The sequence below is a fragment of the Fundulus heteroclitus genome, unplaced genomic scaffold, assembly GCF_011125445.2.
Source record: "Fundulus heteroclitus isolate FHET01 unplaced genomic scaffold, MU-UCD_Fhet_4.1 scaffold_86, whole genome shotgun sequence".
Classification (NCBI taxonomy): domain Eukaryota; kingdom Metazoa; phylum Chordata; class Actinopteri; order Cyprinodontiformes; family Fundulidae; genus Fundulus; species Fundulus heteroclitus.
In genome coordinates this window covers 435,529-507,617 of record NW_023397318.1, presented here as the reverse complement: position 1 = coordinate 507,617, position 72,089 = coordinate 435,529, and the positions used below count along the sequence as shown (strand labels likewise).

Sequence of the window (72,089 nt, the reverse complement as noted above, 5' to 3'; positions counted from 1 at the left end):
TCTTGTTTATGATCTCAGAGAAGAAAGATTCTCTTGCATTTTTCAGTTGTAAGTTATATCTGTAAAGTCTCTCTTTATTGATGACATGTCATAGTGAACCTGGAGTTTAGTCTTTCTCCACCTGCGTTCAGCTTTTCGACACTCCCTTTTTTCACTTCTAACTGCTGGAGCACTTCTCCAAGGAGATTTTTTCTTCCCGGAAAAAACCTTCATTTTAACTGGAGCAACGCAGTCAATGATGTCTGAGACTTTAGAATGAAAGTTATCTACTAGCTCATCTACTGAGTTGCAGCCCAAGGTTGAAGTAGCAGAGTAAGCTTGAATAAAAGTTTCTGTGGCATTGTCCTTAAAGGTGTGTTTTCTTACGATGTCCCTTTTGCTAAATGAGTCACTGGAAATTATGCTTTCAAAGGTAACCGAAAAGTGATCAGATAGAGCAACATCAGTTAAATTGACCTTAGAAATCTTTAGACCTTTAGTGATGATCAGGTCTAAAATATGTCCCTGTTTGTGTGTTGGCTGTTTAACATGTTGAGTTAAACCAAAGTTTCTCAGTGTGTCACACAGTTCTTTTGCACTTCTGTCTTCAGGGTTGTCAACGTGAAAGTTGAAGTCTCCCACAATAATTAAACAGTCATAATCAACGCATATCACAGACAAGAGGTCACTGAAATCATTAAAAAAGTTTGATGTGGACTTAGGAGGCTTGTAAACATTCAGAAACATAGTTTGTACCGGGCTCTTTACCTGGAGAGCCAAATGTTCAAAAGGGTCAAATTTTCCTAAAAACACATTTTTACACTTTAGTGAATCATTAAACAATGTTGCCACTCCTCCACCTTTCCTTCGATGTCTGCTCTCACAAAGAAAATTGTAGTTGGGAGGAGTTGACTCTAACAGTATAACTTCCTCATTAGATTCATGTAACCATGTTTCTGTTAAAAACATTACATCAAGATTATTGTCAATAATGAAGTCATTAATTAAAAGGGATTTTCCTGACAGAGATCTAATGTTTATTAAACCCAGTTTATATGACTTAGTGGTTGATGATGTCTCTGTGGCAGGTTGCATCTGACAGTTTATGACTTTAGAGTCCAGTTTACGGTCAGTGATGAGGTCCTGAATGAGACGTCCCTTGTTTTTCAGTGAGCGGATGTTAAGTAGAGCAAAGTTGAGTGCGGTGTTGTCACAGCTGGTGGTGGTGCTAGCCGACCGAGCTAGGCGGGCTAACATGCTGTGGTCGACAGCCCTGCTGGTGGAGCATGGAGGGCGACCAATCCACCTTCGGAAGCTGGACCAGATGGATTTTATTGCTGTTGAACCGTTGTGGTGGACAATCCGGCGGGACCCTCGGTGGATGTATCTCCGGCGTGGCTGGAAGGTGATGTCCGGGTGAAGGTGGAGTGCCTCGGGCGCAGGTCCAAGCGAGTGACAGCGGAGCCGGAGCAGGTCAGCGGCTGAACACTGCAGCAAACCCGCCACTTGCAGGTGAGCGGGCAGTAGGAATATCCAGACGCAGACAAGCAGAATGTGTGTCCTGTTGGTCCACATTATTAAAAAACGCCAGGTGAGGCTGAAAACGGGGCAGGACAGGTGAGCTACCGATAGTAGCCTAGTTGGGACTCACACAACCTGTAGTGCCGATGAATCGTGGCCGTATTCTCAGTAAAAACAATTGCACTGTCCGTTAAAAAGTTACCGGTGAGCGAAGGCAGCGGGCAACAAATACAAAAATACCGGCGAGCAGCGGCAGTAAGTCATGCCAGCGTTCATTTGTTTAAGTTATGTCAGGGTTCTCTGTTTGGTTGGTGTTCTAACTCTGCTTCACAGGTGGTTCTAGTTGGCTGGGGGCGTGGCCCACACCTGCGGCTAGTTTGGAGCAGTGTTCACTGGCATCTTAAGGATGACTCAGACAGATGGAAGACGCCAGAGCCTTACCCAGTCGGGGTACGACGTGGCCTCTGACCAGATTTTGGAAACCTGAACTTGTGAGTTTTTTCTTATCTCTGAAACCTGACTAATTTTTGGATCTCCTGCTTTAGTTTTTGTTTGGACTACTCACCCGCCTTGACGTCTCGCTCGACGGACCAGCTCCTAAGAATTCCTGAAGCTCAGATGTTGCTCTGGCGTTCTCCCTCTTACTCACTTGGTGATACCAAGCCAGGCCTGAGGTTCCCTTCCCTGGATTCCGCTGGTTTCTCCGCACTCTGGTTGCTCCATCTGTCACTCCTGCCTGCCGTGGCTCGCTCCAGATCCCTTGCCGACTTACCATCAGTCCGCCTTCCAGCCGCTAACCACCAGCTATCCACCGTGAGCATTCGGTCTCAGAGTTCCCTCGTCACTACTTCCCCGGTTAGGTTTGCCCAACTAAATGGTAAGCGGCTAGGCTTCTGGAGATTTCTCTCAGGTTCGATCTCTCTTAACAATTCTCCTTTTCTTCCCACAGTTTCTCCAGCACTGACGTTCAGACCTTGACAGATCCCATCATCAGAATCGATCTCTGTAGTCTGAATCTAAATAAAACATCTTAAACTCTGCATTGTCTTCCGTATTGTGTCTGCATGTGGGCAAAACATCTAAGTTTTTATATGTTTGAATGTATGAATCGTGGTTAAATTAGCTTAACTAATTCAGAACAACATTTGACATGTGTTTCAACCCATTCACAATGCAAAGCACAAGTTAACCAGAACATTATTTTGAGAAAACAACATTTTGGTTACTGATTTGCCCAGTAAAATCATTTAATCCCTTACGATCGAGTTTGTTAATGCGATTCTCCCTCTGGGCGTCTGGGGTCGCTGTAGCAAATCGGTGGCTAAGAGGTTACTACATAAAGTTATCAAAATTGCCTTTACCAACATTAATATTTGATAGTAATGCAGGGATAAGGCTCATAGCCCCATCGAAGGATTGCCGAGCAGAACGGTTAAGCTTTTATACTTCAAAACTGGATGTTAGCAAGGCTAATAGCAGTTTGGCTAGCGGGCATTTAGCGCTAACAGATAAAGGCTTTACCTTTATTTTTAGTCATAATGAGTGGGCTGGATAATGTAAACATTAATGTCCCATCAATGTATGAAACCCTTGTGGAGGTAACCTTGTTATAACCAAAGAAAAACACACACAAATGATATTAGCAATACCATGAAACGAAGGCTAGCGTGAGCTACGTCCTTTAGCCCTTTGTTCTAAAGCACAATGTGTACAACGGTTTACAAGACATTTCCCAATAAACCGTTTAACTTATCCCTCAGCTCCCTGTCCAAACCTGTCTCTTGCCTCGTGTCAGTTCTGTCCACTTTGGCCATTCCAGGAAGGACGTAAAATAAGGTGACCAGATTTCTGAAATCCATTCTGGGGACATTTCTTGCTCGTGGATAAAAATCAATACATCTCATCAGGATGAAATTAGGAAACGAGTACAGTAATGGTTTAATTTATTTTTACATATTTATTAATATTTAAACAACAAAAATCAAGTGTAAAACCCAGGAGTGTGCCTCTCCACACTTTTAGTATATCCTAAGATTAATAAAATTAATACATCAATAGTGTTATTAATGGAAAACTAGAACTGTGTCTCTGGGTTGGGGCAAAGTGGTGGGGTGGAGGGGTCAAGGGAGGCTAGCAGGGCTTTCCAATTTTGTGGGGCCCAAAGAGCTCTGCCGCCTCCTAAGGGGAGAGTGACATGAGGAAAAGAAAAAACAGAAAATACAAACATTTAGCCCAGGGGTGTCAAACTCATTTTGGTTTAGGGGCCGCATACAGCTTAATCTGATCTCAAGAGGGCCACACGAGTTAACTCATTGCAAGATTAAATAGAACTAATAAATGTGGACTTGTTGATTTTTATATTAAGTTAATTTCACTTTTACACAATATATTATGAATAACCTCAGCGTTTTTAAGAAAAGTATGTGCAATTTCAACAATACTTTTACTCAGTTAAACATTTACTTGTGCATTATGCATAAGAACTGATCACAGTGATTATACAATGTTGAAAAACATTTATTCACATTTTTTTGGAACTTAAAAACACTGTCCTACATGACAAAATACATCAAACAGATAAAAATTAAGAAATGATTTGAATTTTTCCCAACCTAAAGCTTAATCTGCTAATTAAAACACAGCGCCCCTCGTGGACAATATAGGAACTGCATATTTTCAATTAAACGAAGTGCATGTTTTTTTCAATAATTGTTTTATCGTTCTCTTCCTTTTATCTTGTCCACTTGTGAAAGTCAAATCTGATGAGCTCTTTGTGGCATCTTATTGCCACATTGCCAGACAGGACACTGGAAAAAAAAAAGATTTTTTTTTTTTTTTTATATAATGATAATGCATTTAACCACAGGGCCGGACTAAATTGTTCGGCGGGCCGTATGTTTGACACCCCTGATTTAGCCTGTGGCTGTCTGTGGAGAGTTCCTCCACCTTTTCATAAAAGTGCAACAAATACTTGTTCTGTTCACATCTACATACCTATGAGAAATATTTTTTTTCTGCATTAACATCAAAAAGAAGCAGTGGTCAAACCTGCAGGTAAAGGATGATATATGTTTCTTACTGTCAACTGGCTGCTTCAGGAGCCTGTGCATCTCTAAGAAGCAGATTAATTTCTCCCACTAATGGGTTATAAGCACAGCTCCACTACTGCCTGAACTTCAGCAGCTCCTTTTTTTCCTGATTAATCCAAGTGTGTCTAGCTGGTTACTGAGGTCAGACACACCTGGGTTAATCAGTCTGTCCAGTAATGAAAGGCAGGAAGCAAAGGAGCTGCTGAAGTTCAGGAAGATGTGGAGCTGTGCATAGAGCCTGCTTGGGATGAGAAAATGGGTTTTGGTGATGTGAGGTGAAAAGGTGTTAAACATGTTAAAAAAAGCACAGACTTGGAAATCCCCTTGACATGAATGCAAGTGATTGTGTGTAGTGCAGCATGAGCATGTATATACTTACATAAAGTGTGGCTCCTCTCCTGTGGAACCAACTCCCAGTTTTGGTCCGTGAGGCAGACACCCTGTCTACTATAAGACTAATCTTAAAACTTTCCTTTTTGACAAAACTTATAACTAGAGTGGATCATGTTACTCTGAGCTACCTTTATAGTTTTACTGCTATAGGCTTGGGCTACTGGAGGATATCAGGATCTAATTTTCTCACTCTATAGAGTTCTACTGTTCTTCAATTATGCATTACGTGTTGTCATTTCTGCTTTAACTTTCTGTTCTCTCTGTTTTATCTTCATAGTAGGTACACCTGGTCTGGCGTTCTGTTAACTGTGACATCATCCAGAGAAGACGGCTCACCCGCTACTACCATCTAATGTAGAACAGATTACTGGATCAATGTGTGCTTCTGTGCTTTTTTGTCTCTCTTGTTGTGTCTCTGCTCTGTCTTCTGTAACCCCCTGTTAGAAAAATGTGAATGTAATCATTTTATTTTTATTAAGTTACAGGTATTTGGTTTGTTTTAAGAGTTTGCTTTCAGGAAGGTTCTGTTGTATTTAACCTTAGACAGGGAAAACAAATGGTTCTCCCAGATAAGGCCGCAACAAAGCGTGCTCCCATGTTTGTTTTCTACCCCCATGTTGTAAATTCCTGAATCCTTCTGACCCAACCCTCCTGACCCCCTCTTTGATGTGTGACAATAAAGACAAGAGGACAGAAATGACCCGACGCAGACGTTCCTAAACTTTAAGGGAGTGTAGTTTTCCGTTTGGGTATCTTCTGTCCTTTTCTATAGAACAGTCTAAAACTTGTGTTGTGTGGTTTTCATTCTAGGATAAAAGGGGTTATCTTTAATAAGCCTATCACCCCCAGTCGGTCGAGGCAGATGACTATCATACTGAGCCCAGTTCATCCGGAGGTTTTCCTTCCCGTTAATGGGGAGTTTTTCTTCCCACTGTCGCTTCATGCTTGCTCAGTATGAGGGATTGCAGCAAAGCCATGTACAATGCAGACGACTCTCCCTGTAGCTCTACGCTTCTCCAGGAGTGAATGCTGCTTGTCGGGACTTTGATGCAATCAACTGGTTCCCTTATATAGGACATTTTTGACCAATCTGTATAATCTGACCCAATCTGTATTATATGATTGAACTTGACTTTGTAAAGTGCCTTGAGATGACATGTTTCATGATTTGGCGCTATATAAATAAAATTAAATTGAATTGAATAACTACATTATGTGTATGTGTATGGTAGTAGTTGATGTGTAAGTATATTGTTTGCTCCTATAAGGTGAGTTAACTCCGGTCAGTGAGTCAGCTAACATGAGATCATCTCTGGTTTCTTCAAGGCCTTCTGTGTCTGAAGAGCCATCAGCCACGGCATCCAGAGATCTGGATAAAATAGGAGGAGAAGAGGATATATTATGTGCAGAACAGACATCTTTAAAACACAAGAAAAAAAATACAACTAATCTGCCTCTTCTTTCTACCACAGCTACGGAAGTGCAGTGAAACTCATGTTCAGTGCAGAGACTCAGAAAGAGGTTATATCCTCAGACAATTGGGCTTCTCAACTCAAACCTGAGTCACTCTGTTTTACATAGCATACTCACACACTACATTACTCAATATGTTAGTTTATCACTCAAATCATGTCAACGCTTTATCACTTGAACTTTATTAATTAATTAATAAGTAAAATTTTCTCCCTTCTTGTCAACTGTGCTTTCCATCAGACATTTCCGGGGATAGCTTTAGCCGGGGATGACAATTAAGGGGGAACATTTCCAGAATAGTCACAGTTAGCAGAACTGTCTTAGTCCAGGTTAGATTCTTAGCCTTTAGAGAGGAATTCAAACAATATATTAGATCTCTTGAATATTCAAAAAATAGAAAAGCCATTAAGACAATGGATTTGTGCTCTTACTGTAATATCTTTCTGAGTTAAATTTTCATTTATTTATTGGCTTTTCGATTTGTTTGTGCTTGATAACATCCTGGCATTACTGTGTTGTCTGTTTTATTACTCATTTGTATTGTTAATTTTGCTTGTTTGTAAACCCCTTTATTATCAAAAAAAAAAAAAAAAAAAAAAAAAAAAAACAATACGTGCTGCGTGCTCGCGTTCTCGTCAAGTCCGATCTTCCTGTGTTTTTACCGAGAACAGACTTGACGAGAACGCGAGTCCGTACTGGCGTTCTCGTGAATTGTGAAACGGCCCTCGACACAACCACTGAGCTATATAATATACTGGAGTGCTAATCACCGTCTGTTTGAACGAGTCACTTTGAAGCCACCACTAGAGGTCCCAAGATGGCGGAGTGAGAGGTGGTGTTTTTGCAGGCTCTAGCATACAGTCTTTTTTTAGCCAAAATTTAACCTTGTTTTGTGCTTTAGCCCCTGTCTTAGAGCGCCTTGGGGTTTTTGTCCTTAGTTTAACAACTTTTTGAAACAAATTCAGCCTTCCTGTTGCTTTTTTCACCGTCTGTGAATTTGTATACGGAGGCAAGCATGTCTGACCACGACTACAGCCGGTCGGCTCTTCAAGAGGCTTGCGATGATGATGTTATTGAAGAAATGGAGTTGGCCGGGGCCGCGACTGATCCTTCTTGTAAAGATCAAAAGGTAAACCGGGAGCATACACCTATTAAGAACAAAACTAAAAAGAAAATGAAGCTACAGGAGACTGAATGTAAGGAAGACACAGCGAACGCTATTCTTCGAGCGATAGGAGAGCTTAATACAAAGATGGATAATCAGACTGAAATTTTGAGAAGTATTGAAAAACGTATTGAAGCTAATACTGTCGCCATTGATGTAAATAAGAAAGCCATAGCAGAGCTTCAAGCTACGGTGAACCTTCTCAAAAAAGAAAACACAGCGCTGAGGATCTCCTGTGAGGACCATGCTCGTTACAAGAGACGCTGGAACCTGAGAGTGACTGGACTGCCTGAGAAAGATGATGAAAACATACGGAATTCCATCATCGGGATCCTCACGAGGATCATTCCTGTCTCCGTGGATCGGCTGCGGGATACGGTCGACACCGTTCACAGATTGGGGAAAAAAGCCGACGCCGCTTCGGCTAACAACCTTCCCAGAGCCGTCATTGTTCAGTTCGGGTTGCGAACCATGCGAGATGAGGTCTGGAAAAAATCCAAAGATGCTAACGTTTGTAAAGAAATGCACATCAGCTTCAGAGAGGACTTTTCCAAGGAGGACAGGATCGCCCGGGCTAAACTGTGGCCCCTGGTTCAGGAAGCCAGGAGCCGTGGCAAACGTGCCTATTTGAAGGAAGGTTTTGCCCTGATCGATAATCGAAGAGTGGACCCTGACTAAGAACACCGCTGTGCTCCTTTACTGCCACTGGTATGGCATAATATGTTCGTATTTGTTTAAAGGGCTATTGCACTTTTCCTTATAATTGTTATTGGCTGTTATCTCATTCCTGCTCATCGTTCCTGAGCTTAGTTTTTGCACAACTACTGTGTTTATTTCATGTTGTCTTTACTTTCACTTAATGCTAGGGGGTTGAAAAATAATGTCAAACGTAAGGCTACTTTTCTTTATTGCAAAGAGCAAAAGGCAAATTGTTTTTTTCTGCAGGAAACTCATTCATCCAATGAGGAGGCTAAATTTTGGAAACTTCAATGGGGTGACCATATTTATTTCAGTCATGGTACTTCACATTCTGCTGGGGTTATGATTATGTTTCATAAATTCCCAGGTTCTTTGTTGGAGCATATCAGTGATACAAATGGCCACTGGGTAACTGTAATAGTGGAGATTGGTGGAAATAAGATAATTCTGGTGTGTGTATATGGATATAATATTAAAGCGACGAATAGTATATTTTTTGCTGACATCGGAGAAATGATAAAACAATGGAAAACAAAATATGCCACTGATCAGGTTGTTTTGGGTGGAGATTTCAATGTAACTCCAGATGGATCGATTGATCGTCTCCCCACCCGGGGGCAGCACCATATATACGACGATATTTTTGTAAACTTGACCTCTAATACAAATTTGACAGACTGCTGGAGGATTAGAAATCCTGATACCAGACAATACTCCTGGTTCAATCCTTCTGGAAATGGCCAGAGCTCTAGGCTAGATTACTGGTTAATCCCTCATAATATGTTAAATAATATTTCAAGCTGTGAAATCTCAGCCGCTCCTCTAACAGATCATTGTTCAGTCACCTTGTTTCTCTCCTTAAGTAAATCCAAACCACCTTCAAATTTAACTTGGAAATTTAATAGTAATCTACTGAATAATAAAAGGTTTTGTGCAGAAGTTCTGAAACTTCTTCAGGATATCTCAATAATGGATCTGTCGCCCTTAAATAAGTGGGAATGGTTCAAATTTAATGTCAGGACTACAGCGATAAAGACAGGCAAACTTGCTTCAAAACTGAGGAGACAGAAACAATCCCAACTTATTGGCAATATTAATTCTCTATGTTCAAAACCAGTTTTATCGTCTGAGGAGCTGAGTCAGCTCGATGTTTTCAAATCTCAACTAGATGATGTTTTTCTAGATAAAGCTAGGGGGGCTTTCATTCGCTCCAGGGCTCGGTGGATTGAAGACGGGGAAAAGAACTCTTCATATTTTTTCAATCTTGAGAAGCAGAGACAGTCCAAAAAGAAGATTCAGAAACTAATTATTAATGGTAATATCACTGAAGACCTGGATTTAATACATGCCACAGTTAAACATTTTTATAGCAATCTTTATTGTTCTAAGTATTCGGAATCCAACTGCCAGTCTTTTTTCGATGAAATTCAGGATTCTGTTGAAAAAATTAATCTTGATTTTAAAAATGTTATGGAAGATGACTTAAGAATTGAAGAGCTTGACGTAGCAATACAAAAAATGGCAAAGGGTAAATCTCCAGGCCTAGACGGGTTAACTACAGAATTTTATACTTTCTTTTGGAAAGATTTACGAAAACTATTATTTGAGGCCCTGCTGGAATGCATTTCAAACAATAATCTTTCTCCCACTATGAAGCGAGGTTTGATTACTCTGATCCCCAAAGCCAACAAAGATCCTTTATCACTGGACAATTGGAGACCGATCACTCTTTTATGTACAGACTACAAAATTTTAGCTCTTGTTTATGCCAATCGCTTAAACAGTGGATTAGGTTTGATTATTAATGAGTGCCAGTCAGCCTTTTTAAAGGGAAGAAATATCCATCATCATACTAGACTGATTTTTGATATGATTGATTATCGGAACTTTATTGATAGTGACAGTTTTATTTTATTTCTGGATTTCTTTAAGGCTTTTGACTCACTGGAACATTGCTTTATAATAAAAACCTTAAAATATTTTGGCTTTGGGGAAAACTTTTGTAACATAATTAGGTTATTTTACAGTGATATAAGTAGTTCAGTTTCCTTGGGAACAAGTATGACACCTAGTTTCTCTATGTCAAGAGGAATCAGACAGGGTTGCCCAATTTCACCTAAATTATTTATACTAACAACGCAAATGCTTACCTTACTAATTATGAAAAATTCAAATTTTCATGGAATCAAAGTTTTTGACAGGGAATTCAAAATAAGTCAATTTGCTGATGACACAACAATTTTTCTAAGAGATAAAACTATGGTAGACGTTGCGCTTAAATCCATTTCAAAGTTTTCCAAAGCGTCTGGTCTGTCTCTCAATATTAATAAATGCGAACTTTTGCCGATCCATTCCAGCTCTGAGGCGTCTCTTGCCTCTATTACAGTTAAGTCCGAAGTTAAATACCTGGGAATATTAATTTCGAAAAATGTTATTAGAAGAGAGGAGGAAAACATTGGTAGTTGCTTAAATGGCATGAAGAGATCTTTGAGTCATTGGTTAACGAGAGATCTGACTATTTTTGGACGAACTCTTTTATCCAAAGCTGAAGGAGTATCTAAATTAATTTATCCATGCCATTCTGCTTTTATTTCTGACAAAAATATTAGAAAAGCCAATTCAATAATCTTTCAATTTATCTGGAGGAATAAAACTCACTATCTACGACGATCACATCTCGTTAAAGATTATGATAAAGGTGGTATTAGAGCTTTAGATTTTGAGGCTTTGGTTGGTTCATTTAGGATAAATTGGCTAAAGACCTTTTTGTCTCATTCCAATTCAATGTGGTTTCATATTCCTAAATCTATATTTAAAAAGCTTGGTGGCTTGGATTTCTTGCTTAAATGTGATTTTGAATTAACCAAAATTAACATTTCGCTGTCTAACTTTCATAAACAAGTTTTACATTTTTGGAAGATGATATTTACTCACAACTTTACCCCTCATGGATCCGTAGTGTGGAATAACAGATCAATATTAATAAATAGAAAATCTATTTTTAAAACTGACTGGTATGAAAACGGTATTTTGTTTGTAACTGATTTAATGGACAGCAATGGTGTTTTGCTAAATCATAGAGATTTTACCAACAAATTTAATCTGTACTGTACTTGTAATGAATATCTAAAAGTATGCAAAGCTATTCCTGTCGCTCTGATCCATCTCATCCAAAACACCTTAACATATTCAAATGTTAATCCATCTTTACCCAAATTGAAAATCGGAGAATATTGTGTGACTGATAAAAAATGTAATAATGCGATGCTTGTGACTGCCTTCAAATCCAAATTATTTAATGATTACTCTAACAGTTTTTTGAAAACAACCAATTTGCCTATATTTGAGAAGGCGTTCTCTAAGTATGTTAAATGGCCGGTTTCACCAAAGGTTAAAGAGACTCATTTTAAAATCTCTCACAATATTTACCCAGTGGCAGAATTTTTGCACAAAAGATTTAAATTTGACTTAACATGCTGTGCCTTTTGTGAATCTCCGGATGAATCCCTTAATCATCTCTTTTTTTCCTGTCCTTTTTCCTTTAAACTATGGAGAGACATTAAAAATTGGTTGTCCCTTAAAATTGAGGACATCCCAGAAATAACCATCACTCACATATTGTATTATGTTGATGACCTTGATAGTAAAATATCAGATATGGTTAATATTGTATTCCTTCTTGTCAAATATCATATACATTGCTGTAAATGGAGAGGTTCTACTCCTTGTTTTGATTTTTTTCTTAACCAATTTAAACTGTATTACACCTCACTGAAACATTTGAAATCTGTATCTGCCAAAAAAGTAACTGCCAGTATTTCTACATTTCTTTTGTTTTGAATCTTGCTCCATAATCTTTCATTGGCCTTATTGTTTATGTATCTGTTCTTATTGTTTAGACCCATTTTTTTAAAACGTTTTCTACCCATGTTGTAATGTTTGTACCTCAACGAGTCTTTGTACACTATTTGTTTGATATATTAATAAAAAAAAAAAAAAAAAAAAAAAAAAAAAAAAAAAAAAAAAAAAAAACTTTGAAGCCACCAGCCGCCATATTGGTACTCCCTATTTCCCCCCAGTAACTAGAGAATATGTGCGCTACAGCATCGACTAACGAGGATTTTCTCATGTTCAGGGGGAGCTTAAGACTTTTAAAATGTCAAATGCCATATACTTTTATGTTATGTTCTAAAACTATCAAGTACTGAGAAAGTCGTGTGCTGAAATATTTTGCATTATATATATATATATATATATATATATATATATATATATATATATATATATATATATATATATATATATGTGTGTGTGTGTGTGTGTGTGTGTGTGTGTGTATATATATATGTATATATATTTATATATCTATATTATTTATTTATTTTTTCTTTATGAATAACATGTAAAATATTTCAGCACCTAATTTCCTAGTAGTTGATAGTGTTAGTACATCCACTGACTGTAGTATTACCTGTGAAACGTTTTCACTCAGCCAGAAAACTGCTTGTTGTTGCAACCAAATCCTATGGGATTCTGTGAGAGTAGTGCGTAGCAAGATGGCGGCCAGTGATTTCAGTTTTTCGGCAAAATCAGCACTCCAGTGTATAATATAGCTCAGTGCATCATATACGTAGATGCGTCGTTGGGCGGGTTCTGCCTCTGCTGCGATGCGTCAGAGCGTCCGCCATGTTAAATGTGGCAAATCTGCAGTTACTCAGTCACTTAAACAGTATCAGAGGGACTTTAACCTCAGAATATACTTTGTCTTCGTAATATTTTTATTTTTGTAATATTACAAGTTTGTTTTCGTATCTCTTTAGCTTCCTTCTCCTGAATTTATTCTCGTAAAGAATAAAAATAATAAAAATATTCTAACCAGAATCATTTCACTCTAACAGGAGTGAAATGATTCTGTAAACTGTGACTATTCTGGAAAGGTTGCCTCTTAATTATCATAATATGACGTTTTTCTCTTAACATTACCACTTTTATGTTTTTTTTTTTTTTTTTTTTTTTTACTTTATTGTCCTAGGTCTTTTTATTCTCATATTAGTAATTTTACGTCTTTATTACTCCCCCAAAAAGTCTGTTCCTAAAGTTTCAGATGTGACACGGTTATGAAATAATGAAGACCACAATGTTTAGATTTAACAAATTGATCCTTTTATTCATAACACATACACATATACACACACAAATAAATATACACACATATACATACATACACACACACACACACACACACACACACACACACACACACACACACATATATATATATATATATATATATATATATATATATATATATATATATATATATATATATATATATATATATATATATAACAGCGAAAGCCGCTGTTTAACAACTCGTCCAAGATATAATCCTGGATTCAGTATGCTTCTCTTCTCATGTGACGGCAGCGCGTCAGACAAACAGGACCCTACCTTTCCCTCTCAAGCGACTAGGCTGATTTTCCTTGGAGTCGCAACAATCTGCAACACCATAAGGTCTATTCAATGTTGCAATCCTGCTTCTACATGTATTCACACTACTCGTGTTTTCTTACACAAAACTTTTGTTATGTGTTTATTTTATGATTCGATGCTACATTCCAAAAAAAGCACTTGTTTCTCTTTAGGCAAGGCACGTTTATTTGTATAATTGTGCATTCTAGTAACAAGACAATTCAAAATGCTGTACATGGACTGAACAGAAAAAAGTAGTATTTTTTACTCTTGCAGTCTTGCATTGAAATGTCACCCAATGTGAGTGTAGTTGGAAGTTAAGGGCTGTCTCCTTTTATTGGCTACCGCCCCCTGGCGGCAGATAGACGCAACTGGTTGACAGTTTCCCTCAGTGCGGAATATTCATCCATGTCAGACATGATCACCATTGACATTGTCTTTGGTAAAAAGCATATACATGTAAGTGGAGAACGTGTTAGGCTTTAGTTTATTGATATATCCAATGCAGCAAATAAGAATAACTAATGAGGGCCATATTAAAAAAAATTATTCGGATGTAACTCTGTTGTGTATTACGTTAGATGATTTTTTTAAAGGTCTTCCGCACATGGGGAGTCCCTGTGCTGCTGCTGCTGCTGCTGCAGAGGAGAAGGAGGAGGAGCTTCATGCTGGAGACGACTTTTAGCTCAAAAAGCTGCTGGCTAACGGAAACACAGGCGAACATTTCTTGATGGATAAGCTTTCAAAAGCAAAGCCAGCTTTTGGTTGTAGTTGTTTAAGGTGAAGCCATGTGTGGGCCAGTATTCGTGTTTTTTCTCGTGAGCTATATTCCTTCTTGGTCTTCTGACCGGATTCTGGTTTTACTGCACCCCGAAATCAAAGACAATGTGGTACAGAAGTGACTTTGAAGCCGGATTTGAAGCTAATAAAGCAGGTAAGATGCTTGTGAACTTTTACTGGATGAGTCAATGTTACCAAGAGAAGGTTTAAGGCCGACTATGAAGTTAGCATCCTATTCACAGTTTCTGATTGGGCCCTTGATTCAAGGTCTATTCCGCTGCATTTAACGACTCTGACTACATTTAATGCGTTTTATTTCGAAATCTTAAACACTTAGAATGATCCAACCTGAATGGGTTGTTTTACAGTAAAAAATCATTACGGAAAACACAATTTGTTGTTAAATAAAACCTTTATTATTTTCATGAAAACGGGATAAGCTGGGTTTATTTGCTGTGGTTTGAGACTAGATGAGCTTGAAATATACCTCACCTGGACAGACAAGTGGCAGTTTCAATTTAAGTATGTGAGTTGTGAAACATGTAGGCTAAATTAGTGAAAATTTAGAATAAGTGTGATTGGAATGTTTAAAAAAAAAAGGAAAAAAAAAACAATCAAAATAAAACAAGATTTGACTGTCTACCCTTTTCCCTTCTCTAACCTTCTCCCTCTAATCCCCTTTACCATCAAGGTTCACAAGTGGAAACAGTAGAGAGGTACAATCACCAGAAGAGTTTGAGCCAAGACTTCAACATATCTGCCAACTAAAAAGCCTCCAAAAATTGTTGCACAGACTTCTAATGCAGAGAAAATTTTATTGAATCAATCTTAAGTTTTTGTATTTTTACGTGTTATGGTAATCTTGCAGGGCAGAATAAAAGACAAATGTCAGATATTGTCAAATCAGCCTGTAAAATAATTGGCATAAAGCAGCTGTCTCTGTCTAACATTTATGATGGTCAAGCCCTGAAAAAGGTACCGGCAATTTTGGCCTGTGCTGATCACCCACTGACAGAAAAGGCAGTGCTTCTTTCTGCTACCTACTATAGACATCAAACCCATCCAAATAAATATTATACAGATAAACACTTTTCTAAACCTCACAAATAGAGGCAAGCTTGCACAGAGGGAAAAACAGAACAGAAACACGATTTAGCTCCTGGGCAGCAACTTCTCACATATCTTTCTGTGATTTTTTTTCCTGAAGTTTTCTAGAATTTGTACCAATCAAATGAGAGAAAGTCCAGGCACTCTGTGATTTGTCAAAATCTGGATGGATTGATCTAAAAGCATGGGTTTTCTAGTGAGAGACCATTTTCCCCAGCAGGCATCATTGGAGATTAGTAGCAGGAGAGCTGACATCAGTGGTAGGTGCTATGGCCATTGTAGCATTTTGAGGGTGCCACTGACAGATGCTACTGCTGCTTTTTTGCACTTTTTCTCCCTCCCTAAAACCTCCCAATAGATTTACCATCAGTAAAAATTAACAAGAAAAAAGGGTGTTTATGTCTGTTAATATGCATCCATGAGATAGATGGACAGTGGGATGGATAGTAATAAATCCTTTTCTAACTGAAATTCATATAAAAGTGTTGTGAATCCCTAATATGGCAATTAAATGAAGCCAATACTGCCAGATCACTACTGGAAATTTTTTTCTATTTTTTAATTCTTTTTTGGAAAAGGTAAATAAATTGGTTGGGAGTACACAATTTTTTTCTTTTTTTTCCCCAACAATCTGTTTATCTTGTATATTTCAAAAAAGACATACAGACAAGTAACTCACAAATGTATAAAATACCAAACAAAACCAATAGAAAACACATCAACAACTCAAACATTTAAGGTGACAAACATTAGTTGAATGCAGCGAGACGAAGTACTTTAAGTTTGATATCTCAGTGGTGTATGCTGAGATCCAGTCCAAGAGATCTAATCACTGTCCACAAGCCAGGGGTCCGTTCTTCGTACGTCGCTAACTCAGTTAGCTGGATTTGATTGTTGACGATTTGGCATGATCTTGCATCGTTTGGTTCTTCGAAACTCATCTTGGACTTGCTGTCATAGCAACGTGCGCCATCTTAAACCTGATCGAGAGCAGGCTTATTTCATGTAAATGTAACGGGTCCCAAGCTGGGCCGGGTACCACGTCACAATATTGAAAAAGATGAGTGTTCAGTGTCTCGCTGGCTTTGGGCTCTGAAAAACAGAGTGAATGATAACAGGATCAAGAACACCGAACCAATCTCTTTCGTTCCCAAAACTCCTCTCATTTATTCACAATTATATAACAAAACAATCAATCAAGCAACCAATAAAATATTCCCAAAATCTGCAATAGTGTCTCTTTCAGTGTCCTCTTCCAGGTACAACATGCATACGAACGTGTATACAGTTCTTATTCCCTTTTTTCCAGGTAGCTTATGTTTCAGGTAAGTAGGTGAGTGTGTGTCACTGTCAGGTAAGTATGATATGTGTGAATGTAGGTGAATGTGCAGTGTCCAATGTCCATTAAACAGGTGAGTATGTAATGTTGTTTGTTCTGTTCCCATAGAACACAGACATACAGTATAACCATAAAGCTATTGTTATATTCAACATAACCATATAACTGTCAAAATACATTAGTTCCTCTCACACTCAGTATTACGCTTTGACTTCAATAAACACCTTAACCCATCATCATTTCACATTGAAATATATATCCACGGGCACTCTCTGTATAGGTACTAGTCCCATATAGCTGCCATTAAATAGTACAAATAATACTGTTAGCCAGTGCAGTTTTTATAGTGCTGCTAATCACAACTATAGTGCAATATGAATTCACTTTAATTTTCTTTAGCTTAAAGCTGCTCAGAATACTCTATATGTCTTTTCAAAACGTATTGACATCATTGCAAATGGGGAATAAAAATGGAAAATAACAAATATGTTCAAACCATTCCAACAACAATAAGTGTACTAAAGGCTCACTTATCTTCCTAAACCATATAGTGTACAGTAAACCCTTAAACACAAATATTTGGAAATGTAAAGAGAAGAAATATTAAAGTATTATAATAAATGTAAAGATAACAAAACCCTTCACCTAATAAAATACAGTTGTCAAGTAATCAGGTAACCAACAGTAGTAATATTGTAGATGAATATAAACAACCATCTCTCTGTGTTTAGTACATGTGGTGGACGGCACCATCTTCAGTGTCACAAAGCCGCCCGTTGCCACGGCAATAACAACAGCACAACCCGCGAACATCGCGGACTTTTTATAGTGTCTAAAACTCGATCTAAAGCACTCAAAAATGTCATAAACGGTCTCCCAGTAACTTCACATAAACTATTGAATCTTAAGGGATAAGTTGAGGTTGTTTTCATGTTGTACTAACCTGAAAAACAGTGAATGATCACAGGTTCAAGAACACCGAACCATTCTCTTTCTTTCCTAAAACTCCTCTGAGGGGAGGGAGCACCTGGAAACACGGACTATGACAGAAAGGTTCCGTTTCTCATCCTAGCGATCTACAGCGGATTTCTGCTGATATTATTTGGCTGAATAACCATTACAGTACATTAAAATACTTTTAACTTGCATTTTCATTTTCAAGTAAAATAAAAACTATTTCACTCTTTGTGAGGGTCTCACACACTCCCCGACAAACAGAAGTGGCTCCTGACACCTGACCTCAATAATAGAAAAACCCAAAGTCCAAACTTCTTGTAAACAGTGTATATGAAAAATAATAAAGTTTTTCTGAGCGAGGTACCGAATGTCTCTACTGTGTGTAGTCCATGGCACTTCTGGAGTGTATATGAGTATGCGTGCGTGCCTGGAAAGTATGCGTATCTTCTGTGTGTCTCAGTTTGTCATCCGTCTGTCCACCTCCTGTCTCCACCTTGGCAGTGTGGGCCTGTGTGTTCTTCTGGCGGGGAGGCTGGCTGAGTCTGCGTTGATGTTCATTCTCGTCGCTGATCATTTTAGTCATTTGACCGAGGATCTCCTCATCTGTGACTTGGCTGTTGGAGACGAGGGGTCTTAGTCTCTGTCGAAGGTCGGCGTGTTTCGCTCCCAGGCCCTGATAGATTGTGTTGAGGAAGACCCCTTGGATGGTCTTAGGGTCATAAGAAATGTCCGTGTCAGCCTGCTTTGACTGGAAAAAGAGCCTCTGTTTGAGTCCGATCATGCGGTACAGGAACTGCTGGGGTGACTCTTGTTCAGCTTGTCGGGCACACATCAGCTCCTGAAACATCTCCGTGGTTGCCTTCTCCCCAAGATGGGACCTGAGGAAGACCTTGAGTTCGGGAACAGCAAGCTCATCCTTATTCGACAGCATGTCCTTGAATGTACCTGGTTTGATGATTCTCAGCACACCCCGGACCACTTCTGTCTCCGGGAAGCCATCTTTCAGTCCCTCGTCGATTTGTTTACTGATGCTGTTATAGCTGATCTCTGAGCTCTGGTCTCCAATTTGGCCTCCATGGACCTTGAACTCTCTGCGCTGGAGAAAGGGGAGGTCTTTCAGGGGAATCATCCTCTCCGGGGTGGTGTGTGGAGGGGGCGTTGATGCTGTCCCACCGTGGTGGTTGTGTGTAGGGGCGGGGGAGGCAGCCGCAGCTTCTAATAGTCTCAGTTTCTTACCCAGCTCCTCATACATTCTCCTCAGTTCCTCTCCTGGCTGGGTGGTTGCATTGTTGGGGGGGTTGGAGTGGGGAGGCATGATGATGCTGTTGCTCGGGGGGTCAGATGGCGGTGGTATGGGGTCTGAAGGGGCTGTACTGTCAGGGCGGTTGGAATGGGGATTGGGTGGCGTCAATGTGTGGGCTGAAGGAGAAGGTTTGGGGCTGGCACTGAGCACGGCATGTGGCGTGGCGGCAGCGGGGGACTCTGTATCTAATATCTTGCAGATGACATCATTCAGCATCAGCAGTGTGCTCAAACCTTCATCCTCGCTTCCCAGAAGGTCTTCAGACTGCATGTAGGCGATGACATAGTCCAGGCATCCTTCCTCATCAGCTGGACTAAGTTGGTCGATTTCGTTGCCAGATACAAGGTCCCTCGCAACCTCATAGAGGTGGGCACTTGATAGTTGAAACAAGTTCTTCTTGATGTTCTACACCACCTCTTTCCGTTGCTGGGACATGGTGTGTGGTTCTAATGATGAGTCGATGTCTTGTTGGGGGTAACTACTGGTGTGACAAACCAGCAGTGTTGATCCTTGGTGACTGATGTGCTGTGCCTCTCCACTTCAGCTGTGCAGCTCCCTGGCGAGATCTTTTGTCTTATCTCTGCTCCTGGACACCCACTGGCTGGTTGCTGGCCTGTCACGACTGGTCACCGTGGTCTCGTGGTTCTGGTATCACTGGATCAGCATTCCAACCGGAAGGCGGCGCTGATCCCGGACGAGCCCCCACAATTTGTAACGGGTCCCAAGCTGGGCCGGGTACCACGTCACAATATTGAAAAAGATGAGTGTTCAGTGTCTCGCTGGCTTTGGGCTCTGAAAAACAGAGTGAATGATCACAGGATCAAGAACACCGAACCATTCTCTTTCGTTCCCAAAACTCCTCTCATTTATTCATAATTATATAACAAAACAATCAATCAAGCAACCAATAAAATATTCCCAAAATCTGCAATAGTGTCTCTTTCAGTGTCCTCTTCCAGGTACAACGTGCATACGAACGTGTATACAGTTCTTATTCCCTTTTTTCCAGGTAGCGTATGTTTCAGGTAAGTAGGTGAGTGTGTGTCACTGTCAGGTAAGTATGATATGTGTGAATGTAGGTGAATGTGCAGTGTCCAGTGTCCATTAAACAGGTGAGTATGTAATGTTGTTGTTTGTACTGTTCCCATAGAACACAGAAATACAGTATAACCATAAAGCTATTGTTATATTCAACATAACCATATAACTGTCAAAATACATTAGTTCCTCTCACACTCAGTATCACGCTTTGACTTCAATAAACACCTTAACCCATCATCATTTCACATTGAAATATATATCCACGGGCACTCTCTGTATAGGTACTAGTCCCATATAGCTGCCATTAAATGGTACAAATAATACTGTTAGCCAGTGCAGTTTTTATAGTGCTGCTAATCACAACTATAGTGCAATATGAATTCACTTTAATATTCTTTAGCTTAAAGCTGCTCAGAATACTCTATATGTCTTTTCAAAACGTATTGACATCATTGCAAATGGGGAATAAAAATGGAAAATAACAAATATGTTCAAACCATTCCAACAACAATAAGTGTACTAAAGGCTCACTTATCTTCATAAACCATATAGTGTACAGTAAACCCTTAAACACAAATATTTGGAAATGTAAAGAGAAGAAATATTAAAGTATTATAATAAATGTAAAGATAACAAAACCCTTCACCTAATAAAATACTGTTGTCAAGTAATCAGGTAACCAACAGTAGTAATATTGTAGATGAATATAAACAACCATCTCTCTGTGTTTAGTACATGTGGTGGACGGCGCCATCTTCAGTGTCACAAAGCCGCCCGTTGCCACGGCAATAACAACAGCACAACCCGCGAACATCGCGGACTTTTTATAGTGTCCAAAACTCGATCTAAAGCACTCAAAAATGTCATAAACGGTCTCCCAGTAACTTCACATAAACTATTGAATCTTAAGGGATAAGTTGAGGTTGTTTTCATGTTGTACTAACCTGAAAAACAGAGTGAATGATCACAGGATCAAGAACACCGAACCATTCTCTTTCTTTCCTAAAACTCCTCTGAGGGGAGGGAGCACCTGGAAACACGGACTATGACAGAAAGGTTCCGTTTCTCATCCTAGCGATCTACAGCGGATTTCTGCTGATATTATTTGGCTGAATAACCATTACAGTACATTAAAATACTTTTAACTTGCATTTTCATTTTCAAGTAAAATAAAAACTATTTCACTCTTTGTGAGGGTCTCACATAAACAGGATTAGATTGCAGCTGTATAAGCGGAGGAGATAGGGAAGTCTATCGTAGCCATGTCCATTTTTACGACAGCAAACTATTGCGGAAGGTGCAAGAATAATTTTAGAGCTTTTCGAATTAATCGTGTATTGCGCAATAGACAGGATCCTTTAGCGCAGCGCGACAGTGTAATTGTAGAGAGATTTTTCTTGGTGGCTGTTATAAACAGACAAACACATCATTTACCAGTGACTTTTAAAGAGGAAAAAGTGGTGTTAGAGCCATAAATAGAAAATATTTAAGTTATTTGTATGATGGTTTGCTTTTTTATTTTTTTTATTTATTTATTTAGGGATTGTTTTGTGGCTCTAGTGGCTCGCTTTTTCCGAAAGTAGGCTGACAGGAAGGGGGGTAGAAGAGGGGGAGAGACATTCGGCAAAGGACCGCGGGTCGGATTCGAACCCGGGTCGACCGCGTCGAGGACTAAGGCCTCTGTATATGGGTCGCGCTACCCGCTGCGCTACATGCGCGCCCCTGCTTTTTTATTTTTATCATATTCAGTAAGACGATTTGTTCAGGGCATTTTATTGTGAAGTTTAGTTTACTTTGAAAGGCTTGCTTCCTGTCGAGGCGTATATTGTATTAGAAAAAAACATGTATCTATTATCTAGACACGGAGCAATACAGTTTTACCGTGTAAACTGTGTAAAACTTAATTTTTTTATAGATAAAGATTTATTTTTTTGTTAAAATTCCCAGTTTGCATGCGTCCTTTACTTCCAGTGTCTAAGGAATGACACTAAAATTTGGAGCTCTTGACGTAACAAGTGCCTTTTTAAATAAAGTATAATAATTAAAGGCTACCATTTTGTAGAATATTCTTGTACTTCTCTTTTACTTGTCCCCATGCTCTAGTGGGTCCCATGGAGGCTCTGATATAAAAGAACAAAGTAAATATGACATTATTAAAATGCAAAAATTCATACTGTAGAAAGTGATAGAAACATCTACCATGGACAGTATTTACGCATTTAATTTGTATGCTACTTTTTGCCAGCCCTCTCTCCTGGCTTTAGCAGACTTTGAGGTGTTCCCTGTCATTTTAATTAATGGCTCAAATTTGGCATAACCTTCCATTAAAAGCTCCTGTTCTGCTTGGGAGAGAAACTGTGTGCGTTCTTTGGCCATGCTGAACAGCCAATAGCAGCGCTGCTGATCAATGTTTCTACTATCGACACATTTCCCCTTTTAAACCGACGCATAAACGCGCAGTTATCTCAGATAACTCAATCCACCGATACTAATCATAAACAACAGGTGTGTTCGAAGAACGCAATTAACCGGATCACGATTAGCCCGATGATATTAGCTTGGATGTCTCATTTGATCTTGGATGTTTTAAGCAACGTACGAAGAACGGCCCCTGGTGTGGGGTGATGGCATCGTCCTCCCCAAATCCAGGCATCACGACTTCAGTGTGTCAGCCTCGTACATTTCCCCAAGCAAGCGAGTACATTTGGAATTAACATAAAGACAACAGACTTACAGCAATTATGAGAATAAAAACATAAGCAAAATTTAGCCAGAGAACATTCAGTCTTTTGTCATGTGTGTTTATATTGTCCAAAAATAGCAAAAACTTTTCCCTTATCTTTTTGAACACATAATATTTGCCCTTAATCATAAAGGAGAGTTTCTCCAAGGCAAGAGAGCTTGATAATGTAGATATCCAAGTTTTTAATTGGGGTCTGATTACAGATTTCCAAAACCTGGCTATACTATATTTGGCCTGCACCAAACAGTATGTTATGGATTTCTGATCAACCTTACTTATTTGGGTTTGAGTGGGAAAATTCCTAAAAATCATTACCTAGGACAGGGATTAAGTTTAGTACCAGCAATAAGTGAAATTTTATCCAAGACCTCCTTCCAAAAATTCTGAATCTCAGGACATTCCCAGAGGCAGTGAATCAAATTGCCTTTATCTCCACATTTAACACATGTATCCGAAATGTTGGAATTAAATTTATTTAATAATGTTGGATTAACACATGTTCTCATCAACCATTTGTATTGGATTCATTTACATTGAGTATTAATAGAATGTGTCTGTGCCTTCAGACAGGCCCTCTGCCATTCCTCTACTGTTATATTACATTTCATGTTTTCACACCATGCCATTCTTTTGTGTTCTGAGGATGTCTGGGAGCTGTCTTTAATGGCGTTATAAAAGCGGGATATTAGGCCCTTCTTGGAATGGCAATTTGTTGCCAGTTCTTCTATAGAAGTAAGAGAGGGTAATGTTAGAGTAATTTGAGTACCCAAGACAAAACTTAAAAAAATAGTTGGAATGTTTAGTTGGAATGTCAAATTTCTGTTTCAAAACTCATCATAATCCCTTTATCAAATAAATCTGAAATTTTGCATAAACCTTTAGCGTGCCATATTTTAAAACCCATGTCCTTCTTACCTGGTGCAAATGTCATATTGCCCCAGATCGGGGAGAATTGGGATAAATGGTAAATGGACTGAACTTATATAGCGCTTTTCCAGTCATGCTGACCACCCAAAGTGCTGTATAGGGATAGTGTTGGTGTTTCATTTTTGAATTTATGTACATCATACCATACTCAGATAGTGTTTTTAACAAATGGGTTTTGGAATGTTTTTCAATAACTCTTTGCATTTCCTTGAGTATAGATAAGAATTTAGGGATAATGGAGTGGTGTTTATCTTTTCTATATTTACCCACGATTGAACAGTTGCTGAGAAAACCAGCTGGAATGCACTAGAGAGCTGAGCAGCCCAATAATACCATTTGAAATTTGGCACACAAAGCCCTCCTCTGTCGTATGGAAGATATAATAGTGATAGACCAAATCTGGCACGTCTGTTGTTCCAAATAAATTATTTAGGATTGTTTGAATTTTTGTAAAAAAACAAAACAAAAAAAAAACGTCAGGAGGATTAAGAGGGATAGCCTGGAATAGATATAGGAATTTAGGGAGTGTGTTCATTTTGAGAATATTTATACGGCCAATCAGGCAAGGAAGACCATCTATCAAGTGATTCCATTTTTGAATTAACCACTGGCGTGTAATTAGCCTGAACCAGATCATCTATTTTTGGAGTAATTGTTATGCCTAAGTAAGTAAGGCTGTTTTTGCCACCTGAAATGTTTTGTAAATTGGTGGGTTGTTTCTCTCAGCCTGTTTTTAAAAATAGGATGGTGGATTTAGATTCATTAAGTTTGTAACCAGAAATATAACCAAACTCATTGATAGTTTTAAGTAGTTGAGGGATTGAGATATTTATATTGGATAACTTTAAAATATCAGCAAATAGTCCAATTTTTAGATTCAATGTTTTAAATATTTATATATATATATATATATTTATATATATATGTGTATGTATCCATCCATCCATCCATTTTCCAAACCGCTTAATCCCTCATGGGGTCGCGGGGGGTGCTGGTGCCTGTCTCCAGCGTTCACTGGGCGAGAGGCGGGGTTCACCTTGACAGGTCGCCAGTCTGTCGCAGTAAGTATGTATATCTATCTATGTGTATATATATGTATACATATATGTTTTTGTATATTGTTATTTATATATTTATAAATGTTATATATTTAAATGAATAAAATGCAAAATATTTCAGCACATGACTTTCTCAGTACTTGATAATTTTAGAACATAACATATAAAAGTATATGGCATTTGACATTTTAAAAGTTTTAAGGCCCCCCCTGAACATGAGAAAATCCTCGTTATTCGATGCTGTAGCGCACATATTCCCTAGTTACTGGAGGGAAATAGGGAGTACCAATATGGCGGCTGGTGGCTTCAAAGCGAGTCATTCTAACAGCGGGCGATTAGCACTCCAGTGTATAATATAGTTCAGTGGTCACTACTCGATCCGTACCGTTAGCATGATCCGTACCATCAGCTCATTTGCGCACGCGTGAACAGAATAACTTCTGGGTCGACAAAAAAAAAATAATGTAATTACGGTACTGAAAATACTTATTTCTATACTTAAATCATTAAAGAATGCTAAACTATATTGTATAGAAAATATTTAAGATTTTTCTGGAAGAAATTGATGCGTTTTACATTCTGTACGTTGCAATGCCTGACGTCATCATCGGATATGCTCAGAAGTCCGGGAATATATTATTGCGCAACGTTTGTCTGTGTTGTCTGAATACACTCTATAAGTTATATTATTTGTTCAAACAGGACTGGAAAAATATTTTTCTCCTTAATTATAAGGTGAATTTTGTTATTTAAATAATCTTGTACTAAAAATTAGTTTCTATTAGAAAGTTAAAACCATATATTAAGAGTTTAGCGCCCTCTGGTGTACAAAGAATAAACAAGAGAAGACCCCGTCATTAAAGTATCCGCATTGTTTATTTTTTACAAAAACCGAACAGGGAATAGAACAAAGAGCACATAACAAAGCCAAGGCATACTTTTTTTAAAATGCATTTTTTAAGTACAAAATACAGAAATACATATGCAAATTAAATAAATTATAAAAAAAACCTGAAGAATATATTCGAAATAAAATACGTTTCTATACTCCTAAACGTGTTCATAGTTGGTTTTTTTTATGTACTTTAAGTAATGGTGTATATTCTCATTAAAAAAAACTAAAAAGTATATATATATATATATATATATATATATATATATATATATATATATATATATATATATATATATATATAGGGCTGGGCAACGATTAAAATATTTAATCGCGATTAATCGCCCTGATTAATCGCGATTAATTGCATTGTATTTACAAACTCCAAGAATGAATTCAAAAGTAGTGTAAAGAGCACTTTTATTTTAATGTTCTGCTGCCATATGAACAAAAGTGTTGTAACATTTGTAGCACTTATTTTATACTGGATATTTTCAACCCATCTATTGAATTTAGTGCACTAGTTGATCTTTTCTTCATAAGAGAACAGCAAGCACTGCAGCCAAAATATGGCCTTTTTTGACCTGCTGTATATTAGCCAGTCCCTAAGCTTGATGTATCATGAAACTGTTGACCTTTTGGGTTTTGTGGTTTTTATTTTATTATTACAATTAAATAATAATAATAATAATAATAATAATAATAATAATAATAATAATAATAATAATGTTATGTTCAGTGTTTTTTCGCTAATCCACCTCTTATATATTTCAATCCTTATGTAATTTTGTCTGTGTTGTGTGCACCTGTCTGTTGCTTTAATCCTATAAATTTCCCCGTCGTGGGATAAAAAAAGGATTAGCTAATGTTATCTTATCTTAAATAACACTTTTTAATATATGTACTGGGTTCTTTCAAGGTCTTAATTACATGTTATGTGTGGGCTCCAGTAACATCCATCCATCCATCCATCCATCCACTGATCTACCTGGATGTTCCCTGGAGGACTGAAACGCCTCAGTCAGAGACGTCTGTGGGTCTGTCGGGGCAATGAGAGAAGTTTCGTCTCCTCTCTCTGTTTCTGGGGCTCGACGTTTTCATGTGCTTAGATAAATTTGTTGTGTTTCCACTGAAATGAACCGGCTTTTTACAAAACATACAGCTTGATTTCATTTACGGTATTAAAATAAAGCCAAACGGTGCTACTTCCCCTGTTCATGTTTTTTCGCTGCTGCGGTCTCTCTCAGCTGTTTCTTTGTTAAGTTTGTGTGAGAGCTGAGTGAGCGGGCCAGGCTGAGCCTGCGTGCTGATTGGCTGGCGCCGCTGAGCCATGTACGAGAGGGGAGGGGAAGCGGGACAGTGCTGCCGTGCAGGCGCGCTGCAGTCAGCGCGCCTGCTGACTGACACTGACTGAAAGCATGTGAGCAACATGCGTTAATGCGCGATAAAATAAATATCGCCGTTAATAGTCTAATGAATTAACGCGAAATTAACGCGTTAACTTGCCCAGCCCTATATATATATATATAGGCTTTATATATATATTTACGTTTTTCTCTATTTATTTTTAAAATATGCAATATTTACGCAAATAAAAGCCAAAACCAAAAACGGAAACTACTTCTGTTTTTCCATTTGCAAATCAAGACGGAAAAACAGAAAATAAAGCCGTTTGTTCTTTCCTGTCACTACAATTTAGAAACGAAACACCAGAAACATTTAATGAAAAAAACGGCCCGTTTTTGGATTTCGCCAATTCATTTTTCCATTTTCTCCTTCAGATTAAAAGATGAAGACGGTTTCACGGCTGGCCCAGACGTGCAGGAAAGTGTTTCAAAATAAAAGCATAGATGTAACATAATGGAAGCCTGAAGAAAAAAAAAATAATGAAGCGTAGAGATGTCTTCTGAATAAATAAATGACATTTTTACGTTGCAAACCATATAGTTTATTGTAGAGACGTGAGCTTTATTACATTATTGTGTGTGTTATTATTGGAACATGAAACATAAAAGCAAATCACATGCTGTAAACCAAAAATATAGAAGCAAAGTTTATTTTTCTCATCAAGCAAAACCCATCAAGCAAAACCCACCGTTACTATAGGATTACTGTCTATATGTGTCTTGATTTTAGTGAACAGTACATATTTTTGAAGCTAACAAAGAAATTAGGATTTTTTTTATTGATTTAATTGATTTATCTTCACTTACAAATAAAAACAAATACTGCCACGGGGATAGAGTGCCTCATATATTTCCTATTTGTCATACAAAAGATGCCAATTAAAAAGTTAAACTGTTCCCTGTCTGGGCTAGAAAAGCATCTATAGCGGCTTTCACGGGAGTTCCTCAGTGTTTTCTCTCTCCACGATGGAAATTTTTGATTACAATTTTACTAAACAAGAGTTACAATCTCCCTTATTGAATAGCCTATAGATGGAGATTCTTATTCATAAGAAAACTGAGATCCAATCTAACCAATAGCTAGATAAGCTGCATTGCCTATCTTTTCTAAGTCTGTTTTAGAAAGTGCAATTCCTTGCTCATTTGCTGAAAAAAAAAAAAAAAAAACGATCCAAAAAGCTGGTCCTGTGCTGAGGATCCTCTACCGGAACCGCTGAGCTGATTGTCCAGAAAAGAATGCTGCATAAGCTGCCGAACTGCACTCCTCTCCAAAACACAGTGAAGAATCAACAGAGCGAGGGACTTCTTCATGTTCTTTAGGAGGGTAGCTCCAGAAGATCCTTCCTGCCAGCAGCTCACGTTATTCTACTCTATTTTCGATCGATTTTTTATATATATTTAAATTTCCCTTAAGGTACTAAGAATTTTCCATATTAATTTTGTATTGAAATGTTGCATATTTGTTGTTATTTCACATATTTCTGTGAGACCAAGTGGTTAATATTTTATTGAAGTGTTACACTATTTACTTAAACAACTTTTTATACCAGGGATGTAATTTTAAACTAATAGCCTGAAGGTACACGGACCAGGGATCGGGTAGTGACAGTGACAGCTGCGTCCTTCGAAGGCATATGCGGGCAGGGTACTTAAAAGGCAACAAGGCAGTATGTATTTCCGGTTGGTACAGACTGACGGAGTAGGCAGCGCCCCCTGCTGTCCAATCAAGGGTACTACCCACAAGTTACAGATAAGTTTTACCAGCGCGACGTTTGTGTCAAAAGTGAAAATGAAGGCGTAACTTGTTAGCCTCGTGAGACCATCCTGATCTCGCGAGGTTTCAAGGTTTCACTCGCAGATCAGTCTGGATACTCTCCGTTAAAGAAAATTTGGAGCCGTTCACCAAACGAACGTCCAATCAGCGTTGGCTTTGAGGCGGGTTGAGGTGTGACGCAACGGGAAGCGCGTCAGTTCAGTCTAAACAACATGGCGGCTTCAGCCGATGAAACTAGCGTTAGCGCGGCTATCGAGCAAGTTTTATCGGAATTACAGAGTATTTCTCTGCTGAGCTAACGAGCCTTTACTTGCAGCAGCAAGAGTAGCTTGGCTTGTGGTTGTGTTTTCGTCGTCGCTCTGTTACGAGCGACGACGAATCTGATTGGTTTATTTGGCCCGTCTATCACCAACATAGGCCAATCAGCTAACCAGTATTTTCGCCCCTTCCCAAAATTACTTCAACGGAAGGTTTCCAGATGGATATGCGGAGCAAATCTATCTGGCGGAGTCAGGTAAGTAACTTGTAACGTTGAATTTGTGACTCACAGCAGCAGATTTGTGCAGTTGTAAATTATTGATTTGTATTTGTGTAGAAGAAGAAAAAAAAATTTGAACAGGTGTAAAAAAAAATTTTTTTTTTTTTTTTAATTCTACAAATACAAGACTTAGAATTTAACTCCCTCTACAACTTCAAATTCACGCTTACAATGCACAAATCCTATTGGAACAAGATTACCTTAATAAAAAACACTTTTGGATGGTATTGTTTAAGTCTATTCATGACTCTTTTGAGTTTGATCAATTTCCTTAGGCCTCTTACAGATAGTAGGAACTTGCAAATTACAACTTGAAGAACATTGCACCTTGAGAACACTGAACATTTACAAGCACAAAACTTTCCTGAGATTTCCCACCAGTGGGAATCTCTATTCTGTGACTTAGCTATGTTACTGATCCTAGAAAAACAGGAGCAAAAAAAAAAAACGTCCACTTAACGAACTCGCGCCACCACCTTAAACTGCAAACTCCGACATAATATCTGTCCAACCATTCATTTTCTAATCCGCTTAGTCCCTCATGGGGTCGTGGGGGTTCGCCTATCTCCAGTGTTCACTGGGCGAGAGCTGGGGTACACCCTGGACAGGTCGCCAGTCTGTTGCAGGGCAACACATAGGTGTGAGTGTGTGCGTGAATGGTTGTTTGTCCCGTCTGTCTAAGGACAATTTAGAAACACCAATTAACCTAACAGTCATGGTTGGGTTGGACTCGAACCCAGGACCTTCTTGCTGCAAGGCAACAGTGCTTATATATATATATATATATATATATATATATATATATATATATATATATATATATATATATATATATATATATATATATATATAAATAAATTTATAATTATGCTCTAGATACAAGTCATAAGAAACAAAAAACTGGCAGATCAAAAGATCTAAATATCTTGATCAGGGAGTTGGGCTTGTTTGATGTTTGGAGGGGCCTTCGCAATAAAGAAAGAAAATTTTGTCATTATTCTTCTATACACAAAGTCCACTCCAGGACCGATCTGTTTCTGATGAATAGATATAAAGTGAAGGAATGCTTAATTGGAACTTCTGATGTTTCGGACCACAACATTATCCATTTGTCCATCGGTTTGTCAAAGAGGCCTACAACAACACTCTGACGCTTAAATATAGGTATCCGTAATAATGAAACCACAAAAAAAGAGATTAGAAAATAAATAACGGAATGTGTAAAAGACAATAATAATGGGCAAGTGAATCCTACTTTAGTCTTAGACACGGTCAAGGCAGTAATGAGAGGAAAACTAATTTCTAGAACTGCTTATCTTAAACTAAAAAGGTTAAAATATGATGAACTAGAAAAAACATTGAGGGAATTAGAATTAAAACAGCAAATGACTAACAATGGAGAATTATCAGATCTAGGGATGCACCGATGCCAATACTGGTATCGGCATCTGGCCCAATACCACGTGTTTGTACTCTGTTTTGCAATTATACACTGTTTAAAGTTATTTAATGTTTATTAAATAACCCTCTGTCTTTTAAGTATTGTCTGGTGATGATCAGCTCTTAAGCTGATATCAAGACAATGGTTAAAAGGGATGATTTCGAGCACCAGCGATCTTTTAACAGCAAAACCTGCACACACATAGACTAAAGGAGTGACAACTTCTTTTCAAGTCCAAGAATTTAATAACAGAAATAAAATTAACATCCAGAGAACATCACTATGTAATGTTGTTTATCTGAATTAACACAATATTTCGATTAACAAATCTTCTCCACTAGGCTAGTGAAACTTAACTAAACTACTAAGCAAAATGAAGATAAAAAGAAGCTAGGCTAAGGAACTATTTACATGCAAAAAAAAAAAACAAAAAAAAAAAAAGTGGTTGGTCATAATCAGAATAATTCGGTGAATCCTTGTTTACTGCAGATTTGATTAAAAACATGGAATGGAGTTAAAAACATTTGGCATGTGTTTCAATCCATTCACAATGCAAAGCCCAAGTTAAACAGAACATTATTTCGCGTAAATAACCTTCTGAAGACTGATTTGCCCAGTAAAATCATTTAAAACCTTACGACAGAGTTTGTTAATGTGATTCTCCCTCCGGGCGTCTGGGGTCGCTGTAGCAAATCGGTGGCTAAAAGGTTACAGCATAAAGTTATCAAAATTGCCTTTACACCAACATTAATATTCAATATTAATGCGGGGATAAAGCTCATGGTACCATCGAAGGATGGCGGAGCCGAACGGTTAAGCTTTGCGCCTTAAAACGAACTGCTTTTGAAATGTTCGGGACCGGATGTTAACCGGAAAGTTTTGTGAACTTTCAAAATAACATAAGATCCAGTCGGTGCACTCTTAGCTAGGCATTTATGTTTAAATACACACTTTGCAAATACTTATTTGTGTGTGTAGAAACAGGTGCGCAAGTTGACTGTTCAACATGATTATGACGACACTATTCTTTCAGTGTTAAGAACGCTAAACCTTTAGGACTTACGAGCTCTTTAGCGACTTCTTTACCTTTCTTTAGGAATTACTAGCTTTTCGCAAAGCTTCACCTTTTAAGGAATTACTAGCTTTTTAGCTTATGCCTCTCACCTTTCTTTTAAGGGAAATTAGCACTTTTAGCATCACCCTCCTTTCCACATAAATAGGGTGACACCTCAGATTAACTAGGAGTTAAATCTGGAGACAAATACGTTCTACACAACACAAGTAAGCTTTTAAAATGTCTTGTTAGACAAATATGCAAAGCATCTTAGGCTAGATATTTGAGCATCTAACTTTCCTGGACTGGAAGTTGATTTTGAAACCGCATAACTGTGGACTTTCATTTAAGATTTGTGGTTTAAGCAAACACGAGGATAAGTCACAGCATCTGGAGACAGATGTGCAACAAAATTTGGTTCAGTCAGTAAGATTAACTTTACAGTTAAATCCGCTCTGAGACTACTGGTTATACCAGATACCTTGATTGATTCAATCATCTGAGTTTAAGCTCTTTGTAGTACAGTTAGTTATCACTAGCTGAGAAAATTTTTAGTTAACTTTTATTTTCTAAAAGTCTAAAAACGTCACAGGTGATATTCTGATATCTGCACAGTTTAATCTGTATTTAAGACACCATAAAATGTTGTGCAATTATACACTGTTTAAAGTTATTTAATGTTTATTAAATAACCCTCTGTTAAGTATTGTCTGGTGATGATCAGCTCTTAAGATGTGTTTCAATCCGTTCACAATGCAAAGCCCAAGTTAAACAAAACATTGTTTTGAGTAAATAACATTCTGAAGACTGATTTGCCCAGTAAAATAATTTAAACCCTTATGGCTGAGTAAAAGCAGGGAGAATCGTTGGTTTGTTGTTGGCGGGCTAGCGCTTAGCTCTCCAGCTATGAGCTAACCAACAGCGTGTGGAGGGAATGGAGGCCTGTAGGTCCTCCAGACAGCCTCTGACCCCGTTGCAGTCTCGATCAAGCAGGTTTTCCTCACATTCGAAATGGGTTCTACTGGTGGCTTTCCAGCAGCATCTGGGGTTCGCTTCCTTGTACAGGCTGAGGAGAAATATAACAAGGCTGTTTTTGGCATCCAGGATCCTACCTCCTGCATCTGATTATGAGGTTAAGACAGCAGACTTAACTCAGATTTACCCGGACATGTTCTCCGGGCGACGAGATGTTCTCTCCAGATGCGTCCTGTGTGTTCTTTCAGGCCCGTGCAGGGCCCATGGCCTGCAGTGGTTTCCTGGTCTGCTCCAGGACGCGGTGGTCTGTGCAGCTTGGAGTCTGAAGAAGTCTGAAGCTGCAGGAGAGAGAGTGGGAGCCCCCCTGAGGGCTCCAGCCAGAAGTAGAAGTCTCCTGAGAAGTGAGAGGGTCTGCAAAAGTGTGCTGTGACTATCTGTGGGGAGTGGTCACAGCTGACATCCTGCTGAGAGAGAGGAGGGGCTTTCCTGCTGTCTCTCTCTCAGTTGTGGCTGTGTGATCAGAATGGCGTACCGCGCACGTGACGTCACCATTTCAAGTTTTCTTTGTTTGTAATCACCGTCCAGGAATCGGTATATGTTGCCAACAGCTAGCTACTGTTTTGTAGCTACCTGTTTTGTAGCTATTTGCTTGCAAAGATCACGCTGGGAATCAGCGTCAGCAACAAGTTGTTTCCTCTTTTTAGAGACTGGTGGACTGGTGAAAAGTCGTTGTTTGGGGTTCGACGTATGATCAGATTTAAGCTTCAATAGAACACCAAAAAACTCTTACCTGCTCACTACGTGATGTCGCTGGAATTGGGTCAGGATGTTCGGTTGGGCCCTTTCCTCCAACAAAATGCTTGCTACATATGTACGTGAATTTGGTAACTTTTTCCGGGTTGAACTGTTGTGTAGGCCGACCGCACCGGTGTACCCAGTGCACACATTTCTCCTTGGCAGTCTTGAATTTCAGTAAATTAATCAAGAAAACATCCTTCATATGCGGCCGATCAGCGTACCTCGAGTCGCTGTTGCACGTTCCATAGCAACAATGTTTAAAACCATGGTCTTAGACTTGGAAAAAGCAGTTGTTTTACCGAGTAAAACCAAGGGTAACGCACAGCTCTTTTACAGCGAAACAGCGGAGGACACAGCAAGCTTGCCCTACCGCGTACCACGTGATATGACGTCTCGTGACGTCACGTTCTAAAAATAGCTCGCTCGCGGTACGCCATTACAATCTGATTCAGTGAGATCATTTTGATGATCTTGGCGGTAATATCACAACAACTCGTACTTGTTTCCGTAAATGTGTTCCGATACTACAGGACCGGATACTAGCATACCTTTCTCTGTAACAGAAAGCATTAGTTTGCGATCAGATACTAGAAGAAGACAAAGCAGCGAAGAAGAACACAGTGTGACGTCAAGAACCTGCCAGCCAGAGCATAGATAAGGAGGGAGCAAACACAAGAAGGGTGAAGGAGTTAGCCATGTCCACTATTTGGAAATATTTTCAAGTTAACGAGGATGACAAAAGTAAGGCTGTTTGCAAAATATGTAAATCGAAGTTATCAAGAGGAGGAACCAACCTTAACAGTTACAAGACAAGTAACCTAATAAAACATCTTAAGATGCAACACAACGCCGAACACAAGGAGTTCTCTCATGGCGGTGGGAAACTGCAACAACCAACTTTGCCGCAAACGCTGAAGGAACGGGAGAAGATGTCCAGAGACAATCCACACGCAATGAAGATAACAGCAGCTCTTACACCATACATTGCCCTCGATGATCAGCCATTATCCGTCGTTGAAAATATTGGATTCTGACGTCTTCTGAGTGTGCTGGAGCCGAGGTATGAAATTCCTTGTCGCCAATACATCACTGACCAGGAGCTGCCAAAACTATACGACCTTGTGAAGAGACACATCCAAAGCCTTTTGCAAGACGTTTCAGCGATTAGCTTGACAACTGATATCTGGACGAGCAGCGTTAGCCTGTGTCACTCATTAGCCTAACTGCGCAATGAGTTGACAAAGATGGGTTGACAAAACATTTTCGAGGATCACACACCAGCCAAGCCACCGCGGATGTGTTTGATGAGATTCTCCGGAAGTGGGGAGTTCCCAAAACTTTGATTCATGTTGTGTTACATGATAATGCTAAAAACATGATAATAGCAATGATGGATGCCGGACTTCAGAGCCTTCCATGTTTCGCGCACACACTCCAGCTAGTGGTTAACGAGGGGCTTCTGGTCCAGAGGAGTGTGACTGATGCTGTCGCCATCGGTCGGAAAATCGTAAGACATTTTAAACACTCCACATTAGCTTACTCCCGGCTGGAAGATATTCAGCTACAGCTCAACCAACCAACAAAAAGATTGCAGCAGGATGTACAGACCTGCTGGAACAGCACGTTTTACATGTTACAGTCTCTCATTGAGCAGAAGTGCGCTCTTGGAATATATGGTTCTGAACATGAGCTTCCAGAGAATCTCGCCGCTCACCATTGGGCACTTTTGGAAAAAAACTATTGCTGTTCTGGCTCCGTTTGAAGAGTTTACAAGAAAAGTAAGCTGCTCTAATGCATTGGCATCAGATGTGATCCCTGCTGTGACTGCGCTTCTGAGAATCCTAAACAGAGAAACTGAAGAAGATCAGGGTATCAAAACAATTAAGTCGGCCTCTGTGAAGAGGCGCTTCACTGACGTGGAAAAGATCCCCCTCTACTGCATTGCAACTCTAATGGATCCAAGGTAAAAGTCTGCCCATTTCTGTTTAGCATATTAGAATATGATCAAAACAGAACCAATTAAGCTAAAACGTTTTGCAAAATGTAATTAAACATTTATTTAGAATAATGCAATTACACTTATGGCATTTAACATACTACACGATAAGCTTACCTTAAGTTACATGATATGATTTACTAATTTTCACCTACAAGTTAAAGACTAGCCTATCCATAAAAAGCAAATGTATTTTTTTTCTGTTGTAGGTACAAAGATAGTTTTTTGTCAAACGTCAACATTGCTATGGATGACAAAGAAATGCTGAAGGTGGAGTTGCAGAGTGTGAATACAGGAGAGCCAAAGGAGAATCTGGAAGAGCACCCTCCCAGAAGGCTTCGTATGACACAAGCCAGCAGCAGTCTGGACAGAGTGTTTGAGGAGATAACAGAAGAACAAAAGTCATCTTCACAAAGCCATGCCACCCCAGTGGGTGCTGCCATTCAGTTAGAGAATACCTTGGAAAGACTACAATTGCTCGAGAAGAAAACCCACTGCAGTTCTGGGGTGTTAATAAAATGCGGTTTCCTGCTTTGGCTAGAATATCCCAGAGGTACCTCTCAGCTCCATGTACCAGTGTGGAAAGTGATAGACTTTTTAGCTCAGTTTCACACATCATAAATGAAGACCGAAACAGATTAAGTGCAGCAAATGCAGAGATGTTGCTTTTCATCAAGAAAAACTTGCCCCTTACTTTCTTAAAATAGGTTCCGACCTAAAAGACAAGCTTTACAAGAAGCATAATATAATTTATCAGTTGCTCATTCACAGTTTGTTTTCATAGTTATATATTCAATTTGCATATAGGTAAAAACTGTGACAAGGCTGTTAAAACTATTCAGTAAATGTTAAAATCTATGTTAAACTAACAGTGTTGGTTAGACTAAAAGTGGTGTCTTAAAATATAATAAGAGGACAGAACTATACAATTAAAATACACCAAGTGAATTTCTGTTTGGGCCAAATTAAAAAAAAACATTTTCAAATTAATTCTGAGGAGTTAATGGCACTTAATAGTACTCGTATCGGTACTCAGTATCGGCAAGTACTGAAGTTGAAGTACTTGTAATCGTACTTGGTTTGAAGAAATCTGGTATCGGCACATCCCTAATTAGAACAAATAAAAACTAAAAGCAATATAAATGAAATGATATTCGAGGAACTAGAGGAAAAATATGATTCTCCAAACAAACATTTTATGAATCGGGCCCAAAAGCTACACAAATCTTAGCTAGACAACTTTGTAAACATCAATTGAAGCATTCAATTAACAAAATTAGAGAATCTTCAACTGCCTGGGTCCACGATTACGATTGGTCAAGAGGAAGTAGTGACTGTAGCATCAACTAATATTATAGGCTGAAAGGATGGAAGGAAAACTGTCTCTACCGAAGTTTTATCGACCCCTTTTTTTCCTGTCGCGCCACACGTCTATTGATCGATATATATTGTTATTGAATTATCGTCCAGCCCTACATTGAGCAGAGCTGAGATTCCACCATCTTGGAGAGAGGCTATAATATCTGTCCTCCCTAAAGAAGGAAAAAATGTTGAATACTGTGAATCATATCACCCAATCTCAATTTTGAACGTTGATTATAAAATTTTTACGTCAATAAGTTCTCGGAGAATGGAACATTACTTGTTAGATCTAATACACGAAGACCAGACAGGTTTCATCCTAGGCCGACAAACTCATGACAACATAAGACGAACATTACATGTGTCAGGATGCAGCCTTCAGGCTGCATCCTGAACATTTCCTGCCTCCTCCTTCCCAGCGCAGCCTGATTAGGAGCACCTGTCAGGCTGCAATCATCTCATGACTGGTTCCACCTGCTCACACCATAATATAACTCACCTCAGTTTGTTCTTCGTTGCCGGCTCGTAAACGTTAGTTACTCCAACATTACATCTGTCTGCTCCTGTCCTCCCGTCTTGGTTCCCGTCTCATCAGTTTAGTTTCTGTTTTGCTGCGCTGCTGGTTGCTGTTCCTACGTCTTCATCTTCAAGGTCTCTGGTTACTCTCCTGGTTCTGCAGCAGCCCAGCTCCCCTGTGTCTGGACTATTAGCTCCGCTCTGTACTTGCCAGCCAGCTCCTGCATCCTTCATCTCTGTCCAGTAACTGACTCTGGTTCATGTCATCCATCATCCACCTTGTGCAATAAACTCTCTTAAAATCAGCTTTGTGTGTGCGTGCTGTGTCCGAGTTCATCCAAGACAAAATCATGACAACATGTAATAGTCCAAGCTAAAAAGCAGGGCCTTACATTGCATTAGTTAGCCTTGATGCAGAAAAAGCCTTTGAGTGGCGCTTGAGCGTCTGGGCTTTAATAATCAGTTTATTAGTTGTTTGCGGTCACTTAATGATGAACCACGGGCCAGGGTAAAAATGAATGGGCACCTTATTAACAGCTTCCAACTATACAGAGGAACCCGCCAGGGTTGTTGTCTAAGTCCATTGCGTTTTTTGCAATATTCATTGAACCCTTGATACAGGCCATTAGAGAGGATGATGGGATAAAGGACGTCAGTTTTGCAAATATAGAACACAAAATCAGCCTTTTCGCAGATGATGTAATCGAATACCTCCAAAATATAACACCTCCCAAAGTTGTATTGCCGCTAACGGAGTTTGTTAAACTATCAGGCTATAGTCTAAACATCACAAAAACACAAGTTTTGACAATTAATTATTCCCCTAGTGTCAGGATGCAGATTTGCCTGCTGCACCCTAAGCATTTCCTGGCTTCTTCCTCCTCCAGTGTAGCCCTGATTCCACTCTGCTAGATCATCTTCACCTGCCGTCTCAATCAGCACAGACTCAGCTCACCTGTCAACTCTCCTTTATAAGCCTCCCTCAGTCTTCTCTTCGCCGCCAGATCGTCATCAGACTCCACTCACACCACGTCTGTCAGCCAGGAACTCTCTCCGCTCTGCTGCGCTGCTGAATCTACTGCAGTCCCTGTGTTCTAAGGACTCTCTCTCTGCTGCTCTCCTGGTCCTTCTGCAGCCCCTGCATCCAGAGAACTCTCTTGCTGCACCTCAGGTTCTACAGCAGCCCTTGCACCTTTAATAACTCTCCCCAAAACCCAGCTCGGATTCCTCTCCGACGCTCTTCTGCCAGCCTTGGGTTCCGTCCCAAGGCTCGCCCATGGTCCTCCAGTCAGCCTGCTCCTGCACTCATCTCCCATCAGCTCCAGTCCGGTAACAGACTGGTTTTCTACCCCACAATCCATCTTCCTTAAATAAAACTCTCAAACGAGCTCTGTGTGTGTGTGCTTCTGTTCGGGTTCTTCAAGACAAATCATGACACCTAGTAAATCTATAAGAAAGACCTATGGTCTTAAACGGGATCCCAAAAGCTAAAATATCTGGGAGTATTTATTTCCCGAGATTTAGATGAGCTATTTAATTTGAACTTTGGTAGTCTTACTGAAACTATACAAAAAGATGTGACAGCCTGGGCAAGTTAATGCTGGATTTCACAGCTAGATTGGAAATAGGATGAATTTGCTCCCTCGATTTTTATACCTTTTCATGTCATTGCCTGTTAGAATATCTAACAACTGTTTCCAAAGTTGGCACCTTACTGGGATGGTATCTGTCAGACTACCGGGATAATTTTGGGGTATGTCATCCCTAAGGACCCCAGAATTTTTCTGCTGGGGCTGAGTAACTGTAACCTTTACTTAAGTACATTATTTCTGTACTTCTTCCACATCTGCCCACAAGTAAATTGGCCCACCTGAAAACCCCTGTTTTGTGTAACTTCTGGCCTTTTTGGTTTGTCATTTCAGGGAACCGTTGTGGCTCGGTTGGATGGCATTCGGAATATGAATCAAACTGGCACATCAGTCTCCCTTGCTCTGGAAGCAGAATTTGTGATGGACGAAGACAAAGCACTCTGTCTGACAGTGGTGACACAGGAATTGGTACTTACTGCTCTGACAGTATGGAAGGTAGGTTTTCATACCTAGTGCCAGGTTTACATGGCAGTATAATTAGCCCAGTTTTTGCCCCAATCCTCCCCTTCCAACATGCCTTGGTTATCAGGTTGTCTCTTAAGATCATCTTAAGAGATATTCCTGTCATTTGTGGTGTGTTAACCACAAATGAGGGGAGTGCTGGCCTAGTGGTTAGAGAAGTGTGCTTGCACTCAGAGAAGGATGCAAGTACCCGGTTCGATCCCCAGTGCCTGCACTCTGAGTCCCTGAGCAAAACCCTTAACCCCACATTGCTCCCCCGCACCTGGCAGCCCACTGCTACCCTAGGGTGATGGGTTAAAAGCAGAGAACAAATTTCGTTGTAATGAATGTTTTCAATGTATGTTTCAATGACAATAAAGATGATATTACTATTACTATTAAAAGGAGCAATAAGCGATGTTTCACCGGCTATGTAAACAAGAGACTGGAGAACAGCATAGAGAGATGTGGTGTGATGTTTTTAGTTTTATCCACTACCCAATTCTTTTGTTGGCTGCCCGAGGAAAACAGTCAGTCTTAAGTTCTCAGAAGTCAAAGTCTAATTTATTTTAGCCATATATAAAGTCATATAGCGCTGGACTCTTTCTGTAGAAGGAGCATTTCATGCATTGTATTTTCATCAGAATACAATGCATATTCATCTCTTTGGGCTGAGCGCCTGGTACAGTAGGCTGGACTTCGGCAAGCAACGCAATCTAATTGGCTCTATGCAAATAGAGTTTAACTTAACTGGGTCGCCCGCTTAAGTTAAGTTATCTCTTAACTTTCAATTCATTTTATTTACATTGCGCCAATTCATGAAACATGTCATCTCAAGGCACTTTCCAAAGTCAAATTCAATCAGATTATACACATTGGATCAGATTATACAGATTGGTCAAAAAAATTCCTATTGCTTATATAGCAAGCAGCATTCATTCCTCCTGGAGAAGCCACAGGGAGAGTCGTCTGCATTGTCCATGGCTTTACAGCAATCCCTCATACTGAGCAAGCATGAAGCGACAGTGAAAAGAAAAACTCCCCATCAACGGGAAGGAAAACCTCCAGCAGAACCAGGATCAGTATGAAAGACATGTAGACACGGGCACTTGGAGAGTCAGCAGGCAGGACACAGTGAGTGAGAGTGAGGCAGAGTGAGAGAGACGTTCATCTCCGGTGGAGATGATCTAAGGTAGGATGGTGGCTGGAGGTAAACTGTGCTGATTGGATAATGGCTGAGGGGTGACAGAAGTCCAGAAAATGTCCAAACAAAAACCTACACCATGACACCTAGTAGTCTTAAATTTCACTAGCCTAGTAGAGAGGATTTGTTGATTGAAATATAGTGTTAATTCAAATAATCCTCATTCTATAGTGATGTTCTCTGGATGTTCATTTTTATTTCTGTTTATAAATTCTTGAACTTGAAGAGAAGTTGTCACTCCTTTATTCTATGTGTGCAGAGTTTCCTCTTAAAAGAATGCCAGTGCTCAAATCATTCCTTTCAATTATTGTCCTAATATCAGCTGTTTGAGCTTCACCTGACAATACCTAATAGACCAAGAGTTATTTATTAAACATTAAATAACTTATAACAGTGTGTAATAATGGCACAACAATAAGCTTTATCTTACTGGGATAAAATTCTAAGAACAATCCTGGAATTCGGAAAATAATATGATTTTTCCTAAAATAATGTCACTGTCTTAGTCCTAAGATTTTTTGTGAATACGGGCAAAGATCCTTCATTGCACAGTAAAAATATATGTTTGGTATACACTACATTCTTATTTGTTTTTTGTTTAGAATGATTATTTAGCTGTCCCGTAGTAGTAAAATTTGTATCATTAGCAAATTGACAGGCAAATTAAAGCACACATGGGCACACTAAAGATAAGCAATTATACTAAAATAAGATAATTGTATGACTAAATTTAAGGCAGACAACTTCTATAAAAAGTATCAACACTTATATTATTGCTGTTATCTGGTCTACTGTTTTACCACACAGGGAAGTGGCACTTAAATTATTATAATTTTTTTTAAAAAGGCTGAATTTTATGGATAACTAAACTAACAGAATATAGCGGAAATATGTAAATTGCCCAGTTAATAAACCATTAGACTTCAAACACACCATATAATTAAAAAAATTGCAATAAGTTTATGTAGTTTTAAGTCTTAAAAAATATCCAGTTTATTTACTGTTTTATAATTTAATTGATCTTAATTTTTTTTTTCTATTTCCAACATATTTATTTAAGCTTTTTGAAATCACTAAGGCTACATTAACACTGCAGCAAATGTGACCCAAATCCGATCTTTTTGCCCATATGACACCCATATATAACTTTTTCATGGCAGTGTAAACAATCAATCAGTCAATCAATTTTATTTGTCAACTGCAATTTGCATTGCAATCAAAAGTTCAAACAGCCAAATTCCAATCTTTTCACCCAAAATAAAATCAATTTGTGCCACTTCCATATGTGATATTAAATCGGATATAGTTTGTAACCTGAACAGTGATGTTGTTTTTCAAATTTTACGTCATATAAGCCTTTTTGTCCTTCTGCAGAACCTGGCTTCAGATTATTTTTTTGTTCACACAAACATTAGTCTACTGGCGATGATGACCGGTAACATAAGATTACCATTAACATTTTTAAAGAACGGTTTTTATACATCTTTATTTATTTATTATCATCATTATTATTGTTATTTTTTTCTCTTCCTTCAAATTTTTATTGTGAATATAATATATGTATCTATTTATTGTCCTATAATGGAATTTTTATAGTAGTGTTTTATGTGTGAATGCAGTGTGACGCATAGTTTGGACTATGTAGCAGCCAGAGTCTGTAACCCAAATCAAATTTCCTTTGAGACAATAAAGTTAATCTAATCTAATAACAGATGTTTTTTAGAGTCTAATAAACATTTAAAATCATTAAGAAATCCAACACCTGTGCTGTTCTTTTTACATCTCTCTTTCTAGGTGATGAAGCAGACGGAAGACGTTTTCTCATTCTTTCCCTTTTATCTCTTCTTTTTTTACCACTTCTTTCTTTATTTTTTTCACTTCTTGTTCTTCCTTTACTCTCCTACTTTCCCATTGTAGTGTCCACATAATTTGAAAGCCTCCCTGCAGGAATCACAATAAAACTATTTATATGCATAAATCAAGCAGAGCACTATGGCGAAAGCTGATTGCTCCACTTGTGAAAGTAAAATCTGTCGATCTCTATTTGGCATTAAGACATCAATTCTTATTGCCACATTGCTAGACAGGACACTGGGGGAAAAAAAAGAAATCCATCACCACGGTGGGTGATTCACAGCCATTCTCCCTTCCATTGCTCTCCAGTCGGCTCGTGTAGACAGCTCACAGTGAATACAATGTTTACAGCCCTAACTTTTTCATGCTGTCATGCTTATTGTATGTTTATTAAAAAAAAGGTGTTTAGCTGATTATTCATTTGCTTAAAATCTGTGTCTGATATGTGTTTTTGTGTCTACAGATGACTCCAGTTCCAGTACAATTCCTCTGTCTTCCCTTATTCTGTCACAGCACAACTTAAACCAGAATGAAGATGGAGTCCCTTCTGCTCCTGCCATGTCATCTCCTTCATCCTCTTCTTCTCACAGCCCACGGTGCTGGAACAGGTCTTCCCACAGAAATCAGCAAACCACTTCTCCTTTAGAAGCACTAAGCAGTATGGACATGAAAGGGTGTCAACCCATCAGAAGGTCATCCTCTTTTACCAAGCTGTCATCAGGGCTTGATAATAGCTCCATGAAGACATCCAGCTATTCTTACAATCCAGGTACTCAAGGCTCACTGGACAGAGGTGTACTTTATGGTTACAGAAAGAAAAGTAGGGATTCAAATATAAACCTTTACCTACCTTTGTCTTCTACGAAGATCGGCAATAGCTTGCTGCAGAGATCTCCTGGTGCCAAACCTAGCTATGGGTACAAACACAGCAGTCGATCTACTGGTTTGATCACAGACCTCTCCCCTTCCTCGTCTCATTCTTCTCCAGTTAAATATAGTTTAAACTATTGTAGTCCACATCAGCCCAAAGTCTCTGTGGAGAGTCAGCAAGCATATGACCTTCAATCATCCCTCTGGACTGACTGCCCTGTGTCTCAGAATTCTGATAGAGGGAAACCCATTCAGCCAGCTGTTCGAACCCAGATGTGGTTGACTGAGCAGATGGAGTACCGGCCCAAACTGGACATTGGAAGTGAACCTGCTCAGACCAGTGCACATGGGACAGAAGACTGTGGTGTAGATGGCCTCTCATTGTTGCATCAGGAATCTGAACTTAACCAGGTAAGAGGATCATTATAATAACGTAGTAATAAAAGAAACAATAAGAGAAAGAAATAAACCATTTCATGAAGAAAAAAGTCAACTGAAAACAAAGCAGAAACAGGTGTTACCAATTTTATTTTCTATCGCATAGTTTATACGTACGACGTCCCTCGACTCGGGACGTCGAGCATCGGTGGGCGGAATACTTCGAAGACCTCCCTGTTAAGGTTTATTCCGGGGTTCTGGAAAGGAGGCTCCATCGGATAGTCGAATCTTGGATTCAGGAAGAGCAGTGTGGCTTTCGTCCTGGCCCTTGGAATGCTGGATCAGCTCTACACCCTCAGCAGGATCCTGGAGGGGGCATGGGAGTTTGCCCAACCAGTCTACATGTGCTTTGTGGACCTGGAGAAGGCATTTGACCGTGTCCCCCGAGGGATCCTGTGGGGGGTACTCCGGAAGTATGGAGTACCGGGCCCTTTAATAAGGGCTGTCAGGTCTCTGTACGACCGGTGTCAAGAGTCTGGTCCGCATTGCCGGCAGTAAGTCGGACTCGTTCCCAGTGAGAATTGGACTCCGCCAAGGTTGCCCTTTGTCACCGATTCTTTTCATAACTTTTATGGACAGAATCTCTAGGCGCAGCCAAGGTGTTGGGGGGATCCGTTTTGGTGGCCATAGGATTGCATCTCTGCTATTCGCGGATGACGTGGTTCTACTGTCTCAGTTTGAAAAAGATGGAACTGAGCATCAAAGTTAAGATTACCGTATGCTCAAGTCTTACATTCAGGTCTGTAGCAGTCAGTCAGGTACTTACTTTAAAGTCCCAAGTCAACACTGAAGCTAGAGACATCAATGCGCCCAAACAACATAAACTTTGTTGACATTCATGGTTTCTGCAATGCCTTGGAGAAGCTTATTTGCACAGCAACTATTTTCCTTTTAGTGTCATAAAAGTCTGACTGTCTGCTGCCTAAAAAAAGAAGGCTCAACACTGGTTTGTTATTATTGACTCCAAAAGGATAGGCTAAAGAGAGAAGAGGAAGAGGCCAGAAATGGAGCCTTGATGCACTCTGCATGAGTGGGACTCTTTAATAAAATAAAATAAAGCAGCTCTCTATTCTTAAAAAAATGAGTGTAATAATACCTGCAAGAACTTAAAACTATTTTATTACTTTATTCAGTGATTATTTTTACAGTTGGAGTCTGTTTCAATTGATCCATTCATGCCGGTCTATCCAGACACAAAATATATTTTACAAGAATAAAGCTGGAATGGACTGAATGAAAGTGGAGTTAGACAGAATTTCTGGAGATGAGTGACAATCAGAACAAATTGAACGATAGAAGGTGCAATATGTACTTTCTTAATTTTCGTTCAGAACTCAGTCTGAGCCCCTCCTTCTGTTCAGCCACGTCTGCCTCTTTCCCACCTTGTTGGGCATCTGTACTCCCCTGGTCAATAGAAACGTCTCTGACCTCTCAATCAGGTGCAAACTCGCATGCAAAATGTCTGCATGCAACATTTAGTTCTCATTCGTAAAGTGGAGAAGTGGGAGACATTTCCGGCAACATCTTTAACTGGGGACAGGTTATCTAAAAAGGGGACGTCTGGTAACTCTACTGTAGAGGCACAGTAGGGGAGAGATGGGTGTATAATAATAATGAACAGGAGTGTTGTCATTGTTTCAATTCAATTCAATTGAACTATTCCATTCATAAAAAAGTTGTTTCATGTGTCCTGGGTGTCTTGAAAGCTTATGTGATGGCCGTTTTCGACTAGTGTTACATTCAGAAATTGAAACATTGCTTAGAACTTCATCTTTCTTTTATGGCCACTCCCAAACTGCCAGTAGCACATGCAATTTACTCATTTAAATGGGGTGGACAGAATTAGTTTTTTACGTCTTATCCATTGCAGATGCAATGGCCCAGTTATTGCATGCACAATTATTTTATTAAATTTTTTTGCCCATGAAATTTAGCACTCCTTATTTGGAGTCTTTGAAGATCAGGCCCATAAAGCTGTATGTTGTCGACATTGTCTTTAAGGCTTTATATATGTTTAACACTAAAATCATGAGGTATATCCTTTTTTTTCTGTAAAACTAACCTAACATAGTGTTATGGGAGTTTTGGGTGGAATTCCAAGCAATATTTAACAGAGTTCCCATCTTTACTAAATGACGAGACGGTGGTATGACGTTCCAGCAATTTTATTGAGAAACAGAGCAGAGATTCACATAGATGGAAAGTAATCGCACCCCACGGTTCCGCTGCGGTCTGCGTCTGCCCTGTCTCTGCCTGCCTCACTTCTCGGGCTTCCCCTAATACTGCACCGTGGCCTTCCCATGAGACAAAACAAAGACAGTCTATCGTAAACAATCAGTATCCCTCAGCAGCTGCAGCATTTGGCCTTGCAATCAGAAAACAGTGGATCTTATACACAGACATCAGGTCTCCAGGCCTCCTCTGTCCGAGTGGTGTGAGGCCATAGTGACTTCAGAATAATAATTCTTATAACACATAGCTAACCATCCATCCACATTTTGTGCTACCAGATGCTGATGGAAACTTCTATCCCTGTTAACCTTCTGCTGAAGATTAAGGAGAAGCTGCTGTGGGAGAGAGAACTGGAAATACAAAGGTAACACTAGCACAAAGCTACAACTACCACATTTATTGCCATTATTTTCAACAGTGTTGTTTCAGTTGTGCTTTATTTGAGGTAATTAGCTTATAACTCTAATAATTCTTCTCAGTTTTTTCCGTGCTACTGAATTGCTGCTCCACTGGTTGCCTCTTTAAAAAGTTTTTTCTTTTTTGTAATTTATTATTATCATCATCATCATCATCATCATCATCATCGTCGTCGTCGTCGTCGTCGTCATAAAAGCTACTGACAAACTTGATATATGATGCTTCAGTTCATTCTATATTCAATCTTGATGTTGCACTTGTGGTTCTGTCTATATTAGATCTTCAACTAAGTCAAGCTATACGTGTTAACCTGAAATCTATTACTACAATAAAAATAGAACCAAAAATGACAATGAATCTTGTGATGGAAACAAAGTGACTCTATATTTCAGTCACAAGCAGCAAATCATGCAGCTACATGTCTGGATCAGAGAGAATGAGCACAGAGCAAGGCAGGTCTTGCACAGCCAGAGGAGACAGTTTGATGCCTCCATAATCCCAAATACTGAGGTAAGATATAGTCAAGAATTCAAATTTGCACATACTGTTACAAAACTCACAAACAAAGTAATGCTTGTCATTTAGGAGTCAGCAATGGGGGCATCCTGCAAACCACCATCTGATAAGCTATGCTGCGATAAAGAATTTTATAAGAAATTAGCATTGGCTGAGCTTGAAGTGCTCCATCTGAACCTGTTTTTTAAACAAGTTACCTTAAAATATACTGAGGAAATCCAAAAACTGGAAGAAAAGGTATTGTTTAACATAATGGCAGAATTAACAATTTAGAAGTAGTCCATTCTTTTTTACTTGAAATCTAGCAAGAGTATTTTTTGTCTGTGTAATTTGTCTGGCCCATCAACTTATTTTGTGAACAGATAAAGACAAGGGATCGTTACATCACTAGTCTGAAAAAGAAGTGCCAGAGAGAGAGTGAGCAGAATCAAGAAAAACAGCAACGTGTAGAGACTATAGAAAAATACCTGTCTGATCTGCCCTCATTAAATCAAGTTCAAGTCCAGTCCAAGCAGGTAAAAACACACACACACACACACACATTACGGTTAGGAAACTTTAGTTATGATTATTTATCATATTTCTCCGAAAGTGCCTTGAGATGTCATTTGTTGTGAATTTACGCTTTATTAAAAAGCTGAACTGAATTAATTTGAAGGCTACGAAGTAATTATAAATCAATTATTGAGGTCACATGACACCATTGCCCAATTCATCCGTACACAAACAACCATACTCTGAGATTAAATATCTCAACCAAACACCATGTACAAGCAGCTCTGAAAGGTTGTGGAAATCTGCACATTAAAAAACAGCTGACCATATTCAGAATGAGTCAAAGATTTCTCACTTCAGATTGACTGCAGGCACAGTTTCAGGAGTTTGCGTAGTTGCTCTGTGAAAAGAGTGGTTCTGCTGCTAAGGGTGGGTCTGATTTTATTGTTGCACAGACCACTTGCACTGCCTTATCAACAGGAACACACGTAAAGGGTGATGTGACATCAAAAGAGACCATAGTTTTATCCGTCTCCAAGATGACATTCCTCACCTTGTCCATAAGATCCATGGTGTTTTGTATGTGGTGGCCTGATTTGACAACCAAAAAAACATCTTGTTTGTGAATTTTTGGGTAAATCATACAGACTAGAAGTGGAATCCCTCCTTTGTAACGCTCCCCAAAATCAACTTTTTTTACTTTAATGTTACTATGCATTTTCTTTTACATTTTTAGGTAAAATTGTTGCTGTAATATTTGTCTTAAAACCATCTTAGTGCTGCCTTCTTAGGGTTGAACAGTAGCAATTTCAGTAGAATTTTTTTATTGGTTCAAACGAAACGAAAGATGCTTTCATCACTGCCGGTATACTCTTGTCACCTTAGCCCGTGTTTGGGTATAAAAGCATTTCAGTCAGAAACACAGTCAGACTCAGGAGTTAGAATCACGAGCATTGGGAGCATTGATTGATAGTGTTTGTCCCTGCTTTAAACGTTAGCCTATGTTAGCAACATAGCTGCTAACATCACTTTACCACTCAGGAACTGCAACTATTCTGTCCTCCTCCATCTCACCAGCACCAGCTTAAGATATTGCTGGTTCAGCACCTTGAGCCAGCAGCTCAAACTGATAATGCTCAGACCTTGCTGGACTCCACAAAACCTCGGTGACGAGAGGGGTGAAAAATCCTCCACCTAAAAAGACTGATCCGTGGCAAAACCACCAGTGTGCCCTTGATCATTCCATGTTTGAACATGTACCTAACCCCCCCCCAACAGCTCATCCTGACACTTAGCCCTGCCCCTCAGGGTCTCTTGGCACCACCCACCTTTGTGCCATTTTTCAAAACATTTCTGGGGGCGGGCTTTAAAGAGACTGCACAAAGATAAGTTGCTCTCAGACGCACCTCGGAGCAGGGGTAAAAGAGGGGCTGTGTGGCAACAATAATGAGGAATTCAGACCAAAGCTTTGCAGTTCCACTTTACATATATAACAACTGAATGATTTCAATGTGAAAAGGAAGGCATTCAAAACATGATATGTCCCATTTAAGGTAGTATGGTAATATTCCACTCTTAAGTGATTTAAAAATATGTACAAAAGGGTGATCATTAAGCTCCTAAAGCTTTTTATTAGAAACGAATTTGTGGCATCATGAACAGCTGTAGAATCTTTTGAGTGAGCTGTAATTCTGTATCTTCTTTCTCTGTTATACAATCAAAGTGGTGACACAGTGCATACAAACAAACACCATTTCATCATGCAGTGTGCTACAAACGTGGCGGTATGCAACCTGTTCTTTGCAGATTTATAAATATAGAAGTGAACCAAGTTTTTTTAATGAACATTTATTGGAATCTATACTAATCTTGAGTGCTGTTGACCCCTTTTATTTCTCCCTGTGAGCTTCCTTGACATATCACGATAGTGGATTTCATTCATCCTAAAGCAGATCCTGCTTATTCCTTTCTTAGCTGATTGCCAATAATCAGCACATCTGCAGAAAATAAAATGCTGATGAGTGAAGGTTTAAATAAAAATATAGAAATCCATCACCGTATGGACATTTATTGGTTTGAATTCTGCTACAATTGTTCTGTTGTTATGTATACTATTACCTTGCTGATCCATTTTATGGGTTTGATAGCAAGCTTACTGTTTTTAAACTTCCACATCCAACTTTGATTTAATGTGCTATGACTGTTTTATAACAGGGTGCTAAATTGTATGTTGTCTTGCTGCAGAATAAATGTGCCACTGGGTAAACATTAGGTTGCAAAAAAAAAAAAAAAAAAAAAAGGTTGCAAACCCATGTTTGTATGCTCAGCAGGAGAAGTTACAGGAAAAAAATAAGCATCTTGAGAATACAGTGGTCCGGTTACAGAAGAGTATAGAGGAAGGATGTGCACTGATTCAAACGAAAGACGTCATGATTGAGATGCAAGCAAAGACGGAGAAAAAGCTGATTGCATCTGTACAAAGGTATGGTGTGTTTCTTTAAATGCAGGTCTTTACTTACATGTAAAAATCTGTATGTAGTTTGTATGCATTCAAAGTTGCAATTTTGTTTTAAAAATCTTTTTCTCAAGATGCCACTTTGTTTTTTTTTGTACAGCTTGTGTAAGAAAGTGGAACAGTGTCTGGATGATGGGGTTAGGCTGCCGGTCCAAGATTTCAAAAACCTTGAGGGGGAAAATTCCCAGCTCCTGCAGCAGCAAGATTACAGCAGCAGGGTACCAACTATTATGTTTGTAACGTCCAACTAAGCGCAAATCAAGTCAAAAATATACTAACCCCTACCCCCCTCCCAGGTGTTAAGGATTCAGAAAGACGAAATTGAGAGACTAACTTCAAAACTAATGGTAATGTCATTTCAAATATACACGCTTTATTTTTTATTTATTTATTTAGAATTAGTAGGTTTCTACACTCTGCATGAAAATCCAATCTTCAATTTTTCTTTCATGTGAATGCTATTTTATAAACATTTAAACTACCATAATAATGGCATCAGTTGGGTTAACAATGAGGATGGTGTTGTTCCCCAAGTCCTAACCTTCCTATGTGGAGCACAAATCGAATGATCAAACATGTCAACCTTATTTGGCCAGAGTGAATAAGGCTCTTTTTTATCATTAGAGAAAATGAATAACGTGGTGCTAATTTGAGTATTTTTTGTTTGTATTGTTTGTTTTTCCTAGGCCACTAGTGTAAGACTGCAAAAGAAGAGAGGCCCTGCTCATCCACAGGTGGTTTATTCTCTGCAAAAGGAGGATAACTTGGTCAGCTTCTCTCAGGTATTGGTCTCTGAGGTGCCAAACTCCTAACTCAGACCTCCATTTAGGGCAGGGGTGGGCAAACTTTTTGACTCATGGGCCACAAGGGGTTCTTAAATTTGGCAGAGGGGCCGGGCCAGGAGCAAGTGTATAAAGTGTTTGTGTAAACAACTAAAAATGACATGTAAAGCCATTACAAAGTTTTTGCCTTTTAATAGATAGTAAAGCATGAATATGCAAGGCTTATTGTACAAATTATTTTCCAAATGTGTTTTTTTCCCCATTACATAGTGAAATCCTGTTCGCTTTCAGTAGGAACAGTGCTGTTGGTCTCCCTTTTTTGCCAGCGCATCAAAGTCTGGAGTTAGTTTTGTTGTGGCACTTCTCAGGATGGAGCTCAGGTGTTGGTCTGTTAACTTGGATCTTTGATGGGCTTTGTTGAAGTTCATGACTCTGGAGGTCTGCTCACACAGGTAGGTTAAGCCAAACAGCGACAGCATCTTCTTTGCTGTCCTCCGCAGGTTTTTAAACGTGGCTTCGGTAAACGAAGCCTAAAAGTCATTCAGTTTAAGAGAGTTGAACTTGTCCTTCAAAACAGAAGCAGACTGAAGATCTATCAGTTCCAACTGCAGCTCCTGTGGTCCTGTTTCAGGATCTCGTAACAATAGACAGGACATCAGCCGAAGTGACTTGTCAATTTTTAAAAAATCAGAGAACCAAGGGCCGAATTCTCTTTGTAGGTGGCTCGGTAATTTGCTGTATTTTTTCATGTTTTGGGCAGCCTCTGTTTGCAAGGCTATGGTGGGGGGAAAAAAAGATTTGTTTGAAATTTGTGTGGCGAATAAGGTAAGCTTGGATTTGAAGGATATCACGTGTGTAGATGTTGTGCACAAACTGATCTCTCCCCCGTAGCTTTAAGTTCAGCTTATTTATGTGTGAAAATCTGTCCATAGCAAAAGCAAAGTCACAAAGCCAGTTCTTGTCCCTCAGCTCATGAATTTTGTCAGATTTCCCAAATAATTCCAAAAATGCCCAAATCTCCTCTTTTAGCTTCCACACTTGTTGGAACCCTTTGCCCAAACTTAACCAGTGGACACGAGAGTGGTAAAGCAAGTCCTGATGATCGGCATCGGTTCCCTCCAGAAACATAATAAACTGACAGTGCTGAAGTCCCCTTGCTTATATGAAGTTAACAAGTTTTACAACTGGATTAACAAAATGATTAAGCTGCAATATGGAGTTACATAGAGATTCCTGATGATGATGCACTGAAGGAAAATGACATGCTGTTCAGGATTTTCCTCTTTCACTTTATCCTGGATTCTTTTCAGCAGCCCAACATTTTTTCCAGTGAAATTTGGCGATCCATCCATGGTCACATTGGCAAGTTTACTCCAAGGTAGCTTCTTTCTTTCAATGACAGTAGATAACCAATAAATCCTCTCCCCGCATTTGTACTTTCAGTGATTCCATGGTCAAAAACTCCTCCATTATCTCAAAACTATCATTAATCCCTTGGATAAAAAAGAGCTGAGCAGCGTCTTTTATATTGTTACTTTCATCCAGTGCCAGTGAATATAATTTAAGGTACACTGCCTTTTTGTTTAACCTGCTGGCTATATCTTCATCAATCAGTTCCAAATGACGAGTCACTGTCCTGCGTGATAAACTGATTTTTTTCAAATTTGTCTTTGCTGTCCGGACACAAGACACTTGCTGTCTCAACCATGCATTCTTTTAAAAACTCACCTTTGGAAATGGCTTGCTAACCTTTGCTAATTTGAATGCCAGCAAAAAACTCGCCTTGGTACTAAATTGTTTTATTTCCTGAGTTTGTAAATTAGCCGCCAACCTCTGACCAGCGGCAGCCCGTTCTTGCGTTGACTATTTGCTAGCATAGCTGGAATGCTTCGTAGCAAAGTTGATGGCTGATATTCTATTCTATGAAAACTGCAACTGTTTCTTAGCACATCAAACACACGGCTATTGATCGGACTTGAGTAAAAAAATATTTTGTTGTCCACTCCTTATTAAACACTCGCCACTTAATGTCTTCTTTTCTTTGGTCCGCTCATCTTTACAGAAGAGTTCAAAAGGCAAACCATGTAAAGAAGTGTTTATACCCATAACAAACTCATGTGGCTGGAGTGTGCTACCTAGTGGGAAATGTGGGCATTGCAGGAAAAATGCTAAATGAATGAGATTTGATAATATTTTTTAATTAGACAAGGTTCTCTGTCTTTACATGTTTGTTTTTTGTTGTTCGTTTATGTTTTTATTTGTCCAGTTTGTTATGCTTTTCTTTTCTCTTCTCTCTTCCTCTCCTTTGTCTCCCTCCCCCACTTCCCTGCTTGCCTCTATCAATCTTTTTTGAGCCTCTTTTTACATATCTTTCAAACTCTAAATTATGGATCTGGTCAGCTGGACTCTCAACACAATTGATAAAATGTTCTCAACGAGAAGACTGGGCAAAGAAGGGTCCCTGTGCCCAAAGGCACATGTGCAGCTGGACACACGGTGGGAGGAGGATCATGTGTCTGTCCATTTTGTCAGCAGAGGATGTGAAAAATGTGTTCAAAATCGGATTTATGATAACAGGATTTCTGCTTTGTGGAGCTGGTGGTTACCTGGAGTATCGAGAAATTATGAAAACATCGGCAGCTGGTTCGGCCCATGTCAAGGTTGCATGAACTATGTGAGGGATATGGCCCCTACCAGCACTCAGACTGAAATGCTGTGTAAGCAGAACTTGCAGGCCAGCTGCTGTTTCTTTTTTTTTTTTTTCTTTTTTTTTTCAATTTTCAATGTTTATTAAATCCTTCAACAATTAAACATACAGTAGAACTGATAAAAAATATCAGTAATACATCAGTGATACGACCTTAAGTAGTTATGTAAAGAAGGACTTTAGACATTTTCCCCTAAACCCCTCCCAATCCTCCCCCCTGTACTCCCCCCACCCCAGCCAGCAGCAAAAAAAAAAAAACCCGCACACTGCCTTTTTTTTATTATTATTCTGGACCAATAGTGCCTTAACTCTGGAGTTTTAAAAAAGGTTCCCACATACTCAGAAACTCCTCTATCTGGCCGTTAATCTTATAGATGAGTCGTTCGTAGGAGGAGGTCTCTAAAAGTGCTGCGTACCATTCTGTATATGTCGGGATATTTTGTCCTCTCCAGTGTCTTAAAATTACTCGCTTTGCCGTGGTGAGGGCCAATTTTAACCACTGTGCTTGTTTTGCTCCTATTTTAACTTTATAGTCTAAGGAGTTAAGAAGTCCCAGTGTAGGTGTCAGGGATAAATTGAGGTTAAGGGTGCTATTAATCTTTCCCATGACCACCTGCCAATATGAAGTTAGGTTCGGGCACGTGAGGAACATATGAACCATGTCCCCTCGGGTTTGTTTACATCGCCAGCAAATGTCAGAGTTGCTTATTCTAGCTCTAAATAATTTTACTGGTGTCCAATACAATCGATTAATAATTTTGAACTGTATCAATTTGGAGCGCGCATCCCTCATGGGCTTTAACATTTGTTTGACCATTGTACCCCACTGTTCCTCTGTGAGCTTATTGTTTAATTCAAATTCCCATACCTTTTTGAGTCCTGTGTTGATGCTGCCAGTATTTTCCATCAGGTAGTTATAGATATGGCTAACTCGTCTCGGGGAGTCTTTCAATTTATTAAGCATTGTGTATATTGGTGTATCCGTGGGTATGGTCACCTCGGGTTTCTGTAATTTTGTGAGGCAGTCCCTTATTTGTAGGAACTTCCAGAAATCTTTGTGGTTTAGATTGTATAGTTCTTGGAATTGTTGAAATGACAGTAGAGTACCATTTAGGAAAAAGCAATTTATACTGTCAATCCCTTTTGAGTGCCAGCTCCTCCAGAAAATCATTTTCCCCTCTACTTTTATTTTTGGGTTATTCCACACTGAAGCTGTTCCTTGAATGAAGGGGCAGGTGTTTGCTTTTTTATGTAAATGATGCCAGATATTTCTGGTGTGGGTTGTGATTGGGTTAGATTTCACTCCCTCATTTGGATGTTGGGATAAATAATCAAAAGCTTTAAATGGGGCGTTTATCTCGCTTTCCAATTTCACCCAGATCGGACTGTTTTGGTTGTTTGATATAATAGATGTAATTTGAGCGCTTATAAAAGCTTCTTGGTAAAGTAGCATATTGGGTAGTTTTAATCCTCCGTATTCTGTTTTAGTTTGGAGTTTTAATAGGGACATTTTAGTTTTTTTCCGCTCCCATATAAAGTTGTTTATCATTTTATCCAGGATCTTAAACGTAGAGTGTGGGATTTTGAGAGGTAATAAATTAAATAGGTAGTTTAATTTTGGCGTAACGATCATTTTAATGGCCTGGATTCTACCCCACAGCGATATTTGTATCTTGTCCCACCTCTTTAAAAGCAGGCTTATCTTATTTATCACGGGTTCAAAATTATCAATAATAATATCTTCTAGGGCCGGGTTCAATAATATGCCTAAGTATTTGAGGTTTTTGGGTACCCACTGAAATTTCCACTTTTGTATTTGGCTTTTGTAGCAAAATTTTGACAGGGGCATTACTTCACATTTAGCCCAGTTAATCTTGTATCCGGAAAAATCAGAAAAATTGTTAATCAAATCTAGTAGAGGGGGTAGAGATTCCTCGGGGTTTGAGAGCAGAAGTAGTACATCAGAAGTAGTACAAAATCAACATTTTGTTGTCTATTCCGCCCATTGATGCACCTTTTATTATTTTGCTTTGTCGGATGGCTTGGGCCAGGGGTTCAAGTGCAATGATAAAGAGCAGGGGTGACAACGGGTCTCCTTGTTTAGTTCCACGTTCGATTGATTGGGAATTGGGTTGATCTTGATCCGTTGGTTGTTACGATCGCTTTCGATTCTGTGTATATCATTTTGATTATTTATAAGAAAGAGTGTTGAAACCCAAATTTTCCAAGTGTATAGAATAGATAATTCCAGCTTACTCTGTCAAATGCTTTTTCCGCATCGAGTGACAGGGCCGCTACAGGGAAGTTTAGGTGTTGGGCCTTCCAAATCAGATGTAGCAATCGTCTCAGACTATCAGAGGAGGTTCTGCCCTTGACAAAGCCTGTTTGGTCTGGGTGTATAATTGACGTTATGACCTTATTAATCCTTAAAGATAGTATTTTTGTAAACAGTTTTGCATCGCAACACAATAAACTTATTGGTCTGTAGCTTGAGCATTCCAGAGGGTCTCTCCCTTTTTTTGGAATGACAGTAATTAATGATTCCTTCATTGATGCGGGGAGCCGGTGCGATTCGATAGCTAAATTAAAAGTTTTTAGTATTTCTGAGCCCAGTTCGGATGTAAATTTTGTATAAAACTCGTTAGGGATACCGTCCAGACCCAGGGCTTTTCCGTTAGGTGAGGCTTTAATGGTTTTAACGAGTTCTTCCATGATTATAGGTCCTTCTAGTTGTGTGGCGCTCTCTTTGGACAGTTTCTGAAGCGTTAACGTTGGAAAAAATTCTTCTGCTTTATTTAAATCAAATTGTCCTTCTTGAGAATACAGACGATTATAAAAATCTTTGAATACTTTATTGATTTCCTTCTGACTTGTAACTACACTCCCAGCTTCATTCTTTATCCCGCTAATTTGACGTGATGATTGTTTGGCTTTTAATTGGGTGGCTAATAATTTATCAGCTTTATTACCTGATTCATACCATCTCTGTTTGGTCCTGAAAAGGGAGTACTCTACTTTTTTTGAGAATATTGTATTCAGCTCATATTTAACTCTGACAAATCTGTCAAAGATTGATGGATTGAGGTTTGTTGAATATTCCCTCTCTAATTTCTTTATTTCAACCTCATACAGGTTTATCTTTTGGGAATCTTGTTTTTTGATCCGGGAGGAGTGTTGTATCAGTATTCCCCTAATGTACGCTTTGAACCCGTCCCATATTGAGTTTTGGTTTGCAGTGTTATTATTGTTTACGAAGTATTCAGTGATTAGTTTTCTGAGTTTTATGCATAGGTCGGGATCATTTAGTAAGCTGGTATTCAGCTTCCATCCCCTAGCCTTTTCATAATGAGATCCCAATCGTAGGACTAGGTCTACGGGGGCGTGATCAGTTATTGCTATTGGACCTATATTACAATTTCCGACACTTTCAATAAGTGAGTGGGAAATCAGAAAATAGTCTATCCGACTATAAACAGAGTGCCTGTTTGAGAAGAAGGTATAGTCTCGTGCTGAAGGATTTAAGAGTCACCAGACATCCGATAAACCGGTATGTTTGCTCAGAGCTTTAATTGCTTCTTGGGTTTTGCTGACTTTAGGAATTGATTTCCCAGATCTATCCAACACGACGTCTAGGACTTGGTTGAAGTCTCCTGCTAAAATAATTGGGAAATCCCCAAAATCCATAAGAATAGTTTTAAGCTGTAGGAAAAAGTCTGGGTCCTCTATATTAGGAGCGTATATATTGGCTATAATTATATTTTGTCCTGAGATATTGACTAGCAGGACGATTACTCGGCCTTCTTTGTCTTTATACTCTTTCTCCACTTGAATTGAGAGATGTTTAGAGAATAGAATGGATACGCCCCGTTTTTTCTGTTTGAAAGTATTGTGATAGGCTTCTCCCACCCATCTATCTTTAATTCTGTTAGTGTCTTTATCTAACAAGTGTGTTTCTTGTAGTATCATCACATCTACTTTTTTCTGTTTTAGATATTTAAGTACTTTGCTTCGTTTAGTGTAAGAACCCAGGCCATTGACATTCCATGAGGATATTTTAATTATGGTCCCCATATTTTATTTCCCTTTATCAGTGATATTAGTAAGGCCATTAATCTATATTGTGCTGTAGCAGTTGCGTTTATACATATAACAAAAAGGGTAACAAAAGAAGGCTGGCTGAAATGTAGGACCCCAGAAACAAAAATTAAGATTGAACACAAACAAAGGAATCTTTTGTAAAATAACAACACCTTATTCCTTATGACGAGCATGGAGGTCTTCAGAGTAAGCTGCCTCGGCCAATAACATATGGTAGTAATAAGCATCAAGAACTTCCGTCAGAACTTTAATTCAACTGACTCCGATTTAAGAAAAACGGGCAAATACCCAAAAAGCTGGGTTATTTGAACTGTGTAGATTGAGAGAATATGTGGAACATGAACATATATCAAATTAGATTTTTATCCGTCAACAAAACGATGAAATCTCACCAAAATAGCATAAATGTCCAGTTTGACGGGGTCCAGCTTTAATGTGTGTAATATGATGAACATTTTAGACATAATAGATTGTAGGTTATTGATATCAGCGAGGAAATATTACCACTGATCACCGCAGCCTGCCTGTTCAGTCTCCTTCCTCCGGGGGTTGGAATTTCTCTATCACCTTCTTTGCTGCAGCGGCGTCTTCAAAACGAAGGCGTTCCTTACCGAGGGAGATCCAAAACACTGCAGGGTACTGCATGGTGTACTTCAGTCCCTTGGCTCTGCACATACGTCTGACTTCGAAAAAAGTGTTCCTCTTTTCTTGTACTTCCCTTGTGAAGTCTGGAAAGAATTTTATCTTGTTTCCCCTCCAGTGAAAAGTTCCAACTTCTCTAGCTCTGAGTCGTATTTTCTCCCTGTCCGCGAAGCGAAGGAATCTCACCAGGATGTGGCGTGGTCTGGCTGGCGTGTTTCGTCTGTCTTCTTTCAGCGTACCAGGTGTTCTGTGAGCCCTCTCGATTATGATTTGATCTGCGTCTCGGTCTTGTGGGAGCAGGGATCTCAGTACATCCATAACACACTCCAGCACGCCATTCCCCTACTCCGAGAGCTCCGGAACACCCTTGATCCTCAAATTATTTCTCCTGCTGTAATGTTCTTGATATTGAATCCAACCTTCCAGCTGTGTAACTTTGGATTTCAGCTCAGCCGTGCTCGCAGAGAGCGCCGCGTTCTCATCTTCGAGTTGCGACACTGTTTTCGGCTTCTCCAATCCTGCTGCTGAGGCCGGTCACATCGGATTTCAGTGAGTCTAGACAGTCTTTAATCGTAGTCACGTCTGCCCCGACCTGTTGTATTTTGTCTTGAAGGTCCCGGTTCATAATACGAATCTCGTTTATGATCGATGAGTCTGTCTCTGTGTCAGCGGGCTTCTCCATGCTAATGTCAGCATTAGCCTCAATGGCTCGTGACTGCGACATCATCATTTGGTCGATTTTGGGTCCCGGCGTGTTCTTTAGCCTTGGATTATTCCCTCTATGCATTTGTGCTGCTTAGTTTATATCGTACTCCCACAGATTAGGCTTTCTGACGGAATGTGGAAACATAAAATTGGCCGATATCAGCTCGAGCTCTTCAGCATGCGTCCTCTCCTCGCCGCATCGCCACCGAAAGTCCCCCAGCTGCTGTTTCTGAACTTGCTGGCAGGATGGGAAAGATCTTGGAGAACTGGAAGCTGGACCCTGGCAGAATGTTCACAAATTTGGCTGTTTGGAATCGCTATTGAGAAGAACCAGTGAGACTTTTAAGGCAGACAGAAAAAAAAACAAAAAAAACAAGAGTCTGCCTGCCCAAAACTAATGCTATTATCCAAACTGGCTCCCCTGAAATCTTAATTTCTACTGGATGTTATGTAAACAAGACGCCCTGTGACATATGCCATCTGTGATCTTGAGCGCACTGAACTGAACTGGCTGATAACATTCCATCACTATCAAATACTAATGGCGGCAAGTCCTACCACAATTCACAGACAAATACACACACACACACACACGATTACACTAAAACACACAGGTACACGCACACTGCCTCCATTTTTTTTATTTCCCCCCGTCTTCTGTTTTAGTTGTAGTGTCAGAAAGGTCAGATTAGAGACCTTAACTGTAATTCAATTCAATTTTATTTATATAGCGCCAGTTCATGAAACATGTCATCTCAAGGCACTTTCCAAAGTCAAATTCAATCAGATTATATAGATTGGGTCAGATTATACAGATTGGTCAAAAAAAATTCCTATCTAAGGAAACCCAGTGGATTGCATTAAGTCTTGACAAGCAGCCTTCACTCCTCCTGAAGAAGCGTAGAGCCACAGGGAGAGTCGTTTGCATTGTCCATTGCTTGCAGCAATCCCCCATACTGAGCAAGCATGAAGCAACTGTAGTTTTCTTAGAATTCTTAGTGATGATTAGAAAGATCAGATCAGAGACCTCAAGCTGTCTGTATGTTTGTAATGCATGAAAGAATTCTAGTCAAGTATTTATCTTATTCCTTTGTTTTTCCTATGTATGTTTGTAAAGTTTTTCGTAAATGTGCAGCACTTTGAATGTCCTGTTACTGAAAAGTGCTATATAAATAAACTTACCTTACTTATGCTCCTTATCCAAAAGTACCTATAAATATGGATGAGTTTGAAAAATTATCAATTTACACTTTGATTCAACTAATGGATTTTTCTGCTTGGATTTTGAGGATGTCTTCCTATGACTGACGAAAACAAGTTCTTGGGCTAAAAAGTAAATGAAACACCTGGGCGTTTTCAACAGGAAATTAAACAAGTTCATGTAATATTGATAATTGGAATGTTTATTAATAGGCATTAGACTGATTTACTTAATAATTATATGGTAAAACTTAAAATGACACAAATAGTCAAGGATATAAGGATAGGGGGTGCTGTAAAATTGGGAAGTTTATTATGCAAAAACAGCTTATTGTATTTTTACCAAACCTTCCACATACCTTCAAGGCATAGCCCTTAGAGCAGGGATCACAAACCTTTTAAAAGTTGAGAGCTACTTCATTGGTACTGTGTCATAAACAAAGGGCTATCATTACTGACCTTTGAAGTAGAAGAGTCAGAGCTCACCTTAACTTAATGTAATATAAACATTATTTAAAAAAAATATTTTAAAATGTTTAATTTCAATTTTTTTCATTTTAAATCTATGTAAGTACAAGTATGATTTTAAAAAGGAAGAGCAACTAAATAAAATAACATTTTAGATGAAGCTCACTGGAGGGTTGTGCTATTTTTTTAACAGGTTTGAGGGCACCACATACGGGGTTGATGACCCCGTATGTGGTGCCCACATACGGGGTCACCAACCCTGTATGTGGTGCCCTCAAACCTGGTGGGCACCCGTATGTGGTGCCCACCAGGCACCACATACTGCTCACCACATACCACACACTGCTCTCTAATTACCTTATTTAGTCTTGCTATAATGTGGTCTTTATATTGCCGACTCCCATTGCTCAGCAGTTTTCAAATAAGTTTTTAAGTTTTATTTATTTATTTACGAAACTTTTCACTTCTAGAAACCATTTCAGTCACCATTACTTCCGTGCGCTGCTGTGTGACGTCTGTTTCTGTTATCTTTGCATACGGGTTGCTTTGCGGGCTTGAACGGTTCAGACAGCAGTAGGATGGCAATCGCATTTAACAGTAGTATGAACGGCCACTTCAAAAAATCAGATTTCAGCAAAAAATCTGAATTGAGCATCAGGACCTACAGTGTGAACGTAGCCTTAGTGAACCTGTTAATTTCGCTGACACAGAGTAACACATAAAAGTGACAGAGTGCACTACACGGACGGCTGGAGGTGGGGCTAAAGCCTCTACCAGCAGGTGTTCACCAATTGTCTGGCCTTACCGGGTCTGTGGGAAAGCAACTGGAAAATAGAGTAAAATCTTGAGGTGCTGTAAATGGCTTTACAGCATTTGATGGAAATGTTGCATCAAAGGTGCCATGACATCATAGTATAAACTATTTCATGTGGTTGATATTACTGCATATGAGAATTCCCAAAGAATGTCATAAAAAATAATGTCAGCTTGTTGTTTTGTCAGATATAATTTCTATCCTTAGTAAAAGCGTTGGTTGTGGTAATGATATGCAGTTCTGCCTAGTTAACTTCACTACAGCCATATTTGGAAAACTGGTGAAACACCCCCACACAACTTTTCCCTTATATCCACACCTCACTCTCGGCACAACACTTCGTTATGTTTGCTTAATGGTGCACTTTGGTTGAAGAATATGAATTACATAGAAAGATGACCCGTTTTCTCATCTGTTTTTGAGCAAAGAGCCAAAGCTGACCACCCCTGGGCAGGTCCTTTGGTGTTCAATTTTGGCATTCACACAGCCTTATCCGTGCACAACAAACCATATTATACCCCCAAACCCTCAGAAAAAGGAAGTTTGTTGTCATGACTCCTTTAATTAAAGTTTAATGTTAACATAAGAGCAAATCAAAACAATTGAACTTTCATATGACCTGTTTAATATTTTTTAATAAATGGAATCAGAATCCTTCTAGTTAGAAGCAGAAAGCATGTTTTAGAAAATCATGGCTTGTACAGACATACAAATTCACAACAGCAGTCCTCTTTAGCCTTCTAGACAAAATGCAGGTTAAATCAGATTATATCTGAAAAGTTCTAATCCACTTTAATCAGTAGAGTATAATTTGATAATTTTCCATATTTATACCCACCTAAATTTGGAAGGTTGTGGGAGGCTGGTGCCGGTCTCCAGCAGTCAATGGGTGAGAAGCGAGATGAAGGGTCATAAGTCCATCTCACAAACAGTACAAACAACCACACAGTCTATTGGAGAGATCAGTCAACCTTGTATGCAAAATTTTTAGCTGTGGAAGGAAGTAAATACATGTTATAATTAGTGTTGCGCCGATGCCATTTTTTGGCTCCGATACCCGATACCTGGCTGTGTAGTATCGGTCGATACCGATACCATTATTTTGAAACTTATGTGTGTGTGTGTGTGTGTGTGTGTGTGTGTGTGTGTGTGTGTGTGTGTGTGTGTGTGTGTGTGTGTGTGTGTGTGTGTGTGTGTGTGTGTGTGTGTGTGTGTGTGTATGAAGAACAGCATACTACTTGGATGTAAAATAATTGCTATCATGGCTTTGTCAAGCTGCTACCTTAATAAAGCAGGAAAAAAAGACTAATACAAAGTGAATCCAGTAGAACTAGTGAGTGTCAGGAGAGAGAAGGCTGCATTCAAGTGACATACAAACATCAAAATGGTATCTGTGACCTATTTGTTGGTACTCGCCGATACTGATACCAATACCACCATTTTAGTGCGGTATAGGCACCCCGGCCGATACTGGTATCGTTGCAACACTAGTTATAATCATGCAGTAAATTGTAAAAAGAAATTGTTGAAATTAGAATCTGAAAAAGTATTGAATTTTGGAAAGAAAAATTGGTTTGAAGTCTAAAAAACAGCAGTAGAACCAACAGGAGATCTGAGAACCTGGTAGGCTATACTGACTTAAAGTAAGCATTATCTTGCTTAACTTAAAGTTAAGCATTTAATTTTTTTCTTAAAATTTAAATGGGTTCAAGAAAACTAAAATATTTATAAAAAAAAAAAAAAACTATTTAAAAAGTAAATTTTTTGTGTTCTGTTTGAATTAGGATCTGAAACTTGAGAAGCTACATCTCTGTTTCAACACACCCAACTCAAATATTAGCTCCTTAGAAGAGCTCTGTGAAGCTTGACTACATGGAATTGAGGCCGGTTAGCTCTTCCTCAGGTGTGGAGGGCAAGGGAGACATCTAAAAGTTACAGGACAAGGATCTGAGTTAGAGACCACTCTGTGATGACACTTTGTGCGTAATAGCACAGAAAGGTTGGGCCTTGCTATACCCATAGACCAAATTCTGATCCAAACCTAGGTTTTTGTAGAACCCCCACTGATACAGAAACAACAAAGAGTGACTTTGATAACATGGCTTCCTGCTGCAGTAGATCAACACGAGTAAAAGGGTTTAATTCTATTGGACATATTTTCTGCTGTTGATGAGTAAGTTATGCTTAAATTTAGTTGTGAACTTTTTATTTACTCTGTTATCCAGGACAAAGGCCAGTTTGTGCAAGGAAAGATGTCCGAAGTGGATGAACTGTTGAAAGAGATGTCTTTGTGTCTACTTGACCTTCAAGGTTTCTGCGGCATCCTGGCTCAACGAGCACAGGGGAAAGAACCCAACCTCTCTCTGCTTCTGGGAATGAAATGTAATTTGCAAAATGCAACATTTTAACATTGCATTTGTTCTGTATTTTTTAACAGTGTCATAGCTTAAATGTTTACGAGTCAGAGAAATACAGTGGTATAGCAGAAACAGCAATGAGCAAAACTCTGTATAAAAATGGAGAGACATGTTGGGAAATAAAGTACAGCCTTTACATGTTTCACTCAATTTATTCATTTAAAATGACCAAATACGTGACAGCTCAGTTGACTAAATGTGCCCTGCTCTGTTAACTTGTGCTGCTGTGTTGTGTCTGTCCAGCTCTCAGTATCTCAGCAGAAGAGAAGGAGTACCAGGTTGGTGAAGAGGAACTGAGTTCTAAGATTATTGAAGTTGGCCTACTGAGAAGAGGAATTGATGAGCTGAGGAAAGCCATGGCAGAATACTGTCCTCGGGATGTGGACGAAGGCTGTGCCACACAGTGAACTCTCCATTGTAAATTTCACTAAACAAAGAAGATGGCTGGAAAAAAAATACTTTCAGTCACACATGCTGTGCACACCTTTGGGATCAGCTGAAAGGTGTGGACATGGAACTGGGGTTGGAGTTGAGCCAACACTGATGCCTCTGATCCACTTCAGAGGTAGTCACAGATCCATAACGGCCATGAAATGAAACCAAGACAGTGGCACAGTCAGGAGTGCAAACCAAGCAGCACCATCCTCCATTGCCCATCTACTCTGATAAATACTTTGATCAGCAGATTTTATGCAAATAATAACACGTTGAAGTTAGTGACATACAACTTTGGTTGAATATAAGAACATTGCATGAAGTCAAACAGAAGGATTTCAATACGGAAATTATATTAATAGCTGTTATTGACTAAATGGTCATGAGTCAGACTTTACAGCTGTTGAGCAGACATTTACTAACCAAGAACAGTTTAAGAGGTTGTCCGTTCTACGTCCTGTATCCAAGCTTCTCAGTGCAAAGTTTAGTGGAAGGTAAACATGTGGTAGAAAAGTACATACAAAATACAACATTGTGAAGCAACATTTGCTCATAATTTCTAAATGACTGTTACCAGAACATTTCCAGTTTTCTACTGCTTTAAACAAGTATGCTGTAAAACAACTCTGATTCCAACAGGCTTGGGGTGTTGTGTTAATCATGAATAAAAAAGTAATACAATTTTTAGCCTATATTCCATTGAATATGCAATAAAGGCAAAATGTTTAATGTTCAAATTAATAAATTTAGTTTTGTTTGTTGCAAATATTCCTTCATTTGGAGTTTGATGTTCTAAAAAGATGAGACAGGGTGATGTTAACCACTGTGTTCCATCGCCTTTCCTTTTAACAACACTCAAGCATTTGAGAACTAAGGGGACTAACACATGCCCCTAAGTCCATGCCCTGGGCACTAACACACCCCACTGACATCACAGGTGCTGGTTTTCGAACTTTGCGGCAATAACAATGCAGATAGTTGTTCCTTTTTAGCCTGAAGGACACAGCATCCATTCCCAAAAAAAATCTGCTTGCAGTGAACTGTTCACTGACAATTGTTTTCTGAAGTGTTCCTGAGACCAGAATGATGTTGTCCATCCATCCATTTTCCAAACCGCTTTATCCCTCATGGGGTCGCGGGGGGTGCTGGTGCCTATCTCCAGCGTTCACTGGGCGAGAGGCGGGGTACACCCTGGACAGGTCGCCAGTCTGTCGCAGGGCAACACAGAGAGACAAACAGGACAAACAACCATTCACGCACACACTCACACCTAAGGGCAATTTGGAGAAGCCAATTAACCTAACCGTCATGTTTTTGGTCTGTGGGAGGAAGCCGGAGTACCCGGAGAGAACCCACGCATGCACAGGGAGAACATGCAAACTCCATGCAGAAAGACCCAGGGGTGTACTCGAACCCAGGACCTTCTTGCTGCAAGGCAACAGTGCTACCCACTGCGCCACTGTGCAGCCCTTGTTTTCTGAAGTGTTCCTGAGACCAGAATGATGTTGTGTTTTTATGTATTGCTGCCTGAGGGCTTCAAAGCCCACAGGAGTTTTGGGTGAGAGAAGGAACTGCATGAACTGAAAAAAAATAATTAAAAAAATAAATAAATAAATAAATAAATATATATATATATAAATATATATATATATATATATATATTTACATGATTAAAATATAGGAAAATAAAACTGAATAAAAGCAGGTTGGAATAAAATATAGAAACAAAATAGAACATTAAAAACAGTTGGACTAAAAAAAAGTTGAACTAATGATGTTTCACTAGAACAGTTTAACTAGAACAGTCAAAGGCAATCCTAAACAAATGTGTTTTTAATCTTAAAATGTAAAAGTGCGGAAACTCGGGCTTTCTGCACTTTTACATTTTTCTGGAAGTTTGTTCCAGATAAGTGGAGCATAGGAACTAAATGCTGCTTCTCCATGTTTAGTTCGTGTTCTCGCTATGCAGAGTAGGCTGGAGCCAGAAGACCTGAGTGGTCTGGATGGTTGATAGATACACTGATAACAAGCCGGTGATATATTTAGGTGCTAGGCCATTTAGGGATTTGTAGACTAACAGAAGTATTTTAAAGTCTATTCTCTGAGATACAGGGAGCCAGTGTAAGGACTTTAGAACTGGGGTGATGTGCTCTACTTTCTTAGTCTTTGTGAGGACGCGGGCAGCAGCGTTCTGGATCAGCTGCAGCTGTATGGTCCACTTTTTAGGCAGACCTGTGAAAACACCGTTGCAGTAATCAATTCTACTAAATATAAACGCATGGATTAGTTTTTCCAGATAATGCTGAGATATTAGTCCTTTAATCCTGGAAATGCTCTTCAGGTGATAGAAAGTTGACCTTGTAATTGTCTTTAGATGCTGTTGGAGGTTCAGGTCTGAGTCCATCACTACTCCCAGATTTCAGGCCTGATCAGTGGTTTTTAGCTGAAGGGACTGAAGCTGTGTGCTAACCTTTGATCTCTCCTCTATTGGTCCAAATATGATTACTTCTGTTTTGTTTTTATTCAATTGAAAAGTTTTTTGGCACATCCATGCATTGATTTCTTCTAGGCATTTACTCTGCCTGAACTGGTTCATAGTCACCTGGTGACATGGTGATGTAAAGCTGTGTGTCGTCTGCATAGTTATGGTAGCTGATGTTGTTTTTTATTATCTGAGCAAGAGGGAGCATGTAGATATTGAAGTGGAGGGGACCCAGAATGGACCCTTGGGGAACCCCACATATTGGCTACAGTCAAACAAACTCTGCGTCGTCGAGCGGCTGAATAGGGGAATTCTTGTTGACGCGCTCGCTATTCAACATTTCAGTCCAAGCTGCGGTTAAGATCCTTTTATTGTTCATGTTCAAAACACCAGTTGCAATGAAGCATAAAAAATTAATCAACAGGTTCAAGCCGTGATCAAAGGCAAAAGGCATTCAAAGCTTAAAGCGGTCAGCAAAAAGTAGACATCCCCCATCACCCATTCACTGACAACTACTCAGGTGAGCAAAACAAGTGATCTTACAATCACTGCTGACACCACGTGATCAATACCACACCCATCGACCACATTCCGGACCCTAATTATTACATCATTACACAATAATAATTACACATCCAACACCATATGCTAAGATATACATTATATCAGAACACTGAATGAGACATTACACATTGAAATAGTCCATAAACTAATTTCCTTTTATTTTCTTTTGTCCATATGTAGTCAGTCAGTCATAGGCCAGAGGTTACCAGCACTTAGCCTAATATAGTCAGTCTGCGATGTACATCTAGTAGTATTAAAGTCAAGTCAAAGAGTCATGTCAAACCAGGTCAAAAAAGTGTCATCTTTATTGGTCGGAACTCTCCTGAAGAAGGCATATCTTTGTGATGGGTCTGCATAAATGGCTGGCTGGAGTCTTAACCCAGACCTGGTGTACAAGCCCCCTTTTGTCTGGTACAGTTTCTGTGATTTTGCCGATGATCCAGGAACCACGAGGTGCAGAGTCATCCACTATAAGGACCACGTCTCCAGGAACAAAGTTGCGTTTAATTTTTATCCATTTTTGGCGCTGTTGAAGCAGTGGCAAATATTCTTTAATCCATCGTTTCCAAAACAGATCAGATATGTATTGGACCTGTCTCCATCGTTTGCGTGCGTAAAGATCACTTTTCTGGAACAAACCAGGTGGCAAGCATGGGTTAGACTTGAGCAGAAGGAGGTGGTTTGGTGTCAGAGCTTCCAGATCATTTGGATTAGTAGATTCCAATGTAATAGGTCTACCATTGAGGATTGACTCCACTTCACAGAGAGCAGTTTAAAGTCCTTCTTCATCCAAATGCTGTATCTGCAGGGTGGAATTAAGGACCTTTCTGATGGAACGAATCAATCTCTCCCATGCTCCACCATGGTGCGATCCAGCTGGAGGATTGAAGGTCCATTTTACTCTCTTCAACAACAGTGTATCAAAGATCTTTTCCTGATTCCACTCTTCTATGGCTTGTCTCAGCTCACGCTCCGCACCCACAAAGTTGGTCCCATTATCAGACCGCAGCTCTTGAACTTGGTGTTGGAGAAATATGAATGTAATAATTTTATTTCTATCAAGTTACAGGGATTTGGTTTGTTTTAAGAGTTTGCTTTCAGGAAGGTTCTGTTGTATTTAACCTTAGACGGGGAAAACAAATGGTTCTCCCAGATAAGGCCGCAACAAAGCTTGCTCCCTTGTTTCTTTTCAACCCCCATGTTGTAAATTCCTGAATCCTTCTGACCCAACCCTCCTGACCCCCACTTTGATGTGTGATAATAAAGGCAGAAGGACAGAGATGACCCGGCGCAGACGATCCCCAAGCTTTCAGGGAGTGAAGTTCTCCGTTTGGGGTTATCCTCTGTCCTTTTCTATAGAACAGTCTAAAACTTGTGTTGTGTGGCTTTTCATTTTAGGATAAAAGGGGTATTCTTTAATAACCCTATCACTTGGCCTCGCCTTGCAATAAAACGGCGTAAGGCATTAATGAAGGAGTATGTGTCAAGAGATGAGGCGACCTCAATATGTACAGCTCTAACTGCTAAACAGGTGAAGAGAACTCCATACCTCTTCACAAGACTTCTCCCACACTTGACTTCAAATGGACCAAAATAATCTACTCCAACAAAACTAAAAGGGGGTTTCTCAGGAGTCACGCTTTCAGGCAAGTCAGCCATTTGCTGCTGGCCTGTAGCTCCATGAAGCTGTCAGGTCACACACCTCGACAGGATGTTTCTAATCAAGGCTCCAGCACCAGGAATCTAATATTTCTGATGCAGCTTTGAGAGCATGTAGTTCCTACCGCCATGAACCACACTTTTATGGATATGCTGAAGAATGAGATCAGCAATGTGAAGGTCCTTAGGAATTATGACAGGATGTTTGGAATCTTCAGACATGACAGCCTTGCTGAGACGTCCTCCAACACGCAGCACATTATCTGTCAGAACAGGATTCAACTTGTATATGTGACTGCTTCGCTTCACGCTCTTTCCCTTTTGGAGACAGGAGATCTCTTCAGCATATCTTTTCTTCTGACAAAACTTAATTATCTGCATCTCAGCATCCTCAATCTCTCCCAATGAGAAAGTCATTACAGAACTCAACCCTAGGATGAGCACATTTAGACTGAGCTGTATTAGATGCAGGCTGGAAATGTGTCTTGTTCTTCTTGCGATATAAGAGCAATGTTTTGAATCTCAAAATCCAACTCATCACCCTGACAAGACGAGTCCAGGATGAGGTACGATGAATCAAGGAATCCAATGGATGGTCATGATTATGTGTGGGTGAGACAACCACAGAGGCACACATCTTGACTTCAGGGTCTTTATGTGAAAGTTCCTGCATGTTCTCCGGGTTAACAGGCCATTCTGTCTCTTGCTGTGTAAGGAATGCAGGACCAGATAACCATTTAGTGTCACGCAGAAAAGATTCTGCCTTCATACCTCTGGAGGCAAGGTCTACAGGGTTATGCGTTGTATTCACATACCTCCACTGTGATATTCCAGAAGACTTGAGAATCTCAGACACTCGGTTCACCACAAAAACACGAAACTTAGTAGTTTTGTTATTGATGTATTTCAATACTGAGGTGCTGTCTGTCCAAAACATTGAGTCCAAAAGAGGTAGCCTCAGCTCTCTTCTCCAAAGTCTGTCCATGCGAACTGCTAGCACAGCCGCTGTCAATTCCATACGGGGAATTGTGACTGGTAAAGATGCCACCCTGGACTTCCCCATTATGAAGGAACTGTGTGCCTGTAAGAGACTGTCGTGCAGCAGCAAATAAGGTAACAACACTATACCCCTTCTCACTCGCATCTGCAAAGTGGTGCAACTGAGCAGTAGTTTTTTCTCCAAATTCAGTAGGTTTTAAACATCATTTGATGCTGATGTCGTCCAACAGGTGCAGTTCTTCCACCCACCTTTGCCACTCTTGACCAACATCTGATGGAATAGCATCATCCCATCCAATCCCCCTCTGACACAGATCTTGAAGTATCCTTTTAGCTGTGAAAATGACAGGAGCAAGGAATCCCAGAGGGTCGTAGAAGGAGCTGACCATAGAAAGAATTCCTCTCCGGGTCAATGGCCTGTTTGGGATGGAAATGGAGAACTTAAACGCATCTGACTGTAAACACCACCAAACTCCCAATGCTTGCTCAACATGCAATAGGTCATAATCCAGATCTAGATTTTTAACTTCCTTAGCTCTCTCCTCCTCAGGTATTACTGCCAGGACCCTGCGGCTATTACTTATCCACTTTGTTAAGTGGAAGCCTCCCTTGGCGCAGATGAGTCTGAGGTCTGTGTAAAGAGAGTTCGCTTCCTCTTCAGTGCCTACTGAAGCAAGACAGTCATCCACGTAGAAATTATGTAGAATGGTGTCAATCACCTGCTGGTTGAAGTGTGCTTTGTTGTGTTCCGCACATTTCCGCAGAGTTAGCACAACTCGGAGAGGACGTTGCTCCAAACAAATGAACGCCCATCCTATACTCCTGCATGCTCTGATTGAAGTCACCTCCAGGCCACCAGAGAAACCTCAATAGGTCAGTGTCTTCCTCTGGTACGTACACCTGATGGAACATGGCTTCAATATCAGACATCAAAACAACAGGCTCTTTTCAGAACCTAGTCAGCACACCAACCAAATTATTTGTCAAATCAGGACCACTTAGGAGCTGTGCATTAAGAGAAATGCCCTGGAATGATGCCGCACAGTCAAATACGACCCGGATCTTCCCTTTGGTAGGATGGTAAACCCCGTGATGAGGGATATACCAAACCTTCCCATCATGTCGCTCCAAGTCTGTAATTGGCACTCCTTTTGCATAACCTCTGGATATAAGATCTTTCATGAATACAGTGTAATGTTTGTGGAAGTCTTTATCTCTGATTAACCTTTTCTTCAAGCTTAAGGCACGTTGTTCAGCAATTACACGGTTATCAGGCATTCTTATGTCTCTGTCTTTCAAAGGCAGGGCAATGCTGTAGTGTCCATCCTTCAAGGTCACTGTCTTATTAGCCAACTCCAGAAACCTAGAGTCTTCCTGTGACAGCCCCACATGCTCATCATAGCTGCTCTCAGGGAATGTAACAGCAGATATCCTGTTGGTAGTGACTGTTAATGGACAATTTGGTTTTCCACAGCATTCTTGTTTAAGTTGCCCATTCACTGTCCAACCGAGCATCGTTTTAATGGTCGAAAGGTCCGTCACCTTCACTTCTGATGACCTCCAAAGGTTCTAGAGCTCTGGGCATGTTCATGCCAATCAGAAACTCCACCTGTGCTTTTATCTCCGGTAAATGAGCATCCTTCAAATGTGGCCATTTATCCAGGTCGCATTGCTTTGGGATGTTATTC

At 39.5% G+C, this 72,089-nt stretch overlaps 1 protein-coding gene and 1 long non-coding RNA gene across 3 annotated transcripts; both read left to right on the top strand.

Annotated features, from left to right (window-relative positions):
- Nucleotides 1-1,024: 1,024 nt before the first annotated feature.
- Nucleotides 1,025-2,673, top strand: LOC110367261. The gene is made up of 3 exons (XR_002427343.2): nt 1,025-1,950; nt 2,046-2,377; nt 2,450-2,673. It is a non-coding gene; the product is annotated as an uncharacterized LOC110367261 (long non-coding RNA).
- Nucleotides 2,674-14,211: 11,538 nt separating this feature from the next.
- On the top strand, nt 14,212-65,463 carry cep85l (centrosomal protein 85, like). Of its 2 annotated transcripts, XM_036134609.1 has the most exons (13): nt 14,212-14,725; nt 39,721-39,882; nt 43,410-44,227; nt 46,765-46,850; nt 47,296-47,413; nt 47,489-47,656; nt 47,782-47,934; nt 50,242-50,396; nt 50,530-50,647; nt 50,726-50,776; nt 51,116-51,211; nt 64,071-64,227; nt 64,506-65,463. In XM_036134609.1, exons 1-13 carry the CDS (start codon nt 14,677-14,679, stop codon nt 64,667-64,669), a joined length of 2,295 nt encoding a protein of 764 aa, XP_035990502.1. In that variant the 5' UTR covers nt 14,212-14,676; the 3' UTR covers nt 64,670-65,463. The 2 variants fall into 2 exon arrangements, with proteins under 2 accessions (XP_035990502.1, XP_035990503.1); XM_036134610.1 differs by lacking the exon at nt 39,721-39,882.
- The last annotated feature ends 6,626 nt before the right edge of the window (nt 65,464-72,089 follow it).

Bases quoted from the DNA above. Each gene is read 5' to 3' on its own strand.
- cep85l (XM_036134609.1), top strand. From the start codon at position 14,677: ATGTGGTACAGAAGTGACTTTGAAGCCGGATTTGAAGCTAATAAAGCA. The intron at 14,726-39,720 runs GTAAGATGCTTG...TTGTCATTTCAG, and splicing joins ATTTGAAGCTAATAAAGCAG to GGAACCGTTGTGGCTCGGTT. The intron at 50,397-50,529 runs GTATGGTGTGTT...TTTTTTGTACAG, and splicing joins CTGATTGCATCTGTACAAAG to CTTGTGTAAGAAAGTGGAAC.